Below are 72089 nucleotides of genomic sequence, written 5' to 3'. Positions count from 1 at the left end.
TCTAACTTTTCGAATATCGAAACACACGTTGAAGCGGCTCTTAACTCCGGATGTTGTGCAGCCGTCATGACATCAATTATGGGAGGCATGCAACCAGTCACGTTTCAGTTTCAGAAGTCGTGCGGTCAACTTGGCTGTGAACCATCAGATCTGTCTCAATCTGGGCCGTCGATTCGGGGGCACGGTGATTATAAATGGGAGGGCCTCTCGAGCCTCATTCTCTTTCATGCTAACCCTGCTGTCTTCAGATTCTGAGATCGTGCATCCACTTAGTCCACCTGAGCTCTTTCGCCCACACCGTCTTTTCCGGTTCAGTTTTACCTGGTGAGTCTTATCAATCATGTCTGGGTACCCATACCACATTTACTCTCGAGACGATAACCAGGATGACACTCCTTCGAGCTCGGGGGGAGCCCAGGAACAGGCCCCGGGGTCTTGGGAGGCCTCCGGTGATGGGGCCTCTACTTCTCGGGGGAGGGAGCTTGATACTTTCGGCCCCTCCTCTATGACAGCGGAGAGACTCAGGTATCTAATCCGCCACTTCCGCCTCCCGAGGGACCTTGTCTACCGCCTTCCCACCGGTAACTTCCTATGGGAGCATGGTTCCAATGAGATAGTTATCTTCTAGGAGCAGCTCGAAGCTGGCCTGCGTCTTCCCCTGCACCCCTTAATAGTGGAGGTGCTAAACCATTTTAACATTACTATTGATCAGCTTCATCCCAACGCTATTCGGAACATGGTTGGGACTATATCTCGGTGTTATAAATACTATCTCCCCTTGACCCTCGACATCTTCTCATCTATCCTTTGTATAAAGAACGCTACTCCCGGGGCTCCACCGGAGAGGCGTTTCTACTACCCCTCTCCCTGCCGCGGTTACAAGCTCTTACGTGAGTTACCGAATAAAATTCTCGCCTGGAAGCGGGATTATTTTTTGGTCCGCAACCCTGAGGGGTGGCCCTTCCCTACTTCTTGGAGGGGCGCCATCCAGGACTCCGGGGTCGAGTTGGACCCTGGAACTCGGGAAACGATGCAATCCTGGGCACCGGTAGGCTTCCTTTGTTCGGACTACTTGACCGAGGAGAAGCTCGCGCAGGCTAGCCTGAGCCCTGGTAGGTTGCCTCTTTAGGTCGCATAGTGCTTTTGTAGTAGTATTGTGCATGCATTTATTTTGTTCTTACCGAACTGATGCCTTGTGGTTCTTTCTTGGCAGCTGCCATGTCTGGAGTTGACGTGCACCACCTTCTCTCGAGCAGCCAAAAGCGTAAGGCGAAGAGGTCGCGCCCCGACCGAACTCCCTCCTCTGGGGGTACTGAGCCCGAGCCTGCCGAGCCGAGCTTCGTTTCTCCACCGCCCGAAGTTCTGCCACCCCCATCAGAAGGAGGTGCCGGTGGAAGCCACCTCAAGGGGGCCGAGCTCCCGCAGCAAGGGGTGTTCTCCCCTGGTCCTTCCCGCCCATTTCCCTACCCGCATCTCCCGGTGGGGAACTGGGAGGGTGTTAACGATTACATAGTAGCCAGGCGGAGGAGCCGAAGGGCCACCTGCAACGATGAGGTTGCTAAGTGGGGAGATATGGAACCCGGGGAGCTCGCCGCACTCGCTGCCTCTCACTGCATGGCGGTAAGTGGTCATTCTCTTCTTCCCGTTTTTTGCTTTTCTTTGCCATCTCCTGACCTTAGTCTTCTGTTGGCAGGTGAACACCGCCATCCACGCCATGGCCCTCCAAACGAATATCCATTCTGGCGACGCTCACAATCAGAGGGGTATCGTTCAGAAGCTCCAGGGCGAGCTCCAAAATACTCGCAAGGGGAGCGAGACCCAGGAGTTGCTCGTCCGAGACTAGGAGGCGCAGATCGCCAGGCTAACTGAGGAGAGCGCGCACTATAGGGATGAGTTGACGAGGGTGGCAGCGGAGAGGGAACTTCTTTGCCAACAGGTTTGGGACCTAGAGTCTACGCTTTGGAACTGAACTGTGAACTTCGATGCTCAGGTGGCGGCTGAGCGTGAGAAGGCGGTATGGAACTTCAAGGATTCTCAGGAGTACCACAACCTCCAGGTGGACTACGGCACAAGCTCGTATCGCTCAAGATTCAAGCTCTGTCATTGGTTGGTCCGACAGAAGTTTTCTGAGCTCAACCTTGACGGCATCACCATGAAGGGCTTGCCTCCTGGGACGACGGATCAGGCAGAGGAGGAAGAGCCTGACTCCCCGGAGGATGAGGATGAGGTGGAGGAGGTGGACCCTTGAGGCTGGCGGCTTTGGTTTTCTGTTCTTCTGATGGATGGCTGATGGTTCCCGGGTGCCAGGACCCGGTTTAAAAATTCTTTTTACGAACTCTGTTCGGGCTGTCAGGCCCTGTTTTTCTTTCTTTCTATGGTGGACTTTTCTTGGGCAACTAGGCCCATTTTTTTTTTAGATCTTTCTGAGCTATTTTTAGCTCGGTTTTTAAATCTGTAATGAGATTTCCCCTTTTTTTCCTGCTAAGTATGGTGCACTTTTTATTTTTTGCCAACGCAATCCCCTCACTCGAGCTGCTAAGGATGCATACTCAAAGTAGGGTTTTTTAGTAGTTGTTACCCCGAGCTATTCTTTAGTGTGCAAGGTACTTGTGAAGTAATTACCACGTATGCCCGAACTGTATATTTGAGAGTGCCTCCAATGTTTCATACCAATGAGGCAGCTAAACTCTTCGTGGTACTGAAGTCTTAGTTACCTGACCGTTTTAGCCCTTAGGCTTTGGGAGCGACCCATGGTCTACTCGGTAGTTTGCCCATGCCATAGAGGTGACTGGGTCTTATGGCGCCGAGGTCGTGCTAGCTCGGCATTTTGGCCCTTAGGCTTCGGGAGTGACTCGTGGTATACTCTTGAAATTTGGCAGTTTATAGGTAATATTTCCTTCGATTGACAATATTCCATGCCCAAGGTACTTGTTTCCCTTCTAGGGTTTCGAGCTCATACGTCCCTTCCCCAAGTACTCGTTTTATTCAGTAGGGTTTTTCCCAATTTGGTCCGAGCTTACCAGCACCAGGTTCGGGCACCATAACTTTGCGAAGGACCAAGTGTCCTACGCGGAGATTTCGCTTCTTGACCTTGGCGTTATAGTACTGAGCTACCCTCTGCTGGTAGGCCGCAGTCCTAATATATGCAAGGTCACGTACCTCGTCGAGTAGGTCGAGGTTGGTGCGTGGCTCGTCTTCGTTTGCTTTGTCGTCATGCGTTTCAAATCGTAGCGTAGGGACTTCGATCTCTATCGGGATAACTGCCTCGGTTCCGTAAGTAAGGTTGAAGGGAGTCTCTCCTGTCACCGTTTTCGTTGTGGTCCGGTAAACCCATAGCACACTGGGCAGCTCGTCTACCCATAATCCTTTAGCTCGGTCTAGGCATGCTTTCAGTCCGCGGAGAATGGCTCTGTTCGTTACCTCCACTTTGCCATTTGCTTGAGGATGTGCTACCGAGGTGAAGTTCCGTCGTATCCCCATATCTTTGCACCAATTTTGGAATTTTATGTCTTCGAACTGCTTGCCATTATTGGAGATCAGTACTCGGGGTAATTCGAAGCGGCATACTATGCTCTTCCAGAAGAAATTCTGTACATTCTGAGCTGTAATAGTTGCAAGAGGTTCAACTTCTACCCACTTGGTAAAATAGTCAACTGCCACCACTAAAAACCTTCTCTGCCTTGTCGCCAGCGGGAATGGTCCAAGTATGTCGATCCCCCACTGTGCGAAGGGCCACGGGCTGGTGAGGTATTTCAGATCTGCGGCGGGCTGGTGGTGGATGTTGGCGTGTTTTTGACACATGTCGCATCTTCTGACGAGGTCAATTGCATCTGCCTTCATCGTTGGCCAATAGTACCCCTATCGTAGTGCTTTCTGGGTGAGGGCTCTGCCCCCCAAGTGTCCGCCGCACAGGCCCTCATGAGTGTCACAGAGCACGAGCTCGGCTTCGGAAGGTCGCAAGCAGCGCAGATAGGGGAGCGTATATGACCTCCGATACAGCCTCTCGTCTATTATGACGTACTTGGCTACCTGACGCTCTACCCTTCTGGAAACATTACGATCTGCAGGGAGGGTTCCGTGTAGCAGGAAGTTCATGAGAGGATCGATTCAGCTCGGCTCTGCTTGAACAATGGGAGCGACCTCTCCTGCCCCCCCCCCCGAGAATGCTAGGCCGATGTAGGCTCTTTATATACACGGTTCTCATGGTGTTGTCACTGTTGCTGGCTAACCGGGATAGGGTATCGGCCTCAGCGTTCTCTGACCTTGGGATCTGGTGGATGAAGTGTGACCGGAAGTTGAGTAGAGCCTATCTTGCCTTGGTCAAGTAAGCAATCATGGTTGCCCCGCGAGCTTCGTATTCACCCTTAACCTGATTGACCACGAGCTGAGAGTCGCTGCATATGACAACGTGTTTGGCTTTCACTTCGCTTGCCAGGTCCAGCCCGGCTAGCAGTGTCTCATACTCCGCTTCATTGTTGGATGCCGTGAACTCGAAGCGCAATTCGTACTCCAATTTCACGCCGCTTGGCCCATATAGAACGATCTCAGCTCCACTGCCCTACTGGTTTGATGAGCCATCTACATGAAGGATCCAGGGCTCCTCCTCCCAGCTTGCGCCTGGTTTAACCGGGAGGGGTGCCACACTAGTTGCTACTTCATGGCGCTCGAGCTCAACCAGCCCAGGAACCTCGGGCTCTTCCGAGCTGGGGGCCTCGCGTTCAACCATCTTGGGGGCTTCGGAGCTGAAGGTGCATTCCGCAACGAAATCTGCCAAGGCTTGGGCCTTAATAACAGTTCGTGGTTTATATTGGAGGTCATACTCGCTGAGCTCAACGACCCATTTCGTTAGTCGACCAGAGACCTTGGGTTTCTGTAGGACTTGCCTCAGAGGTTTGTTGGTGAGGACGATAATAGTGTGGGCTTGGAAGTACGAGTGAATCTTCCGAGCTGCAATGACTAGTGTGTAAGCTAGCTTCTCAATCTCTGGATATCTTGTCTCAGCTCCCTGCATAATAGATGGTAGCGCAATCCAGGCACTCTTAGCTGGCAGAGAGTTGGCTCCTACCTAGCAGTGGACGGCACCTGAGAAGAAGGTGGTGAAGAATTCCCCGGGAGTTACCCGGTGGGAATACTCCGACGGTCAAGTTAGAACGCTTGAAAGAGCGGTGAATAATGCAAAGGAAGCTAAGAGTGTAGGTCGCGCAAGATCAATAACAGTGTCAAGTTGATTCAAGATACCTTTTCCCTTCGTATGGGGGCTTTTAAATACGGGCGTTCCTTGTTGAGGTGGGCATAACCGCCACTGGATGTCTGCTGTAGCCGTTACTGGCCAGGGCTGCACAGGCGATCATTGCAAAGTATTGTTCTACTGGGTGAGTGACACGTCTCGTGAGGTCAGGCACGCCTCCATCCGTTGAGAGAGACGTGGGTGCAGTCTGCTGAATTGGCAGGGACTGCGCCATCAGTCAGGGGACACGGGGCAGTCTGACGGGTACGGTTTTGTCAGATGGAAGCTTCCTAAAGGCACCGTATCTCTCATTAGCGAGCTATCTTGTTGCGACCTTTCAAGAGTGTCTCGAGGTAGTCCTCGGGACTGTCTATGGGGGTAGCTCTTCTGTTGGAGTGAGCTGATCACCCTAGCTCGCAAGCTAAAGTGATCTTGGAGAATTCCTTTTCGGTAGCTCGGGGGAGCTTGAGCTCGCACGATAGCGAGCTCTCCTGTCAACGAGCTAAGGCACAACGAGCTGTTCCGCGAGCTCATTACTTAGTCGCAGTCAAGGTGCGTGTTGGATTGCTGTTCATGCTGGGCCATATCCACGTGTCATCGTTTCAGGGGGTCGGGTCAAATCATGCTCCATCAGCCTGAATCATGGTCTGATCCAATACAATCCCTATAAGGATATATCGAAAAAACCATCCGCACAATACGTACCTGCTGATACGGGCCGATATGTATCGATACTTTATACCTTACTCAACACAAAACGAATAACAATTCTAATTCCTCCTATATTTTTTTGTGGCATGAGAATTTAATTTGACGACTCTTGAAGGGAGCTTCTCCCGCTTTCCTTGACTTTCAGCAGATGAAGGAGAGGACGATGTAGGAGTTTCAAAGATGGCCTCTTGTTCATAAACAAGAAACTGTGCCTTAATTCCACATAACTTGAATAAGAGCATCTTGGAAATCGTTATGCACCAATTCATTTCTTAATTTCCAAATTAACCAACTTGTTGGCGGCTATGCTCAGGAGACATTTGAAGATCCCCCAAATATGAGCCATCTTTCCAAAGAGCCTTGTTTGGTGAGATCGTCCGAGATGGAAATCCCCAAACCAAACCATTATTAAAAAACCAAATATTGTATTTTCATAAAAAAATAAATTGAAAATTACTTAATTATATGAAACATGAACCCATCACAATTTACTAGATGCACAACAATATGGTTGGTTTTCTTTTCGAAAATAATAAAATCTATCAATTTAGCAAAATTAATATAATTTTATTGATGTAGTAGTTATTTTTAAAGACCAACTGTGTTGTCAATACCCTTCACTTAAACACAACATTTAAACCAACTTTATTAATTAATATAATATAAATTTCAAGTAAATAAAAACATATATATATATATATATATATATCGAATCGAATGGGATAAATATTAAATTAGATAGGGCTGAACCTATATTTGGTCGAATTATAAACAAATCAAATTTGAATCAAGGCAATTGGATACTGTTAATATGATACTTGAATGGAGTGGGGATGGGGATAGCACTCTTTTCTTGATCCTGCTCTATGTTTTTGTATGTATATATAAATTTGTGTAAATGTTTTTTTTTTAAATATGGTTGGATATGTTTAAATATATTTGAATTTATTTTGACAGAATTATAAATTATAACTATTTTTTATTTGGTTCTTTTGGAAATAAAATATAAATAAAAAGTAGAATGAATTTGACATGATAAAATAAAATGGGGACGAGTGGGGATCCTCGTGGGAACGAAGATGAAAAAAAAATCATGTCCCCATTAGCGAGGATGGGGATGAGGATGAGGACTGAGATGGGGATGTGGGGAGCGGTCCCTATCACTGCCTCGCCCCGCTGCCATTCCTAGGCATCAATCCCAACTAATAATTAAGATATCCCCAGACTTTGGGTGATTGGTAGGTCTAACTTGACTATCAAAGCCTTAACCACTTGTACAAAATTACATACATGAATACTATGATGCGCCCCATGCTGTCACCACCTTCTCCCCATTGTAGTACCTAATGATATTCCCCAACCCAACCTCAAACCTCAATTGATGGAATTCTGAATCCGAATTCAATTTAAACCAAAGATGGAGAAGGGGATGCCAATGGAGACTAACCATAATTATCTTCTTACACCCATGATCATTTTGAACCAATTTTGTACTTTAAGAATCCCAACCCCACATATATCTTGGACAAGGTTTTAAAAGTCCAATGAGATAGTTGAGGCATAATGGCCCAAAAAGGTGAGGCGTAAGCCTCAAGGTGTAAACTTATAAGTTTAAGGAAAAAAAATTAATTTAAGTTTGTAAATTGATAAAAATAACATTGGGCCCCATAATTGAGAGGAGAATCACGAAAGAGACCTTTAAGAAGATGGAAGAGAATATATAAAAAAAAAAAGAACATGTGGAATGGAATAAAAACACTCTCTCACTAGCTGGAAGAGTAACCTTATTGAAAGCATCTATTTCAATGATGCCCTAATTTATAATAAGAGTTTTTAAAATACCCAAAAGTACGGTGAATAATCTAGAGAAAAAATAGAGAGAATTTGTTTGGAAAAAGAATGATAAAAAACTATTAATCTATTGAATTGGAACATGATTTGCAATTTGCAAACACAAGAATAATGGTGGATGGGGATTAAGAAAACTTCATTGGGTAAACTTGGTAAGCTTAGCGAAGCTAGGTTGGAGAATATTGACCTAACCCAAAAATCTGTGTGTTAAATTAATACAAAGTAAATATTTAATAAATGAAAATTTCGGATAGGTCACCCAAAAAAAGAACTGTTCTTAGGCATGGAGAAGCATTCTGGAGTCTAGAGACATCCTAAGAAAAGGAATAGGTTGGAATGGGGAGACAATCAAATTTTGGGGAGGATGTCTGGGTTGGAGATTCCTCCTAGGTGATTTTTCACTGACCAACTTAATCCAAAATCAAAGAGCTAGTGAGTTCATTAAAAAACTTGATAAAATGTGGAATAAAGAAAAACAAATTCTTGAAGCAATTCCAAACAATGTATGGGAAAAAAATTAAAACCATCCTGATCGCAACTCTAGATAGAAATGACAAAATGATATGGAGACCAGATCCAAAGTGTAATTTTTCTATAAAATCTTCCTACAAACTTATAGAGGAAGATGATGGTGGTCTAACCATGGAATTAAGGATTCAAAATGCTTGGAAGCTAAGTTGCCCCACAAAAATTATTCACTTCATGTACCTAGTCCTAAAGGGAAAAACCCTAACTAGAGATTGTTTAAGGAGTTGGGGAATTAGGAATGATGTTGATTCAATTGAGGAACATTGTACCTGCACCACCAGATCAAGATGATTCAATTATTGAATGGGGGGATCGAATTATGACAAATAATAATAATGATAAAATCCAAAATAGACTTGAACTAGAGCTAGCTTTACTCTATTTCGTAATAAAGTTTTACCTCTACACCAAGCGGAAAAATCATTTATTGAATATGGGGAGTATACTAAGATATATACTCAAAATACCCCATAGAGTATTAGTCATTGTAAAGATTGCAATATTGGTTGGAAAAAACCAGACCATGGAACCTTTAAAATCAATTTTGATGCATCAAAGAATAGTGATGGGAAATGTGTTATTGGGGTCATTTTGAGAAATGAAGACGGTAGACCGTGGTGGGTCTCTTGTAAAGAAGTTGGTGAATTGTCAATTAATGAAGTTGAAGCATAGGTTGTGGTGAAAGCTCACAAAGTTTCCAGAAAATTTCCTAATCTCCATTTTACTATTAAAAGGCGACTCAAAACTCATTATTGACAAACTAAGAGGTCGGTCATGTTGAGCCTCCTTGATGTAAAATTGTACTTTATATGCTTATTTGATGTGTATGGTCTTGTAACCGATAGAAACTCTAATTCGTAAGCCTCTCTATTTTATATAAAAAAAAAGTATATAAGAAAAAGTTTTGGCATTTAAACATTAAATAAAATAATAACTAATTAACTAATAATTATAAATATTTTACATTTCAAAAGTAATTTAGGAGAAAGGAAACAACTTAGATTATTTGATCTTTAATAATAATAAGATTATTATTATTAAAATTAAAAAGATCATTAAGAAATGAGAAAAATAACAAACTTAGAACATTACATTTAGAATAATAAGAAAAATCTCATTTGATTTTCCAAAATAAACTAATAATTTGACAAGTCATTTTTGCATTGAACTCTCTTAAAACACTAAAAAAAAATTAATAGAATTTAATTTTCCTTATTGGTTTTCTTTTTTACTTTTTTATTTTGCTATAATTATTAAAGTGTCTTTTTTATATACTTTAAATTATAAAAATGTATATTATTTGCATTAAATCACTAAGTAATCATTAATACTCAAGGCTTTTGTCTTTTTATGCCTTAGGCTATGCCTTGCACCTTGAGGCTTGAGGCTTACACCTCATTTTGACAAAGATTCAAGCTTCACATCAAAACATGTGTGCCTCACCTCAAGTCAGGCGCATCATGCCTTAAGGCTTAAGCCTTTTAAAACAATGATCTTGGATCACTTTGCTAGGTGAGCTCTCCCCATTGTTAAACAACTTTGAGTTCCTAGACTTTCAGATGTGCAATAGACAGCCACTGTTAGGACTTGCAGCAGGAGCTTCATTCCCCTAATAAAGCAATACATAGGAAAATAACTGGTTTAGCATAGAGTATAAGGAAGGGGCCGAGCAAATGAATATGGTCCAAATCATATTGCTTGATTGTAAGAGGAATAAGTAATTGGCAATTATTTTTTTTTTCACATGGGCATTAATTGGGGTCATGAAGAGAGAGAGAGAGATCATAGGAAATTAGAGTTTGGATCTACTCTTCATAGAATGCACCTCAGATCAGATTTCAATCATGTATTAAGAAGATCTCCCAATGAATTAAAATTTATGAGTATGGAAATGTTCCAAATGCATGATTGAAATATGTTGTGAAGTTGGTGTAAGGTGCATTCTCTAGGAAGTAGATGGAAACTCAAAACAACAAGAATGATGAGATGAAATTTTTTAAATTACCCTTATGGTTTAGCTAATTAACTAAGTATACCCCTATTGTTTGACTATTGTCTAACTCTATCCCTATTGTTTCCGACAATTGACTATCTCTACCCTTACCATTAGCATCCATTAATATTCCATCAAAACTCGTACACATGTGACGTATACTTTTTTAAAGTCCAATTTTACCCTTTATCCCTCTCACTCTCTTCCTCCTCCTCCTCCTCCTTCATCTTCACTGTCTTTCTTCCTTTCAAATAAATACTCAGGCAGAGACTCAAAATTCTCACTAGAATTCAACTTTCAACTACAATATCTCTGGATCCAAATTCTAGATCAATGATGCGTCTTCGAATTCAAGTAGCTCGATAGATGACAACCACATGGGCAACGCCGGAGAGCCGGATGTGCTTGACCACAACATGCCACATGTGCTCGTGTTGGAATTACAAGAGCTCTTTGAGCTCTACTACTCTTATGATTCCGATGGTCAGTTACAGGCGAAAACACTAGAACAGGGGTGCGGGTTGTGGGGTTTGGATGGGGGAAAGGATGTGCCAACAAGAAATTAAAAAAAAAAAACCCTAAAAGAAATGGATAGATACCTTTTTATTCCAATTGGGATGTTGGGATTTCAATGATAGTCTTTTTCTATGTTGACACTCCTCCGTTGGTTTCTGTTATCAACTTCTAAAATTACTCATTTTCTCATTGTTGAATCCGATAAGAGGTTTTATAAACCAACAAATACAAAAAACAAACTAATGGGTTCTCCTAGTTTGTCTTCTTTTGTGATGCTTCGAGTTCCAACATAAATTGTTACTTCTTCATCACCATGAATGAGTAATGAAGAAGGCATCATTAATATTAGATTTGAAAGGGAATTTTTCACCCTCGATTGATATTTGATTTAAGGGAGGAGTGCAGCCAAGAGCATTGATCTATGTGGGAAAGCATCGATGGAATGAGATGACAATTTCAGGGATGGATATACAATAGCAGTGTGTTAAGGGCATTATTCAGGGATGGTAATGGTACCCCCGTATACAATCCCATCTCTGGGAAAAGAAAAAAAGTAGACAATTGTCAGACAATTTAGGGGTATCCTAAGACAATATGTAAATAATAAGGTTAAAATTAGTCAATTAGCTAAACCATAAAAGCAATTTAAGAAATTTACCTAGAAATGATATTTTTTGAAGAGAAACAACCAACAAAGAAGCCTTAGTTGGAGAAGATAAAAGGAGAGGCTATCTCAAGAACTTTGTTTTCATTATGTATATATGAACAAGTAAATGGTGTACAACAAGAGCCCTTAGAATTCATTAAATGGAATCTTTGGACTCTTCTCTGTTGGTGTTTACATGCTCAATTCATGTGAAAATTTAAATGTAAAACCCAAAGATAAATGTAAAAACTAACATGTAAAACCCAATGGGAGATACATGCATGTAAAATCCGATGAAAGATGCATGTGTAAAAATCAAAGTGTAAAATTCAATATCGCCTTATTAAACCACCATTTTTCATTAACTCTTGTGTAAAAACCAATGTATGATATTTACGAGCATTTTCTAATTACAAAAGAGCCATTATTTATTTTCTTGAATTTTTTACTAATTACAAAAGTATCATTGTTTATCTCTTTGAATTTTTTATTAATTACAAAATGGCCATTGGAAGCAATTATTGTTTCTTTTTTAGTTATGCATATGACATTAAGTTTTCATGTAATTACAAGAGTGCTATCAACATGTAATTACAATATTGCCACAAATTTGTTATTACTCTCTTTATACTTTTCATTTATTACCTCTCTCTCTCTTGGGTTGTCAATGGTTCGGATTAGACCTAATGGACCCAAACCAATTGGGTCAATTTGGATTCGGTTCTTGATATATTGTCTCAATTCTTATTGGGTCGGAGCATGTTCCACCCAATCATGAATTATATTATAAATATATTATTTATATTGTATTTTTGTAAATTTGTTATATTATTTATATTTTTATAAAAACATGTATATATGATGGAAATAGTAGAAAAGATACTTGTAGTCTTTTTTTTCTATATTTATATTGTTATATTTTAATAATTTATTAATTTTAAAAAAATCAAATTAAGTTGGATCAGATTCGAAAATCCGACTTCCTCACCGGATTCGAATTTAGACCCATGTTTTATCATATCCGATCATATCTTCGAATTAGATCTACAATTAATAGTGTCGGATCAGATTTAGATATACCCCTTATTCGAATTCGATCCGATCCATCTGCATCCCTAGTCAATGGGTCGGCTTGAACATGGTAGGCCCAAACCAATTGGATCAGTTCAGTTTTTGGTTCATGATATATTGTCCTAATTCTTATTGAGTCAGAGCTGGTTCCAACTAGTAACGAATTAATTTGGAGTCGAGTCTAAAATTATATACATTGAATTAAAATTTGTGAATCTAACTTGAGCTTGGGCTAGGCTATAGTACTGGGCCAAAGCTTGAGCTAAAAATTTGTAGGGCCAGGCCTAGACGAAATGCAAAGACAAAACTTAGGACCAAGCCTAGAATTTTTGGGCCAAATGAGGCCTTTTCATCTAAACCTCTTTAACGTCAATTGAAATCCATGGAACATAAGCAAATTAATTTTTTAAAACATTTTCTCTTCTCTCAATCTCTCTCCAAGATTTCAACCACTTCCTCCCATCCCTCCCCCAATTTCCTCAACCACTCTAATATACATTTGTGAAAATGTCTTAATTAAATGTATATTTTAAGATTTTATAAATTATTTTAAAATTATTATTTGTAATTATATAAATTATTTATTTTAAATTTTGAGTAATTAATGTAATTTAAGTATTTAATTATATTAACTAAATTAATAAATTAATTGATTTACCATAGTTAATTAAGTTAAATTAACTAAATTAACTAATTAAATAACACTAAATTAATTTTCTTCATTTATTCAAATAATTAATATTAAATCTGCTTACATGAATAAAAATATTAAATATGTTGTTGTATTCTTATGCAGGGCACTCCTCGATATATACTAATTGACAAATTAATAGTTGCACGTGACAGATACGGACCAAGAATTTGTCTTATTTATTTTATTTTTATGAAAACAGTCTTATTTTATTTTATTTTTGTCCTTTTATTCCTCAAAATTTTACAGTCACGATACACAAGGTAAAAGGTCCAATTTTAATTCCTCCAAAGACCCGGTTGACGCATATATCTAGACTCAAGAGTCAAGACCTTGTTCAAAAAAAAAAAAAAAAAATGAAAAAAAAGCCAAACCAAACCACACGATTTGGACGGTTGGACCCCACTGAAATTCCCTCAATCAATTGAGCCACGTCTAGGGTCCCGATTCATTATTCCTTCTACGAACTACGATGATATCATGATACGCTCCACTGAGAATGAAAAAACGAATTAAAAGATTCAGACGTCGCGGATAACAATTGATAAAATAATCAAAAGAGGAAACGTACAGATTAGCTGAGCAAGCTTAACGAAATTGATGGTAGCTCGTCGGACTCATCAGTCTCAGTCTCTCTCTCAGGCCGAGAGGCTGAGACAGCTTAAATATTGACGAATTTAAATCGTTTAGGTCTGTGCTGTGGTGGTGGACCGGTGGTTGTGGCCAAATTACCCACTCAATCCCGAGCCTTTCATCGGTGCTCTGCGTCGTTTTTTCTCGTAGCCTTTTCATCCAGAAGGCCACAACAGACCACCTTCTTCTCTGTTCCTGCGGGTTGATTTTTGAATTGTTCGGAGATTACATCACAGTGGTTTTAGTTTCGAGTACGAGCTTTCATGGATTCTCAGGTTATGATCGCTCTTGCTCTCTCCCTCGTTGGTGGATTAAGCACGTCGATAGGTATGACAGTGAAGAGGGTCAGTTCGTTTTGAGTTGTGAATTTGAGCCACATGACTATGTTCTGAACTTGATTCTTTCTTTTTTTGGCTGTGGCATGAGTGTGGAGATTCTAAATGGGTAATACATTATTTTTTTTTTCTAAATGCATGACCTGATAATTTGATAGCTTTTGTGTTATTTCGAACGTAAGCAAATTGGACATCTGCGTAGAAATTACTTTTGTTAATTTTCTTGCTAAATTTTGACTGGTAGGGTGGTGGTATTTCATCATGCAGGGCGTACTATTAATTTTTATTTTTGTTGTCTTGAGCGCTACTTGCTTGCTCCGTTTTTGGATAGGTTAGGCGTTTTTTTTTTTTTTTTTTTTTTTCTGTTTGTTCTTTGGGACTAATTCTTATGTAAATGAATATGGTATTAGTCACTTGTGTTTTGTTTTAGCTTGAGTATTTGATAAGTTGTTGAATTATCTTAGGTAATCCGTATTCAGGTAGTATAATCTGGTAAACTTGCATCAAGTGAAGGTTTTGATAGGACCACAGAAGTAGACCTTGATATACCATTATTGAACAAGCTCAGCTCAACCCAATTCAGCCTTAATCCCAACTATCTTGGATATCACAATTGTTCTAATTTGTGAGGAGTATGTTGACAAACAATGGCCAAACTAATTTTTCATAATTAATTAATTTGTTTCATTCTTATTGGATAACTCAATGAAATATACTCGGAAGGGACAGAATCCCATACAACTCTGTGCTTACAGACAGAGAAGGTCTTCTCAAGTTAATGAGCCAGACAATTATAAGACCAATTAAAAGCATCCTAAAAACTTATATTCATAAAAAACAGAGATGTAATGAAATTCCTGTTACCCTTGCTCAAAAAATATTATATGAATAAAAGATATGTTAGTAAATCCAAAAGCAAGTCTTCTTGTGTCTTTAGTTGCAGCTCGACTCAACCACAAGCAAGCGGATGGTGAATTTCTCAAAGCTGAGATTTTGGTACAATTGGAGCTTTCCAGAAGTTGTGCAATGTTTGTGGCTACTGGCTATGCTACCCTTGAGCTTCAACCAAGCTGGACTTTGTTCCTGTTGTCGAGAAGTTGTGCATATCTTGACATGAGGTACACCTTAAATAATTAAATGTCCAGAAGTAGATTGAGCAACTTAGAAGAAATTCTTCATGAAACCAAGCAGATATAGACCTTTCATTCTTGGTATAAGAGAACTTTGGCAGATTTTGCTTTAGTTCAGGTAACCTCATAAGATGGAGAAGAGGGAATTGATGAAACAGTTCACAATTCGATTGCAGCCTAAGGAAGGGATGATGGGCAAGAACTAGTTTTGTGTTCTTGACATTTCTTAAATGCTTGAACAAATATGGGGTTCAGATTTTTGGCCTTGGGTCTTTGGATCATTATATTTAGATCTTCTCTCTCAGTTTTCGGTTGGACTCAGAATTCTTTTTTTTTTTTCTCTCATATAGTAAGACTATAAGAGGGCATCTGAGGAATGGATCACATGTTGAGAAGCAACCATATTAAATGGCCATGGTCTACAGATATTCTTTTTTTAGTAGAAATAGGAGGATCTACACAAGGTAGGGGGTAGCTCAGCCCTAGACATCACTCAAACAAATACACAAAAGAGCACCAGGGAGTGAAAATAAGTTGAGGGGGAGGGGGCTAAAGGACAAAGAATGAGCTTGAAGCACCAACCAATCCGCAGCTTGATTTGCTTCCCTAAAAGAGTGAGAATAAGAGACACAACACTGCAGCCACCCAACCAGTCTCAAGCAATCTTCGATAATGGTCTTCAATCTCCATGGAACTTCGACTTGCCGCTTCAAGAAAGAGATCACAAGGAGCGAATTGCCTTCAATACTTATAAAATGATTTCTGAAATAAGGTTCAGCAACATTTATCATGGTCAATCCAATAGAATACGCTTTGGCATCAAGCACATCCCCCAAATGGTTCCTGGCAATACATGCAATTGAGCATACCCCATTATCATCCCTCAAGGTGTCAAAATTTATTTTAATGGTCCCTTCTCTAGGGAATTTCTATCTAATTTGTCTCCATAATTTTCTTTTATCAAGACTTGTGTCCCGGGCATTGCAAGATTTTGTTTCCAAATAAAAATGCAAAGCCCTCTCTATGATGATAGAAGGGGGAAAGTACCGGTTCTGGAATGTTTTTCCATTTCTGTTTTTATAAGAACCAAAGAATGAAACTACTCTTTTCTTGGGCCATAGGCCCTTCTACTCCACTCTGCTATCCTTATTCAAGTTATTCCACCAATCTAAGATTGAAGAATCATTCTCCTCTGGGCCTATAATGCTAGAATTAATGGCTAGCCAAACTTGCCTAGCTAAGATGCAATTCTAACCACAGATACTACAATCCTCATTGATGGGAACTCCTCTAGTAACAACTAACGAGTAAAGCTTTAGTGGGTAACCAGGAACTCAAGAGAAGGAGCATAAAAGTCTTGATTTTAGTGGGTAACCGGGGTCTTCTTGATACGCCCCTACAGGGGATGTTTCGGGGTTTGGTCTAGTTCATGGGGTAAACCGGCCTTAAATCGACCTCTTAACTAGTTTCAAAGAAAAATAAAAAAAAAATAAAATAAAAAATGAGCAAAGATACAGGCCGATACACCCCTACCGGCGTATCAGCATGTGTTGATATTGCCTTGGATTTTAGGAGGAACCCGAAGACCCCATATCCTACTAAGGACTATGTTAGGCCCTCCTTATCCCCTTTCAATCACACTTGTCTCTTTATAAGCAGATTTAATAGAAAAATTTCCTTTAGGGTCCAGCCTCCAAATCATCTTATCCTTATTTGGATGAGGGAGGAAAATTGGTTTAATTTTATTCCAAACATGTATAGGAACTAAGTTTCGAACTTTATCCTCTTTCCAAACCATCCTTTCATGGTTGATGACTTCACTCGGAAATCATTTTCCTCTCCAAAGGAGTCTTTATTCAAAAGCTCAACTAAGGGAGCCGAATCAGCCCATCTATCTCTCCAAAAATTTATTTTGTTACTATCACCTACAATCCATCCAGTGCCCTTCTTTAATAAGGATCTAGCATTAAGGATTCCTCTCCATGCCCAAGAGAATCTTTTTTTAACTTTTGCATTCCAGAAATTGTTAGATATTAAATATTTTTGCGTGACTACACGGATCCAAAGGTTTTGACTGTCATTTAATATTTTCCATCCTAATTTTGCAAGACAGGCCTCATTGACCCAGTGAAGGTTTTTTATGCCTAGGCCACCCAACAAGAATTGGACTTAACCAAGCCTGAGGGCCCACAGGTGGACCTATAATTAAGCCTTCTAGAGTCACAATGCAGCCTTACATCTGCTGAGCAACCAAAGACCACAGGTGGCTAAATGCAATGTGCAAAGTCAGTCCAAGCCCTTGTCTGCCTCATTGACCCAGTGAAGATTTTTTAAGTCTAGGCTACCCCAACAAGAATTGGACTTAACCAAGTCTGAGCGCCCACAGGTGGACCTAGAATTAAGCCTTCTAGAGTCAAAATGCAGCCTTACATCTGCTGAGCATCCAAAGACCACAGTTGGCTAAATGCAATGTGCAAAGTCAGCCCAAGCCCTTGTCTGCAGCCATTCAAGTTCGACTGAAGCATCTTTCTGGAGGTGCACCTAGAAAAGTACAACAATAGTTGAAGGAGATTAGTAATCTTTTAAGCTTGAAAATTCTTTCTTTCTCTCTATTGGATCAATGTGGGACAATGAGTTATGAAGTGAAAGGAGCATACTCAAAGAAGTCATCACGGCATTTGTCCCCTTCAAAACAAAAAACCAAGAATGTTTTAAGAATATTTAAATTAAACCTTATTAAAATTTAGAAATTAAGATAATAATGTCATACAACATAGGGGCCATTTGATAACAGATGAAGATGCTGAACTGAAGAGCTTATTGCTTTGTCTTTTAGTGCACAAGTTTTTAAGGAGGTTGTGGGTTCCTTAATGGTTGAAACTGAAGTTAGGTAAATCACTATGCCCTTGAAATTTTTATTTTATAATTATTTTAACAACTAAAAGACAAAGCAATAAGTCTTTCAGCTTAGAAATTTCAGCCGTTATTAAACAGTCCCTTAGTAGAATGCTGAAACATATTTTAGGTTTAAAATACTCCATCAGAATAAGGCTATTACCCAATGTTGATGCCAGCTCCCTTGGGTATTGGGAGGGGTGGACTGGATATGGACCAAACCGTTGGCTTACTTTTTTGGCAATAGGAGGCCAGAATATTCCAACAGAACGTGCATGTTAATACATGGTTAATGGCTATATAATAGCCTAGTTTATCTTCCTCTATGTGCCCCTTGAAAAACAAGTTTTGGAGTGCACTGTGAAGTACTATTAAGGAATCTTGTTTGCACAACATTACTCTTTTTCTTTTTTCATTTCTTTTATCCATATGGAAGATTTTATTTCTTCTGCTCTAGATCTATCTGGAACATATTTTAATCTCCTTTATATAATGTCTTTTCCTATTTTACCTAGTGTTTTAGAAGCCGGTTTGGAGGTTGAACTGGTTTTCCCTTTGGGTCAACAAGTCAGAAGTTCAACTGTCCAATGTCAATGAGTCAACCCATGATATCATTATTATATAAAACAAAAAATGTAAACTAATACAAAATCCAGAAACCCATTGAATGATCACTGGCTCAACTGTCCAGGTTGATGGTTTGCTGGCCAGGCCTTTGTAATATAGCAAGTCAGAGGTTGACCTAAACTGGGATTGTGACTGGGTCACCAGTCTGACTGGCCAGGTTGACCTATGGTTGAAAACACTGGTTCTACCTTAGACAGTGAAGGTCCATATCTCCCCAATGTTAATTCACCCCAAAAACATCTCCCTTATGTAGTTTATCTTATTTTAGAGGATTGTTCTCTCCCCACTGGTTCTATTTGGACTTTCTAAGAATTTTTCAGGATTTAGTTCTTGCAGTTGTGAATTTAATTTCCAGAGATAATATCTTCAAAGTTCCTGAACCACTTGTAACATGAAAAGCCATGCATCCATTTCTTAAAGGTTAAAAAAAGCAAACCAATGGCATCTCCCAGTAACTACGTTTTTCTATAGACTTCAAGAAAGATTTAATCAAAAGCAGATTCCAGTGGTTATGCTGTATCTTACAAACGTTTTCAGCATAATATATTTTCGTTTTCATTTTTATGTTTTTTTAATATCTAGTGTGAGAAGTTGTCACCCAGTCTTCTATTACTTATTTTGATATGCACTTTAGCTCTACTTGTCACTTTCCTAAAATAGTTATTCACTTCTGCATCCAAAATAAAATAATAGAAAATAAAAGCATTTCTAGGGACAGTTATGTTTTCTTTCTGTGCAATGCACTTGTATGTTAAACGGATGCTGAAGGATGTAGTATTAAAGCTAAACCATGAGAAATCTCTAAAGCCATCAAGGATAGAAAAAAAATGTATTCTTAACTCCTATGTAATGGTAACCTGAAAGATTTTATACATGTCTATTGAAATTCATTGATTTACAATTGGGTGACATCAGAATGGATGCTTGAAACTAATAACAGATTGCATTAAGCAGTTCATCAATCTAACGACAACTTTGGATGTGGAACAGGTGCACTCTTTGTAATTATTAATCAGGCTCCCAATATGAAGATTCTTGGGATTTTACAGGTGAGGTTAATCATTTTATTCCTTGGACAAATGCTGTCCACCTGTTTCTCTGGAGTCCCAATTGGTTAGTTAACATGAATACTATTCTTTGAATAGGTCCCAGTTTATAGTGATGCAAATTCTCTTATTAAGGAAAATATTTGTCCATCCTTTTCCTCACATTCATTGTTGATGTGCTAATTTTATTTCTCTGTTTACCTCCCTTATATAATAGTGAGATTTAAGCCTCCTTTCTCTTACTTTTCTTAATTCCCCTATGAATGTTTTGAAATGAGAAATTCGTCCATGTGCATGTCTCAACATATTGGGATTAGACATGTTCTGTCAGTAAGTTCAATATCAAATGAAAGTCCATTTCTAATTGCATCACTTGTTACATTCTCTAAAATTCAAACACTGCATGCAGGGTTTTGCTGCAGGTCTTATGCTATGCATATCTTTCTTAGATTTGGCACATAATGCTCTGAACTCCATTGGCTTCTTGAAAGGAAATCTTTGGGTGAGCTATCCTTTTGAGCATCCTTGTAATTTAAATGGATTACTGCAGAGACATGATCTACCTACTTTCCATTTTTTCATTGATTTTCAGTTCATGTGTCATGCAGTTCTTTGCAGGTGTAATTTTCTTTGCTGTTATTGTCAGTTTCATCCCTGAACCAACATTGGCTCCTGTAGATGTGAAAAGTAAAAAGGTATGTCAGACAGCTTCTCCCATGTTTCCAGTTAGTTACTCCTGAAATATAATTTCTATTTCAAATCTAAAACTTGATCCCATAATGTCAATACAAGTTATGTACCCACCCAATTGGATCTGATAAGATCTCGGTTTGGCAATTTTAGAATTTGGTTTGAGTTATGTATTTTTACTAAAGGGTCATAGGTTCAGGTCTCATAAAAGTTATTCTGAAGTCAATTTATTCATGATACATAATATTTTTTTTGAAGGAAATGTAAAGCATACTTCATGTTCCATAATATCAAAGTACTATCTAAATGTATTTTATTAATGGTATAGTACTTTGGTCATTTTTTAGTTTAAGCTTTTAATGATACATAATATCTGAATCCCATATGAGTTCAATCTGATCCCAACAGACAATTTTTTTTTTTAGAAAAGGTAAGTATGCATTAAGAAAGTAAAAAAGAAAAAGGGAAAATGTACAAGCAGGAAGCTAAACTTGATCTAAAACCCCAGAGGCCTACATATGCCAAATTGTGCTGAATATTAACACGCCCACCCCAAATAAGACTAATAATATCCAAACGGCCACCCAACAGATATATTCTTTTGGAACCCAAATACTAATAATATCCAATTAGGATCTTGGTATATGTGATTGAACCTGATTTATGTCCCTATATTTTTCATCAAAATGTCTAAATGTTTTATTTGGCCATGTGGTTGGGAGCATTAGAAAAGTGATGATGAAAGGGACAAGGATCTAATGAAAAAGCACCGCCGCCAAGTTTTACTGAGTGGAGTTATCACAGCAATTGGTATGCCTTTCCTTTTATTTTGTTATCAGTAAGCCTCCTCCCTAGTTTTGTCAATGTAACCAATAAAGTTTTATTGGAAAGATGCATGTCAATGATTTTTTTTTTGTACTTTGTAACCCTAAAACCAAGGATCAAATTATTGCAACATATCAGGGCATATCGGCTGATACGCATCGCATTGGGGGCTTCTTGATACGCCCCTACAGGGGGTGCTTTGGGGTTTGGTCTAGTTCAGGGGGTAAAGTAGCCTTAAAAAAACCCCTCTGAACCAGTTTCAAAGAAACAAAAAAAAAACAGCCAAAGATACAGGTCGATACGCCCCTACTGGCATATCGTCCTGTATCAGTACTTTGAACCTTGCCTAAAACTACACATTCTATGTAAAAGGTTTAGTTATCCAGAAATATCTGGGAAGGAGCTCTTGAGATTATCAGAGGTTTTTGGATCATCTATATCAACTAGTTAGGTACTTCATGTGCAACAAAAAGACAAGGACACACTATATTTGTTCCAAATGCTGTGGCATTGAATGGATATGTCAAGGATCCAATAGGAATTAACATACTTTGTTTGAACTAGTGAGTTAAAGTGCCACCTAGGTGTTCTGAAGGCCTATTGCCTAGGTGGCCAACCAGGTTTGTGGTTGAGATGTGACCATCTTAATGGGGGAAAACAACTAACTATGCCCCCTTAATATAATTGGTGTACATGTGTGTAACCGTTTTAGGTCAGTAGGAGTACATGTAGAGTTAAAAATTAGGGCTGTTAGGGCTGTTAGTCTCTGTGTGCATGTGTGTTTTCCTTTGAACAAGGGAGGCTATTAAAAACAGTTATTTTGTAAGTTGTCATTTAATTATTTACTAAATTTGTGTTTTAATGGTTCATAATTGGCATGTAATTACATAATATTTATGTTTGGTTACATTTTAAAATATGTATTTATGTATTCATTTTTTTGCCTAGTTGTCACCTAGACATCAACTTGCTTTGCTAGGCTACAATGCTTAGGCTTAACTACATTGATTTGAAAAAATGACAATTAAAATAAAGTGTTAAAACAGAATGGCATGCCAGAACATGTGGCAAGAAACTGGTGAAGGACAATAGGTATTAATTAATATATTTCATTTGACCAAAGTGCAGTTTAACCCAAAGTAATGCTCCACTGAAAAGGTATTATGATAACAACCATTTAGATGGAAAATAAGAAAAAGGAAAAGTACAATAGGTTAGGAATTGGACCTTACTTATTTGTGCAGTTCTGCCATGTGAAGATTGCTTGTATGAGGCCTGTCTAATGGAAGAATTCATTATTTTTATGAGTTGTAGGAATAAGCTTGCACAATTTTCCTGAGGGAATGGCAGTATTTCTTGGATCTATCAAGGTAGCTAATTATTTTCTTTTTCAAGAGAATTAGTTTGTTCATTTTATTATATAGAATACCTTATAGTGAGTTAATCATATATACCTTAATGTAAGTCTAATTCTCTTTGTCATTTAACATGGTTGTTGAGGTACTGTTGTTTTGGTCAGTTTCCAATAAGTTGTTGCCAATAAAGTCATTCTGTTTAGGAAACAATTGAACTAATAATACCAGTTAATGACTTTAAGAATTTCTTGCTCAGTGGATATCTGAATAATATGGCATATGTTTTTCCTTTGGATAACAAAATATTTATGTTTTCATTTTCCTTTCCTTTTCTGGTAAGAAAGATGTATTTATTTATTTTTCTTTGGTAGAAATGTATGTGCAAACATATTTGATTGTATGTATTGTATAATTTTGTTATAGCATTAATTCTTGCGGAATGAATTCCATCTTAAATTGCTATCCACATGGTGTGTTACATTTGCTTCCTTACCTTGATAATTTTGCTGGATTTTCAATTGGCAGCTGAATATCATTATTCTGTTTCCATAGTGATAGGGTTTACTAGTTTTCTTTGTACAATAATAATATGATTATGTATTTGTTTTTTATTTGTCTGTAGTTCCACTGAGATAACTCAAATTATTGGTTTTGCAACTAAAATGTTGTGTTAAAATTGTCTCTTTTTACATGAGTTTATGAAGGGATTTATCCCAAGAATACAGAGGTAGTCAATACAACTGCTAGAAGTTTTTGGGTATATGGTTACAAGGTAACATGGGGACATTTAGTGCTTTAACTTGCCCCCTCAAGCGAAACCGGAGTGCTGAAATTGTCACGCAGAGCATTGAAGTGCTTGATGTGGAGGAGCCTTAGTAATATATCATGATGGAGGGTGATTTGACCCGACCCCTTGAGACGATGACACGTGGACATGACTCAGCACGAGCAACAGCTTAGCACCATAGCCTGACCGCGACTAAGTAACGAGCCCACAGGGCAGCTCGCTACGCCATAGCTCGCTATAGGGGGAGCTCGCTACAACGCGAGCTCGAGGACCCCCGAGCTACTGAAAGGTAATACTCCAAGACAAGTCTATCCCAGCTCGCGAGCTAGGGTAACTAGCTCACTCCAACACTTAGACAGAAAAACTGCCCCAAAGGCAACATTGAGAGGGGTCACCTCAAAGTACCCCAAAGAGCTCGCTACAAAGTAGCTCGCGACAGGATAGCTTGCGACTAAGCGACGCGATGCTTTCAAGAAGCTTCTATCTGACAAGACTGTACTCGTCAGACTGCGCCATGTTTCCTGACTGACGGCGCAGTCCCTGCCAATTCAACAGACTGCACCCACGTCTCTCGACAGATGGTGGCGTGCCTGTCCCCTCGGGACATGTCACTCATCCAGTTGGGTAGTGACCTACAACGGTTACCTACGCAGCCCTGGCAAATAACGGCTGCGACAGAGGCCCAGTGGCGGTTACACCCGATTTGACAAGAACGCTTATATAAGAGCCCCTTAGTCGAGGGGGAGGGGGATTTGATCTGATTTTTGGATCTCGAATCATCTTACTTAAGCTTGCTCTTGAGCTAACCTCGAGAACTCAGTGACCTAGCGCGACCTACACTCTTAGCCTTTTTTACACTCTTCACTATTTTCTCCAGCGTTCTAACTTAAGCATCGGAGTATTCCCACCGGGCAAGTCCCCCGAGAATTCTTCACTGTCTTCTTAGGTGCCGTCCGTTGCCAGATAGGAGCCAGTCAGCAGCCAGATAGGAGTGCCCGGATTGCACAACATCATTTGGCACCGTCTATGGGAAACGCTTCAAAAATCCTTCCTCTAAGCTTCTACAGTTTCCTTTTGAAAACTCAGCATTCATGGCCTCCTCCAGCAATGCCGGCCGTGGTGCTAGCCAGAATGCTTCTGGGGAGCAACCCCAACTTCCCACTGTTTGTATTGGACAGTTCACCGTCCCCCTCTCCGTGGACGGAGTTCCCAGTCTGAACGTGCCTCTCACAGTGTCTCCCACGATCGCTCCACTCCCTTCCACAGTTGGAGCAACCTTTGTTGAACCTTCGGTTGTGCCCCTAGTGGCCAACCCGAACCAGTTGGAAGACTTAATGCAATGCATGCGAGCCATGCAAGCTCAAATGCAACAATTTCAGCAGTTCCAACTCTACCAACAACAAGTGCTGCATCAGGTCTCCTAGTACCAGTACCAGCAGCAGTTTCCCTCCTTGCCTCAGGCCCAGCTGCCGTTTCCCCCTTGGCACCAGGCCACGAAGCAGACCAAGCCCTTCCGCCGGAGCGAGCGACCTCGCCGGAGAGAGGCCTCCCAAGAACAGGATCCCACCAAGAGCCAAGCCTCTTCCCATGTAGGAAGGAGAGGCCAGCCACCCCCGCCTCGTAGCCTGTGGGCAGGTCGGGGGCCTCCCAGCCAATCATGCCCGCATCGCCCCAGCATTCGCAGTTCGAGCTCCCGCTCGCAGAGAACCCGTTTGAGGTCCTAGTCGCAGACTACAGGCAGGGCCCTTCGGTTCAGAGCCACCATCAGCAGTCCGAGCCCATCGAGCTCGGTGGCACTGAAGCGTCAAGCACTAATGCCGAGCCGGCAAAGTAGCAGCGAAGACGCCGGTGAGCTCGCTGAACTGCTACCCGAGTCTCTCCCGAGCTAAGAGGAAAAGAGGAGTTAAGCTCGTGAAGTGAAAGCTACCCCTCTCCTCTCAGTTTCTTCCCCACTGTCTCCAAAACTCCTTGCTGTCCCCATGCCAAGGGACTTCAAGCTCCCTCCACTGGACAGGTATGATGGATCCTTCGATTCGAATGATCATGTGGACGCCTTCCAGTCTCAGATGCACCTAGCAAGAGCCAGTGAACCCTGCATGTGCGTGGCCTTTTCCACCACCTTCAAAGGGGTAGCCCGCACCTGGTACCAAAACCTCGCGCCCGGTTCGATAAGAAGCTGGGCGCAGTTCGTGCAAGTTTTCACCTCCTACTTCGTCACCAGCAAGAGGTGCCCAAGAACTCAGGAAAGCCTCCTCGGCATAGTTCAAAAGGAAGGGGAGTCCATTCGGAGTTACATCAAGCGGTTCAACAATGCTTGTTTGTAGATACTCGATCTGGATCCCGCAGCCAAGCGAGGTATTACTCACAAAGAGTTCAAGTGGCACGTAGTTGTCAATCAGCCCAAGACCGTGACCGAGTTTCTCAGGCTCGCGGATCGGTTCACAGGGACAGAGGAAGAAATCAACCAGAAGGGCGAGCAGGCCCTTGAGAAAAGGAAGAGGGAACCAGAGCCCCCATCTCAGGGCGACAGCAGGAAGGACTCAGCTTGGGGGGCAAGGCCGGTTCATCCCTTCCGAGCTCCGGCAGCAGAAAGGGACTACACGCCCCTCAACGCGAAGCAGGCTGAGATCCTCATGGCGATCAAGGACGCCCCGTATATGAAGTGGCCACCTCGGCTGAAGGCGGACCCTAATGTTAGAGATAAAAATTTGTATTGTAGCTTTCATAAAGATCACGGTCATAGCACCGAAAATTGTAAAAACCTCCGCGACGAGATAGAAGAGCTCATCCGTCGCGGGTATTTAAGAAATTTTGTACAAAGTAATAATAATAGTAATAAAGCAGGTCGGCAAGGGGAGCAGAGTAGGGACGCTCCCGAGTCCAGCAGGCAAGCGGAACAGCCGCAGAAGCAGCCCCCCGAAGAGAGACCAGTTCGGGGGACCATCCACGTCATAGTTGGAGGTTCGATTGTGGCGGGCTGCACCTCAGCTGCAGCTCACGCATCAACTCACGAGGCCACCAGGGAAGAGCAGAACCCCCCAAAGCGGCCAAGGATGGAAGACCCCATCTTCTTTACAGAAGACGACGCACGCGGGGTCCACTACCCCCATGATGACGTGCTCGTCATAAAGGTGAAGATCAAGACTTCGAAGTCAGGCGCGTCCTCGTCGATTCTGACAGCTCAGCGGACATCCTCTTCAAAGCAGCCTTCGACCAACTTCAGCTCCAAGAGAGCGACCTAAAGCCCGCGAACACTCCCCTGGTAGGCTTCAGCGGAGAGGAAGTCAGGCTCCTGGGAAGGATTACAGTACCTGTGGAAGTCGGCACTTGATCTAGCATAGTGAGGCTCAACCACGATTTCTTGGTGGTCGCAACCCCCTCCCCGTATAACGCCATAATAGGTCGGCCGATTACCCATGCCTTACGAGCTGTGGTGTCCACTTACTACTTGGCCATGAAGTTCCCCACGGACTTCGGAGTCGGGATAGCGCGAGGTGACCAGCTTGAGTCTCGCAAATGCTACGTCGCCGCCCTCAAAGGGAAAGCCAAGGTGGCCGATGACCTCGAGCTGGAGCGACCTACGGAGCAGAGCGAGGAGCGAGCTGCGCCCATAGAAGAAACCGTCTCCATCCCAGCCTTGGCGGAGGACCCAACCCGAATGCTTCAGATCGGTGCTTCCATTGAGGAGCCCCTGCGATCTAAACTGGTACGCTTTTTGCTTGAAAATGGTCTGCGGTAGAAATGCCCGCAATAGACCCTAGCATCATAACTCATAAGCTTAATACTAATCCTGTAGTTAGGCCCGTTAGACAGAAGAAACACAACCTAGCCCCAGAGCGATGGAGGGCAGTCGACGAGGAGGTCGGGAAGCTCCTTGCAGTCGATTTTATCAGGGAAGTCCATTACCCGAGTTGGGTGGCCAATCCCGTTCTAGTGAAAAAGACTAACGGTAAATGGCGCATGTGCGTCGACTACACCGACCTGAACCAAGCTTGCCCAAAGGGCTGCTTCCCACTCCCCAGGATCGACCGTCTGGTGGACGCGACATCGGGGCACGAGTTGTTGAGCTTTCTAGATGCCTATTCGGGCTACAACCAGATCAGGATGGACCCGGCAGATGAAGAAAAGACTGCCTTCATAACCGAACTTGGCCTGTACTGCTACAAGGTCATGCCCTTTGGGCTAAAAAATGCCGGGGCAACCTTTCAAAGACTTGTAAATAAGTTGTTTGAGCCATTGATTGGCCAAAAAGTAGAGTGCTATGTAGACGACATGGTCGTCAAGATCCAGTTTTCGCATGAATTAATACAAGACTTGCATTCAGTTTTGAAATTCTGCGTAGATTTAACATGAAGTTGAACCCGAATAAGTGTGTCTTTGGCGTTACCTCGGGTAAATTCCTGGGATACATTGTTAACCGGCGTGGCATTGAAGCTAACCCGGATAAAATAAAGGCCATCCTAGATATGAGACCACCCAGGAAAATGAAGGAGGTCCAGAGGTTGAATGGCAGAATAGCCGCTCTGAGCCGCTTCATGTCCAAGTCGGCAGACCATTGCCTACCCTTCTTTAAGGCAATTAAAAGCAAAGGGTTTGAATGGACTCAAGATTTCCAGCTCGCGTTTGACGAGCTCAAGAAGTATCTCGCTAGCATACCGGTCTTAACCTGGTCCGAAGAGGGCGATGTTTTAGAGCTGTACCTCTCGGCAAGTGACGAAGTGGTCAGCTCGGTAATAATAAAAGTAGATCGGGTCCAACGACCTATCTACTATGTTAGTAAAGTGTTGTAGGGAGCAGAGACAAGATATCCGGAGATAGAAAAATTGGCCTATGCACTGGTTATTGCAGCCCAAAAACTCCGTTCGTACTTCCAAGCTCATACTGTTATCGTTCTCACCAACAAACCTCCGAGGCAAGTCCTACTCAAGCCTGAGGTCTCTGGTCGACTGACGAAGTGGGCCGTTGAGCTTAGCGAGTACGACCTCCAATACAAGCCACGAACTTCTATTAAGGCCCAAGCCTTAGCAGACTTCGTCGCGGAGTGCACTTTCAGCTCCGAAGTCCCCAGGCCGGTTGAGCACGAGGCCCCCAGTTCGGGCGAGCCCGGAGCTCCCAGGCCGGTTGAGTCCGAGCACCATGAGGTAGCAGCTAGTGCGACATCTCTCCTGGTTAGGCCAAGCGTGAACTGGGATGAGGAGCCCTGGATCCTTCACGTAGATGGCTCCTCGAACCAGTAGGGCAGCGGAGCCGAAATAGTTCTGCACGGCCCAAGTGGCACAAAACTGGAGTACGCACTGTGCTTCGAGTTCGCGGCATCCAACAATGAAGCGAAGTACGAAGCGTTGATAGCCGGGCTAGATCTAGCCAAAGAAATGAAAGCCAAGCACATTATCATCTGGAGCGATTCCCAGCTCGTGGTTAATCAGGTCATAGGAGAATACGAAGTTCACGAACCAACTATGATTGCCTACTTAGCCAAAGTAAGAGAGGCTCTGCTCAACTTCCAGTCACACTTCATCAGGCAAGTCTCGAGGTCGGAGAACGCCGAGGCCGACGCCCTATCCCGGTTAGCCAGCACCAGTGATAACACCATGAGAACCGTGTACATAGAGAACCTGCCTCGGCCTAGCATTCTCGGGGGGGCAGAGGAGATCGCTCCTGTCGTTCAAGCAGAGCCGAGCTGGATTGACCCGCTCGCGAGCTTCCTGCTACACGGGACCCTCCCCACAGATCGCAATGCCGCCAGAAGGGTAGAGCGTCAGGCGGCCAAATACGTCACGATAGACGGACGGCTGTACCGAAGGTCCTACACGCTCCCCTACCTGCGCTGCTTGCGACCTTCCGAAGCCGAGCTCGTACTCCACGACACTCATGAGGGCCTGTGCGGCGGACACTTGGGGGGCAGGGCCCTCGCTCAAAAAGCACTACGACAGGGGTACTACTGGCCAACAATGAAAGCAGACGCTATTTAGCTCGTCAGAAAGTGTGACAAGTGCCAGAAGCATGCCAATATCCACCATCAGCCTGCTGCCGACCTCAAGTATCTCACCAGCCTGTGGCCTTTCGCACAATGGGGTATCGATATACTCGGACCGTTTCTACCAGCGACAGGCCAAAGGAAGTTCCTAATGGTAGCAGTGGATTATTTCACCAAGTGGGTAGAAGCTGAACCTCTCGTAACGATCACAGCTCGAAACGTCCAGAACTTCTTTTGGAAGAACATAGTGTGCCGCTTCGGGTTACTTCGGGTATTGATTTTTGATAACGGTAAGCAGTTCGAGGACATTAAATTCCAGAACTGGTGCCAAGACACGGGGATCTGGCAGAACTTCACTTCAGTCGCACACCCTCAAGCAAACGGTCAAGCAGAAGTCACGAACAGAGCTATCCTTCGCAGACTGAAGGCACTGTTAGACCGAGCTAAAGGACTATGGGCAGACGAGCTACCCAGTGTTCTATGGGCTTACCGAACCACAGAGAAGACCGCCACAGGAGAGACTCCCTTCAACCTCACCTACGGCACCGAAGCAGTCATCCCAGTTGAGATTGAGGTTCCCTTGCTACGACTGGAAGCATATGACGACAAGGCAAATGAAGACGATCTACGTACCAACCTCGACCTACTCGACGAAGCAAGGGACCTTGCATATATCAGGACCGCAGCTTACCAGCAAAGAGTAGCTCGGTACTACAACGCCAGGGTCAAGAAGCGGAACCTCCGCGTCGGCGACCTGGTCCTTCGTAAAGTTATGGTACCTGAGCCCGGCGTTGGCAAGCTTGGACCGAATTGGGAAGGACCCTACCAAGTGAAACGGGTGCTCGGGGAAGGAATATACGAGCTCGAAACCCTTGAAGGGAAACAAGTACCTCGGGTATGGAATATTGTCAACTTAAGGTAGTATTACCTGTAACTGCTGAGTAGACCATGAGTCACTATCAGAGCCTAAGGGCCAAAATGCCGAGCTAACACGACCTTGGCACAATAAGACCCAGTCGCCTCTATGGCATGGGCGAATTACTGAGTAGACCATGAGTCACTCTCAGAGCCTAAGGGCCAAAATGCCGAGCTAACACGACCTCGGCGCAATAAGACCCAGTCGCCTCCATGGCATGGGAAAACTCCAAGGGCAGACTATAAGTCACCCCCTCAGCCTAAGGGCTAAAACACCGAGTTAACTAAGACCTCGGCACGATGGAAGACTTAGCCGCTTCGCCAGTGAAGGCAAAGTATGAAGTATCAGAGGCGTAAGCAGCTCGGGTCTGAACCCTACGAAGCATAGCTCGTCTCAGTACATTGGTTGGACCAGATAAGGAACAACCAACAAACATACAGTTCGGGCATACATGGTGATTACTTCGGGGTATACTATAAAAATACCTCAAACACTAAGGGATAGCTCGGGGTAACAATTACCGAAAAATCCTACTTCGGGTATGTAGCTCTAACAGCTCGGGTGATGAGATCGCTTTGGCAGAAAATAAAAGAGCGCACCATACTTAGTAGGAAAAGAAAATTTTCATAACTAATTCATAAATAAAAAACCGAGCTAAACAGCTCGGGAAGAGTTCAACAGGAAGTAAAGAAGGGCACAACTGCCCAAGAAAAAGATTTTGAAAACCGGGTTTTGGCACCCGGGAACCACCGGAAGTCGATCAGAAGAAAAGAAAAACGGAAGGGCCGCCAGCCCCAAGGGTCCACCTCCTCCACCTCGTCGTCGTCCTCCGAGGAGTCAGGCTCTTCCTCCTCCGCCTGGTCCGCCGTCTCGGGAGCCAGGTCCTTCAATGTGATGCCGTCGAGCTTGAGCCCAGAGAACTTCTTTCGGACCAACCAACGGCAGAGCTTGAATTCGGAGTGGTACGAGCTCGAGCCATACTCCACTTGGAGGTCGTGATACTCCTGGGAGTCCTTGAAGTCCCAATCCGCCTTAGCCTGCTCGGCCTCCACCATGGTGTCGAAGTTTCGAGTTCGGTCCTGAAGCGTAGACTCCAAGTCTCGAACCTGCTGGCGAAGGAGCTCCCTCTCCGCCGCCATCCTCGACGACTCCTCCCTGTAGCGCGCGCTCTCCTCAGAAAGCCTGGCGATCTGCGCCTTCTAGTCCTGGACGAGCAGCTCTTGGGCCTCGCTCCCCTTGCAAGCCTGAAGGATTTCACCTCGGGCCTGGTCGAGCTCGCCCTGGAGCTTCTGGACGTTGGCCCTCTGATTGCGAGCGTCGCCGGAGTGGATGTTGGACTGGAGGGCCATGGCGTGGATGGTGGAGTTCACCTGCCAACAAGAGACTAAGGTCAGAAAAAAAGAAAGGAAAGGAAAGAACGAGAAGAGAAGGAAAAAGACCACTTACCACCATACAGTGAGAAGCCGCAAATGCGGCGAGCTCCTTGGGGTTCATCTCCCCCCACCTAGCAACCTCCTCGTGGCAGATTGCCCTTCGGCTCTTCCGCCAGCCACGAGGTAGTTATTGACACCCTCCCAGTTCCCTACCGGGAACTGCGGGTAGGGGAATGGACGGGATGGCCCAGGAGGAAACAGCCCTGGCCTCGGGAGCTTGCCCTCCTCGAGGCCACCTTCTCCGGCAACTCCTTCAGTTGGGACCGGTGGAACCTCAGGCGGTGGAGAAGCAAAGTCTGGGTCAGCAGACTCGAACTCAGTGCCCCCAGAAGTAGAAGCTCGGTCAGGACGTGACCTCTTCGCCTTACGCTTCTGGTTGCTGGAAAGAAGGCGGCGCGCGTCAACACCAGACATGATGGCTGCCAATATATATATATATATAGTACATTTTTACAAGGCACTATGCGACCTAAAAGGCAACCTACCCGGACTCAGGCCAGCCTGCGCGAGCTTTTCCTCGGTCAAGTAGTCCGAACAGTGAAGGCCAACTGCTGCCCAGGACTGCAGCGTTTTTCGAACTTCAGGGTCCAACTCAACCCTTGAATCCTGGATGGCAGCCCTCCAGGTAGTTGGGAAGGGCCACCCCTCAGGGTTACGAACCACGAAATAGTCCCGCTTCCAGGCCGAGATCCTGTTCGGCAGCTCGTGCAAGAGCTTGAAGCCGCGGCGGGGAGAAAAATAGTAGGAACACCTTTCCGGAGGCACTTCAGGAGAAGCATTCTTGATGCAGAGAATGGTAGAAAAGATATCTAGATTGAGGGGAAGACAATACTCATAACACAGAGAAATAGTCCCAACCACATTTCGGATGGAGTTGGGGTGGAGCTGGTCAATGGTGACGTTGAAATGATTCAACACCTCCACTATCAGGGGATGTAGAGGAAGATGCAAGCTAGCCTCGAGCTGTTCCTGAAAAATCACTATCTCGTTGGGACCATGCTCCCAGGGAAAGTTACCAGAGGGGAGACTGTAGATAAGGTACCCGGGAAGGTTAAAGTGAAGAACTAGAGATCTAAGTCTCTCCATCGTCATAGAGGAGGAACCGAAGCTATCGGGCTCCCTGCCCCGAGAAGTAGAAGCCATCTCACCGGAGGCCTCTCGAGCCTCCGAAGCCTGCCCCCAAGCTCTCCTTGAGCTTGAGGGGGCGTCATCCTGGTTACCGTCCCGGGAACAAACGTGGTACGGATACCCAGACATGTTGACAAGATGATTAGACTCACCAGAAAAGACGAGACGGTGTGAACAGGAGAAGAGCTCGGGCAGCTAGATGGATAAACGACCTCAGAATCTGAAGACAAAGAAAGTTAGCGTGAAAGAAAATGAGGCCTGGGAGCCCTCCTATTTATAAGCCACTGTGCCCCAGATCAACGGCCCAGATTGAGACAGATCTGACGATTCGCAGTCAAGCTGACTGCACGTCTTCTGAAACCGAAATGTGATTGGCTACACGTCTCCCATGAATGAGGTAATGACGGCTGCACGACATCCGGAGTTAAGAGCCGCTTTGGCGCATTTCTCGGCATTCGAAAGGTCAGAAATCCCCTGACCTTCGCACGCATATTTAATGCAAGCAGTCAATCAAGTTTGAACTTCAGTAAATCCACCCGTCACACTTCATGAACTCCTCACGCTAAGGTAACACTCTTAACCCGAGGAGTGGGGGGCAATTGATGGAGGGTGATTTGACCTGACCCCTTGAGACGATGACACGTGGACATGACTTAGTACGAGCAACAGCTCAGCACCACAGCCTGACCGCGACTAAGTAACGAGCCCACAGGGCAGCTCGCTACGCCATAGCTCGCTATAGGGGGAGCTCGCTACAACGCGAACTCGAGGACCCCCGAGCTACTGAAAGGGAATACTCCAAGACAAGTCTATCCCAGCTTGCGAGCTAGGGTAACCAGCTCGCTCCAACACTTAGGTAGAAAAACTGCCCCAAAGGCAACCTTGAGAGGGGTCACCTCGAAGTACCCCAAGGAGCTCGCTACAAAGTAGCTCGCGACAGGATAGCTCGCTACAAGGTAGCTCGTGACTAAGCGATGCGATGCTTTCAGGAAGCTTCTATCTGACAAGACCGTACCCGTCAGACTGTGCCACGTCTCCTGATCGACGGCGCAGTCCCTGCCAATTCAACAGACTGCACCCACGTCTCTTGGCAGATGGTGGCGTGTCTGTCCCCCCGGGACATGTCACTCATCCGGTTGGGTAGTGCCCTACAACGGTTACCTGCGCAGCCCGGGCAAATAACGGCTGCGACAGAGGCCCAGTGGCGGTTACGCCCGATTTGACAAGAACGCCTATATAAGAGCCCCTTAGTCGAGGGGGAGAGGGATCTGATCATAGGAATCATCTTACTTAAGCTTGCTCTCGAGCTAACCTCGAGAACTCAGTGACCTAGCGCGACCTACACTCTTAGCCTTTTTTACACTCTTCACTATTTTCTCCAGCTTGGAGTGCTCGGATTGCGCAACATAACATCAGCTGTTTGATCAAGAGTGGATAGAAAACATATATCAAGAAGGTGATGCTGAACCTTAAACCTATATTAGAGGCAAGATAAGTTGCTTTGATATTATCACACCACAAAATGGGTGGTGACAGTGGACCTAAATGAAGGGATGAGAGATCCATCGTATGGACGCCCAAAGATTGCGGAATAAGGGGGCGAATTTCAAAAATTTTTCTCTCCCTTCAATTGGGAATCGCATTCCCTATTTTAGAAAATCATATTTTCAAGGATCATTCTTGAACCATAAACTGAACTAGATCTGAATCAAAAGGAGTAGGAGAGGATTATACTTGATATGGAGAAATAGTATCTTCCAACAAAGGTGTTCACGCCCAAGGAAGGATCCAAAGACTGCTCCCACTGAAGATGGCGCAGTGCAGGATGGAGCAGAATCAGCAGTGTTCTTCTCCAAGAACTCTGTTCTTCGCAAGAATCAACAGGATGGCACGTGAGCATAGCTTCCTATCAATTCTTTCTCAAAGAACTGATGTCAAGATCGAATCTTGACTTCTCTCACAATTGGAGATCGAACTGGCAAACAGGCAGCAAGAACAGGGAGGCGGCAAGAGAGTATTCACAGGGTGCAGAATTCTCTCTTCTTGTGATTTCAGCACTGAAGAAAATCTGATTGAATGTCTTCTAAAGGCTGCCGCCCCCTCCTTCTTTTGTTAACCTAAAAGATCAGCTCCTAATCCAATTAGGAGCAAGACCCCTTTTAGGTGATAGGGATAAACCTTTATCTTATCTGCAGATTAGATTAGCTTTCTCCTAATCTCATTAGGAGGTTTCTAGATCTGAATCACATTCAGATCTAGACTCTATGAGTGGATAGGGTCAAGACCCTATCCTATCTGCTAATCCATCTCAGAATTCGCCCCTTTATTAACTAATAAAATAGCCCAGTTCGAAATGGGCTTTAGGCCCATTAAGCTTATGTGCTCACTTAACCTTCCTAACTGCTACCCAGTTGGGCTTTCTTGTACGGCGTGAGGCCCAAGCATTGATCTACACATCAGCCACATGGGTTCGGCCCAGCCTTTGTTACAAGGCCTGGCCGAATACACTGTTGTGGATAGTGCACCCCCTGAAACCCATCAAATGGGCTCTATGGGCCCAACACTTACCCTAAGTGGTCCCTGGGCCAAGCCACCTTGTAACACCCAGGGACTATGGGCAGATGCAAGATTAGCCCATCAGGTATTATCCTCAATGGTCTTACACTTAACCTCTCAGTCCATAATGATCATACACTGCCCGACAAGAGAGGACCTCTCCCTCGGCTGTAAGGAACAATGTTGCACTCACTACTTATATGGATCCCGGGAATTAAAACCTTTTTGCAAACATTTTAGAAACCATAATATATATACTTTTATATCTCATATAAAATATACTTTGCAAAACAAATCTCAACGGTTGAAATCGGCTGCCGGTAGTCTTGGTTTCCATCAGTGAGAGTGCATCCCTGATCATTACCTTTGTCCGACAAAGGGGCTGATCCTGTCACTATGATCACCCACTTAGATGAATTCTCAGACTGTCCCAACATACCCAGGTTTTGACCCCCGCTAAGGATCTCACTGAATGGACATCAAAGACAGCCCAATCCGACACCTAGTACAGTATCATAGTCGAGTCTAGGGGTCGGGTGTAACTTTCTAGTTTTGCTCATCAATCTCCAAGGTCCAGGGCAATACTGGAAATTTGGTCCAGTTCAAAGATTCAATTAATCCTACACTGTATGTGCCTAGGGTCTCACCCTGGCAACTGAGACAGGCCACCCCAACCGACTTGGTGGCACCACAGTGTCAGCCTTGTCAGGATAGGTCTCCCCAGACCGATCCACTGGCTGTGAACATTCTAAACTAACACGAGTCTTATTAAGTGTCCAGTTTAAGGGTATTACACAGAAACATACCAAGGGAACATGAATCAAATATGCACTTTTATTCATTTACAATAAACTCATAAAGTACATCATTCTGATTGAAGCTAAGGGCATACAAAACTGTCTAACACTAAACGAATTTCATGGGGGAGCATCTGTAACCAAGTAAGCTCAGCTGCTAGAATGGCAAGAGAGCGATATTCTGCCTCCATGCTAGAACATGAAACAGTTGGGTGTTTCTTAGAACACCATGAGACAAGATTATCACCATAAAAAACACAGTAGCCGCCATGAGAATGATAATCATCCACACATCATCCTGCCCAATTGGAACCACTAAAGCCATGGAGTTGGGTCAAAGAAGATTTAGTAACATTGAGACCCATAGTAAGAGTATAGGTAGCACAAAATGCGCTTGACAACACACCAATGGTCCATGGTGGGCTTGGACAGATATTGAGATCTTATTCACTGAATAGGAGAGATCAGTTTAGTAACTGTGAGGTATTGGAGAGCACCAACAGTACTATGATAGAGAGTAGGATCATTAAATAACTGAGAACCTTCAGATGTAAGCTTTAGAGAAGACGCCATGGGTATAGAACATGTCTTGGCGTCAGCCATATGAGTGTGCTGAAGAAGTTCAAGTGTATACCAGGACTGAGAGAGGCATATGCCATGTGGTGTAGGTTGCGACTCAATGCCAAGAAAATAATGTAAAGGACCAAGAGCCCATAAAGCAAACTCCTGAGATAAGGACTGAATGATGGACTCCACAAGATGAGTGTTAGAACCAACAAGAAGAATATCATCGACATACATGAGAATGAGTGTAATGTCATGAGATGTATGATGGATAAAAAGTGAGGCATCAGCCTTAGACTGCATAAAGGCACATTCTAAAAGTTAATCACGGAGATGGTTGAACCAAACACGAGGAGCTTGACGCAAACCATAGAAAGAACGATGAAGAAGACAATACATGATTTGGATATGATGGATGATGAAAATCCGGTGGTTGACTCATATAAACTCTTCCTTGAGATGGCCATGTAAGAATGCGTTACTAACATCAAGTTGGTGGATGACCCATGAATTTGAAGTGGCAATAGAAAGTACCAAGTGAGTTGTACTTGGTTTGACAACTGGACTGAAAGTGTCATCAAAGTTGATCCCTTTTTTACCAACACATGTGCATGCATGTATGCTTGTGTTTCTGTGTATATGTACATATTCAAAAGTATTTGGGCATATATGTATAAGAAATTACATGTATACATATATATTGTACTTCCATAGATGGATTTTCCTGTCATTCTCTTCAGTTTAATTGAGTGATTTTATTGCCAAGATTTCTTGTATGAGCTGAAGGTATCAAATATTATGGGAAAGCGATCAAGTTCAAATTATGTATTGCCTCAGTAGCAATGACTAATGATATATTTCTATGATATAAATATGACGATAAAAGTTGTTTATATTTTTAAATTTCTATTTTTGAGGAACTAATGATCATATATATGACTTATAGCTCAAACTTCCTTTTTTGTTGAATGCTTTGTTTTAGGGACTCAGGGTTGGTCTCAACTTGGCCTTGGCTATTGCTTTGCACAACATCCCAGAGGTTAAATTTTTGTCATTCTTTTTCACTCTTGTGTCATGCCATGTTAATGAATTTAAACTCTGAATCATATCCTTTATTGTACCTGTTTCAGTTAAATCTACTTTTTTCTTATTTGGATAACTACAACTCATATGTGAAAGTAGTCTTATTATCACAGTGACATCATGGTGTTGATATAGAATACAAGCGAACAATAAAAAAAAAACCTAAATAACAGTAATACAAGTGTAAAGAGGGGCTTAAGTCCCAGGAGAAAATTCTATAATTTGGAATATTTTTCAAGGTGGGTTCCATGGCCCCAGATGCTTCTTATGCTGAGCTCTAGCAAACCCTGTAGCTGAAGAAACTTGAATAGAAGACCTATATTTTGAGAGAAATTCAAATTCTAGTGGGTCCATGGGTCCAGGGGTAGGATTTTAATTATGTATTTCTTTATTTTCTTCTGGGTTTCTTTTGTTTTTTGTAAAAGTTATTTTGGATTCCTTTGGTGGTTCTTTTAACATGCACTGTATTTGTTATCAGTTTTGCACTATTTTACTGTCTGATCACTATGGATTCTCCTTATCTATAGATGATCATTTACAAAATACCGGTAGTAGGAGGTGGACCCATTAAATCATCCCACTAGAATTATATTCACTTAATGTTTCTTGATGTCCTAATGACTGACAAGTGCAAGTCTATAATAGTGTATGATAGTCATACTATTGTAGCATAGCTTCTTTTTTTCATTTTTTGATAACTGGTAACTTAATATTAGAATTAAAAGCGGTAGAGGTTCCCTTTAGCCATTTTTGTCATAAAAACTGTTCAATCAGAAGAACCTTTTACTGAGGGGATCATGCAAATAAATTCACTTCACAAAAAGGATTTTAGGTCCAGGTTCAAACACCTTTTCACTGTAATCTCTTCTGTTTCTATCCACTAGGGATATAATACTTGGAGTGGAGAATCAAGACATTCTATAGATCACTATTATTTCCCCCTTTCTGGTAAAGGAATTACCTCATTCATGTAACTGCCTCAATATATTTGGACAGGTCCTTGTTGAGTTGGGGGGGTGTCAGTTGGATTGAGTAGTTTTAGTTCTCAACTCCATGAAGCCTATCTCAACTATTAGGAGTTTGCTGCATGAGTCGTCATAGTTGCAATCAATGGACAGCTTGACACAATGGTTGAAGTTCATGTTCATAAAGATTTGGCTTGGGTTTTCTGCCTGCTGTCAGCCTTTCATAGCCCCCTCCACTTCTGGTAGGTAGTGCAAGAGAAGCTCTGCACTGGTGTCAGGCTATGCATGTGTATAGACACATGTAACATGTAATAATTAAGGGAAATATGCATAAAGAATTATTGTCCTGTTTGGTTGGTTGGAACCGGAATCCCATTTCCATTCCTGGTGGAATGCATTCCCCCATTTGGGGGAATGGTCATTCCCTCCCCCTCCCTTGGGAATGAAATCCCATTCCAGCTGATTCCAATTCCTGCCTTAACCAAACAGACTATGGGAATAGGCCATTCTGATTCTGATTCCAGCTATGAACAAAACGGACCCTATATAGAAGTGTATATCTTGTCTAACCCTGCAGTAGGATAAGCATCACTTGTAAATATTACTATGTTCTTCTGTGACAATGAGAGGTGTTATTGTAGATCAAATGACTCATTATTTGTGAATTTTATTGTATTTACTAACTATTGAATTGAGCTCTTCACTTAAAATTATCTATCTTTTCTCTTGTTTTAACTTCTTCACATTTTCTTTGTAGGGTGTGGCTGTAGCACTACCTATCTATTTTGCAACACAGAGGTAAGAATTTCTTTAACCTTCTGAACAAGGTTTTGGCCAGAAACTTCTAAGGTCACTTGAAGTATATTGACTGAGAATATCATTAATTGGTTATGCATTTTTTCCAACATTACTGGAAAAGGGAAGATAGCGAACACCTGTGAGGATGATGTGGTTCAAACATTATTAAGTTCCAGATGAACTATATCCAGGTTGACTTTTCTTAGATACATGTTCAAAAAGGAAAGAAGGAATGCAGCATTCCAGCAGTACTGCACAAGGACTACTAAAATTTAAAAACAGGTAACCTGTATTAAAAACCTACACCCAAGGTTCAAAGTATTGACACGTATCAGCTCGTATCGTGCCGATGGCTTCCCGATACGCTTCTCCAGGGGTTGTATCGGGTCAGACAATGGTTCAGAGGGTAGCTGGGACTTAAACTGACCCCTCTGAACCGGTTTTGAAAAAAATAGATAAAACATAAAAAAACACCGATACAGGCGTATCGGCCTGTGTCGGTACTTTGAACCTTGCCTACACCCTTTCCTTAAATAGGTATGCAGACCTAATTAAGGATATGTATGAAGGTGCAATGACCAATGTTAGAACACCTGTGGGAGAGACATCTGATTTTACTGTTAAGATGGGCCTCTACCAAGGTTCAGAACTCGGCCCTTTATTTATTTGCAGTTATCATAAATGAATTGGCTAAACATATTCAGGAGGTCCTAGGGTGCATGTTGTTTGCTGAGGACATTGTTTTCCTTGATGAAATAAACAAAGGATTAAACACAAAATTAAGCTTATGGACAAATGCCTTAGAAACAAGAGGTTTTAAACTTTAAAGTTAGTAGAACTAAAATAAGAGTGCAAATCAGGGTACACTTAGGATTGGAAACCGAGATATATCTCAGTGTGACCTTTTTTGGTACCTTGGTTTCATAATTCATGATGAGGGAGAGATCAAGGAGGATGTATCCCATAGAATTAGAGTAGGATGGGAAAAACAAAGGGGTGTGTTTGGATTTGTAAAGAGACTGGGCCCTAACAGCCTCTCTTGTAATATCTTTTATTTTATGTTGATGGACCACACTTAATGGGCCTGTTATTTATTTTTGTTTATTTTTTCTTTATGTAACTGCCAAGCTGGCCGCTCACTTAAGGGCATTTTTGTCGTCATCAATTTTTAGATCTTAATAAAATAGGGTTAGAGGAGAATGGAGAATTATTCGACTCCTTCTCTTACCTCTTCTCTTTGCCATCTTCTTCTCCTTTACAGTTATTTAGATCTGTTTTATTCTGCGAATCACTAAGTTTAATCTTGATATTAGATGACTGATTTACATCTTGGTATCAGAGCGGGTTTAGTTCCTCTTCCTTCTTTTTTCTTCGTTCCTGTACACTCTAAAATCAAGAGAGTGTATGGAGAGATAGGTTCTCTATAGTATAGAGAACCACTTGCCTAGTTGGTAGAAGGGTTTGGAGAGTTTAGTTCTGGCTAGATCTGCTGCTGCCCAAAACCCTAGCCGACTAGAGATTTTTGAGGTTACTAGGAAAGGTGAAGCTCGGGTGTGGTGCTCTGTGCTTGGAAGGTGTCTTGTGACTGCTAAAGGAGGGCGGTTCAGGTTTGGAAGAGTTTGGGTTAGTTTGGTAGGTGTGGCAGCATCTTCTCTCTTCCTCCCATCTGCTGGACGGAGCAAAACCCTAGTTTTTCAAGCACCCAAGTTCTGGTTTGACTTCAAGTAAGTTTACATAGCCAAAATTTCTGTTCTTTGATTTTCGTTTGATTAATGGAGACATATGGAAGTGAGTTCAAGCAGGTGCTGGTTTCTGGACCTACCTCAGTAGATTTCGTTTTGACTGGTGTTACCACAATTAAGCTAGATGGGACGAACTATCTTGCTTGGGCACAGTCTATAAAAACCTATGTTTGTAGTAGAGGAAAACTCGGGTATCTCACAGGCAGTAAGGTGAAACCCGAAGAGACAGACCCTGAATTTGAAAATTGGATGCAAGAGAACTATACTGTTATAGGATGGTTAGTCAACTCTATGCAACCCCATATAAGCCAGCACTATCTCTGGATGTCTTTGGCCAAGGAAATATGGGACAATGTAACTGAGACCTATTCACAGAAACTGAATGTAGCCAGAGCGTACAAATTGAAAAGTGATGTGAAAAATCAGAGACAGGGGGAGAAGAGTGTAGCAATCTACTACTCTATACTAAAATCCCTATGGCAGGAAATTGATGTTATGGAGACAGTGGTATGGGAGAGTAAAAGGATGCTGAAATGTATAGAAAGTTGGTGGAGAGAAATAGGGTGTTTGAGTTTCTCACTGGACTCAACCCTGAGTTTGATATTATCAGACGGAATATTTTGGCCAGGGATGAGGTTACTCTTTCACAGGCATATGCTATGATAAGTAGTGAGGAGAGTAGGCGGCAGGTTCAGTTGCAGAGTCCACCTACAGAACATTTTGCACATGCGGGAATGAAACCAAAGGGCCCTACTGAGAAAAGAGAGCAGGTGTGTGAATATTGCAAGAAACCACGGCATACAAAGGACACCTACTGGAAGCTTCATCCTGGACTTCTTCCTGATAGGTTTAAGAACAATAATAACCCTAAGAAGGGCAGTCAGGTGGGAAAACCCAAGACTGCTAATGCTGCTACAGTACCTGAAGGGGGAAGTAAGGAGAGTGAAGAGAAATCAACCATTGAGCAGTTGGCTGCAATGAAGCTGGATTTTGAGAAGTATGGGAGGCTCCTAAATCACCTGGAAGCTACAGTTTCTTCAGCTCACCCCTCCAACAGTACATCATCTTCATCGGCTTTTGCTCACTCAGGTACTCGTGCTTCTGCAAATCATGCTTCGATTTCAGGTAATCATAAAATTCCTTGGATTATTGATTCCGGTGCATCAGACCATATGACCAGTCTATCTAACCTTTTTTGCTCATATCACCTTCTCTTTGGGAAAGAGAAAATATCCCTTGCCGATGGGTCCCTTGCCCTCATCTCTGGAAAAGGTGATATAAAGACCTCTGACACCTTGTTCTTATCTTCTGTTCTTCATGTCCCTAAGCTTAACACAAACCTCTTATCTGTTAGTAGCTTAACAAAGTCCATTAATTGCAGCATAACCTTCTTTCCCACTCATTGTGTTATTCAAGACCTGCAGTCTCAGAGGATGATTGGGAGTGGCCATGAGGCGAACGGAATATACTTGCTGGACACACCGGATCAAGCTTTGGGCTCATGGAGTTGCCTTAGAGTCAGTCGTGTTAGAGTCTGTTAACAATTTTATTATGTCATTTTTGGTTTGGTCACTTGTCTTTTTCTGCTTTGAGTCATCTGTTCCTAGATATGTTTAAAGGAGTGTCTTTATCGAGTCTTCATTGTGAATCATGTGAGCTGGAAAAGCATTGTAGACATTCAATTAGCAATAAAAGATCACTTTCTCCTTTTCATATTGTTCACTCTGATGTGTGGGGGCCATATCACATGCCAACCATGGGGCGTTACAAGTACTTTATCCTTTTTATTGATGATTATTCGCGTTACACTTGGATTTATCTTTTATTGCCAGTCATGGTTGAAGACTGAATGATCAATTTGGCATTGTTTCATACCAAACTTTTTTACCACCTCACTGAATCTACCAAACCATGCTCGAGGAGACTGTTTAAGCCTATAAATAGCCTTCTTTAGTCTGCACACCTTACCATCCTCCCCCTGAGCAACAAACCCCGTGGTTGCTCCATATAAACCTCCTCGAGCAAATCACCATGCAAGAAAGCATTCTTGATATCAAGCTGATAGAGGGGCCAATCATACATAGCAGCAAGTGAGATCACAACACGAACCGAACCTATCTTAGCCACTGGGAAGAAGGTCTCAGTGTAGTCAATACCATAGGTTTCGGAGTACCCTTTTGCAACCAATCTAGCTTTCAGTCGCTCTACACTACCATCAGGTAAATACTTAACAGTATAAACCCACTTACAACCGACAGCCTGCTTCCCAGGAGGAAGAGTGGTGAGGCCCTAAGTATGATTATGAGTTAGAGCTGAGAGTTCTTCCATTGCACAGCACCATCCTGAAGAGGCAAGGGCTTCCTGGACATCCTTAGGGACAACAACAGAGGATAACAAAGAGATAAATTGGCGATGGGAAGCGGAAAGGTGAGTGAGTGAAGCATAATTAGAAATAGGATGAAGGGTACAAGTGCGTTTACCTTTCTACAAGGCAATGGGAAGATCAAGATCAGATATTGGGTTTGGGGCTGGTGTGGGGACAACTGCTGGATCTGTTGACGTTGATGGAGTTGGAGGAGCAGCCGGTACATGTGGGCGATGTGTATACACTTGACAGAATCCGCACACACAAAGGAACGTCGAGAGCTAGGATGATAACACATACCCTTTCTGGGTCCGGGAATAGCCAAGGAAGATGCACTTAATGGACCGTGCATCTAACTTGTCTTTTCTTGGGCTTAGATTATGGACGAAGTAGACACACCCAAAAACCCGAGGAGAAAGAGGAAACAGAGACAAGGTGGGAAACAAGGTAGTGAATGGGGAGTGACCATCAAGGATAGACATAGGCATCCGATTAATTAAGAAGCAAGAAGTAAGCACCGCATCACTCCAAAAGGGTTTGGGAACATTCATGTGATGCATGAGGGATCGAGCTGTTTTCAAAAGATGACAAATTTTTCTCTCAGCCACCCCATTTTGTTTTGGGGTGTAGGTACATGAGGTCTGATGTATAATGCCATGTTGGTCCAAGTATTCTTGAAATGATGAAGAGAAATATTCATGGCCATTATCGGAACGAAAAATTTTAATGTGAACACCAAATTTGTTGTGAATCTTAGTATAAAATTTTTGGAAGATGGTAAACAATTCACTCCTTTCTTTCATTAAATAGAGCCACGTCATCTTTGAAAAATCATCAACAAAAATGACAAAATATCTATACCCATTGTATGACATCACTTTATAAGGATCCCAAACATCTGAATGAACCAAAGAAAAAGGATTCGACACACGATTATCAACCCTAGGACTAAAGGGAGCACGGTGATGTTTCCCCAATTGACACGACTCACAATCTAAAACAGAAAGTTGACTCAATGAAGGGACCAAAGACTTCAAAACTTTCAACGAAGGATGACCAAATTGACAGTGCCACTAGAGAGGAGAGAGAGATGACTGGAGAGTTGTTGATGTTCTTCCACTGCCGTCAAGATAATACAATCCACCAGCTTCATGCCCTCCACCAATCTTCATCCCCATCTTGAGATCCTAAAATACACACGAAGAAGGGTAAAAAGTAATAGAGCAATTGAGTGACTTGGTATTAACAGACATAAGGTTAAACAGAAATTTAGGGACATACAAAACTGAGGATAAATATTAAGGGGGCATGTTAACATTGCCAACACTACAAATGGAGGATGTGAAACCATTAGCAAGGGTAACAGATTGTGATGTTGAGCAATGAGAGATGGAAGAGAACACACCTGGAGTTCTAGTCATGTGATCGGAGGCTTTGGAGTCAATAATCCAGGGATTGGGTGTGGATGCCAAACAAGCCATACCTAAGTGTGCGAGAGTAGCCGTGTTCTGCTGTGATGTGGACTGGACAAACCTCTCATACTCATCACGGAGGACACTCATCATCTCCTTCTCGGGAACATTTGTGGATGTAGGAAGTATTTGATCAGCTGAACGACTTTGTTGTCATGGCATGATAGGCCTAGGTTGAGGGTGGACCATGCAAGTCATCGCAATAATTAATGGTATGTCCATCCATACTACAATGAGTAAACCTCCTTGGACCCGAACCACGTCCTCCCCCTGAATCTCTACCTCCAGTACGACCATCACCACTGTTATATGTAGGTCCACCACCACCACTCCGACCATATACCGAGCCACTGCTACCATTACGGCCAAACTAAGCTCCTCGAGCTCCACCTCTAACACCACAGCCCCTCAATATTTGGAAGGCTGATCTATCGAAAACATTAGAGTTCTCAGTAGATCCAATGGAAATCCTCCAAAGTCGAGCAAACACCTCTTCTAAGGAAGGGAGAGCTAACCCTCCTAGTATTTGAGCCCGCACTGGTTCATACTCAGATTTCAGCCCCAATAAGAATCGAGTCACATCAAGTTGTTCTCTTTTTTGTTGCTGAATTTTGACATCAGAAGTGAAGGGGTAATAAACATTCAACTCATTACGAATGTTTCTCATACTAGCATAGTACTCCTCGAAACTTTGATTGCCCTGTTGCAGATTAAAGTATTCTTGATACAACTGATGTACTCTGGTTCTATTGTCTTGTCCGGAATACAACTTCTTTGCATGGTCCCACTCTTCTTTGGCAATGTCAAGAAACATGAAATTTACACTAATCTTGGGTTCCATACTGTTCCATAACCACGTGATAATCCGTGCATCCTCTTGTTCTCAGTTATCATACTCATGAGAATCAGTGAAGGGTTTTTCCTCCCTTATGTGTTTCACCTTCTTCTTTGCCTTTAGAAAAACTTCTACAGATTTAGCCCAAGGTACATAATTCTCTCCATTCAATTTAATGGAGGTCATTTGAACATTCAGGTAGTCAGTAGGTATCATCACATTAGATTTGATATCATTGCTATCTCCCATTGTTGAATTCTGTTATTACTGAATTCGGCACACTGCAACACCACACACTGATCACACTGGTTTCAGCACTTGTTATTGTTGAAGATTGCACTCTTTACATCACAAACCCTGGCCCACAACTATCTGAAATCTCACCACACTGGACCACTCCCCCTTTGAATCACACTAAAAATAGCATAAACCCTAGCACACTACAGTCTGAAATCTAACCATATGATCTAAAACATACTTCCTATTTGATTCATAACAAAAAAAAAAAACACAGAAATCTCTTACCTCATTGCCAGAAATTCAAACCACACAAGACACATACTGCACCACACAAATCAGCCCTCTTCTCTTCATCGATTAGGGGAGAGCTTCTTAGAAACCACAACAACCGACCACGAACAACACAACTGGAGGCATAGAGACCTCCAAGGGAAGAGGGTGACCACTCCTTTTCAGCCCTTTCCCTTATCTCCAACCGATGGCAAAGAAACCAAGAGAAAACCCTAGACTGGGTACACAGAAAACAGAAATCTAGGCAGATCCGAGTTGCTTAGTTGAGCTCTGATACCATATTATGATTCGGCCTGCCCTTGAATTCTGTTAGTCTGATAACAGCCAAGAAGAGAGAGAGAGAAAAGGAGGAGAAAAGGAGAGAAGAAAAGTCTGGTTCGAATGAGAGAAAATTGCCTCTCCCATTCGGCCAGATATGTTTTATATTATTAATATAATGGAAAAGACACATGTGTCCCTACTTAAGTGAGGGACACTAGTTCTAATATAATATTATACATCAGCAACCTCAACACAAGTATAAAGACAGAAATACACCTACATACTCGACACTAATAGAAGCAATATGTGTAGTAGCTTGATTGCTACAAAACAATTTTATGGGCTTAGACACGAGAACTCCAATCTCTTGAACCAGATGCTTTAACCAAATTAACTCATAAGTTGTATGCGTCATTGCCCTGTACTCAACTTCAACACTGCTTATAGCTACCACACTCTACTTTTTACTCTTCCAAAGTTCCAAGTAAGAAGGTTTCCACCAAGGAAGGTAGAATACCCTATAGTTGACTTCTTATCCACTATGGATCCTGCCCAATCTACATCTGAGTATCCTTTGGGCACCAAGTCTCCCCATTTCTTATATAACATCCCACGGCCTGGAGAGCCTTTCAAATACCTCAACACCCACCACTATCCTAGTGAGTAGTTCTAGGATTTTGCATGAATTGATTCAACAGTCCTACATTGAAGGAAATGTTAGGCCTAGTAATGGTGAGATAGATTAGTTTTCCCTTTTGTCTCCAATATCTTCTAGGATCACTCGACAACTCCTCCCAACTATCATTCAACTTCACATTAGGATCCATGGGAGTGTTAACTGGCTTGTCTCCTAACAACCCTACTTCATCTGACATGTCAGGGACATTTACGTTGTGACAGAGAAATTCCCTACTTTGACCTTGCTACTTCAATTCCCAAGAATTACTTTAAAGATCCTAGATCTTTGGTTTGAAAGTGCTACTGTAGAAACTATTTAACTCACCAGTTCCCTATACATTATTCCCTGTAATAACTATGTCATCAACATAAATATCCAAAATGATCTTACCAGAGGAGATATTTCTATTGAAAATTGAGTGGTCAACACTTCACTGACATTGACCAAATTCCTGCACCACATTACTAAATTGACCAAACTAGGCTTGTGGTAATTGATTCAGCCCATAAATAGCTTTCTTCAGTCTACATACCTTTCCTACCTCCCCTTGAGCAACTACTCAGGGAGTTTCTCCTAGTGATTTAAAAGGCACATCTAAGCACTTAGGTGAGGCACATTTTAAGGTATGTGCCTCGCCTAGCCCTTGGGTGCAACACTTTCAAAAGGAACATGCCTGGTGCGCCTTGTGCTTTAGTGCAGGTGTGCACCTTTTCAAAATTGTGCTTCTCATGCACCTTGTGCTTTTAAAACATTGGTTGCTCCATATACACTTCTTGAAGGGCACCATAAAGAAAAGCATTTTTAATATCAAGTTGAAACAAAGTCCAACCAAAGTGGGTAGCCAAGGAGATAAGTACTTGTATTGAACCCATTTTTGCCACTAGAGAAATGGTATCTAAATAATCAACACCATGTGCCTATGTGTAACCCTTGGCAACCAGTTGGGCTTTAGACCTCTAAACACTATTATCCTAATGATGTTTCACTGTATACACCCATCTACATCTAACAACTTGCTTTCAAGGAGGTAAGGAGGTGAGGTCCCAACTGTATATTCTTTATCCATCACCTTCTTCTAGTTAGAGGATGCAAGAGCTTCCTAGACAAAATGAGGAATTGAAATAGAAGAAAGATATGGAAAAAACTTTTGATAGGTAGGAGACAAGTGAGCCAGGGAAACATAACAAGAAATAGGATGATTAACGCAAGAAGGCTTACCTTTATGGAGAGCAATGGGGAGATCAAGGTCATATGCTGAAGGATCTATTGACAGCAAAGGCATTGGTGGTGGATTAGAAATTGGAGCTGGGGCTGAGGTTGAAATAGTTGCTCTTGTTCAGATGGTGAAAGATCAACTGGATCCTGTTCACGTCTTGTGTACACTATGAATTGATGGTTGTATAGGCTCCTCGAGAGTGGGGATGAACACGTTGGGAGTAGGAGACAGAAGAGGGACTAAAGATGATGGTTCCCTTCTAGAATCGAAGGGTAAACTCTTAAAGAAAGTAAGGGCAGGGTCATAATACTTATGACCTTTCTGGGTTTGTTAATAACTAAGAAAAGTGCACCTAATAGCCCAAGAATCAAGTTTTTCAAGGCTTGGACCCAACTTGTGCACAAAACTAACACAACCAAAGACATAAGGTGGCAAAGAGAAAGGTGACTTAGGGCCTATTCTTTTACACTGATATTTGACCTCTAGACAAAAGTACTATGAAAAGTTTCTGTCTACTTCTCTACCTTGAAATCCTTGTGGCATGAGATTGACCATCTAGAGACCCTTGAGTGGGAGAGTCCCAAAGATGCACAGACTCACAAAAAGCAAGTCGAGACGAATAGGGTATTTGAGTTTCTGGCTGGTGTTTGAATTCAGAATATGACTTTGTGCGACAATAGATATTGACAAGAGATAGTGTGACCCTTTCTCAAGCATACTCCCTGGTGCATAGTGAAGAGACCAGGAGGAAAGTCATGATGCAGCCTCAGCCCCCTTTCCCAGCCCTGACAGCTATTAAACCTAAGTCAGGGGGTGATCCAGAAAGAGACCGGAAGAATGAAGATAAACGGGATCTGGTATGTGAACATTGCAAGAAACCCAAGCACACAAAAGATACTTATTGGAAGCTACATCCTCACTTGGTCCCAGCAAAACTAAGAAATAAGAAGGGTAATGCTCATGTGGCCGTGAACACTGATTCAGCATCCTCATCAGGCACATCCCTAGAGACTTTAGCCGTTGTTCGGGCTGCCCTCATACAGTTGGAAAAGGAAGTTGGGAGTTCAGCTCAACCATCTCAGTCACCATCAGCTCCTGCCACATCTGCATTTGCACATTCAGGTACTCGAGCCTCAGCTTACCATGCTTCAGCTCCAAGTAATATTGACCACTACTGGGTAATAGATTCAGGTGCATCCGACCATATGACTAGCTTGCCATCATTGTTCACTTCTTATCACTTGTCCTCTGGCCGAGATAGAGTATCCATTGCTGATGGCTCTCTTGTTCCCATTTCAGGCAAGGGGGACATCAAGCTATCGGATACTATCTCTTTATCTTCTGTCTTGCATGTTCCTAAGCTTGATACTAACCTGCTTTCAGTTAGTAGTATTACCAAACACATGAACTGTTCAGTAACCTTTTTCCCTGACTGATGTGTTTTTCAGGACTTGGAGACGAGGAAGGTGATTGGGACTGGCCGTGAGACGAACGGGATCTATTTGCTTGGAGAGAGTTCTTGTCGGGAGGAGTCAATGGATAAGAAGTCTTTTGTTTCCCAGTCTGTGAGTCCGGTTATGCTTTGGCATAATCGATTAGGTCATTTGTCTTTTAAGTCTTTGAAGAGTCTGTTTCCTGCTTTATTTGAGTCTGTTGAGTTATCAAAGTTGAGGTGTGAGAGTTGTGAGTTTGCCAAACATTGTAGAACCTCTTATTATTTAAGTAATAAAAGGAGTAATTCCTCTTTTGATATTGTGCATACTGATGTTTGGGGGCCATATCATATCTCTTCTATGGGTGGGTATAGATATTTTCTACTGTTTGTTGATGACCATACCCGCTTTTCTTGGGTCTATCTTATGCGTTCTCAGGATGAGGTTCCTGTTCTGACCCAAAACTTCCATCAGATGATTCTCACTCAGTTTGGGGCCAAAATCAAAGTCCTTAGATTTGATAATGCAAAGGAGTACTTTGCTCAGCCATTGACCTCCTACCTTCTTAGTCATGGAGTTATTCACCAGAGCACTTGCCCTTATACACCATAGCAGAACGGCGTTGCCGAAAGGAAGAATAGGCATATCTTGGAGGTGGCTAGAAGCATTATGTTTACCTCCAATGTACCTATTCGCTTATGGGGTGATGCTATCCTCACGGCAGTTTATCTCATTAATTGAGTTCCTTCCTGGGTTCTTGATATGAAAACCCCTTTTTCCCTTCTATACCCAGATGAGGAGTTGTTCATTGTTCCCCTTAAAACCTTTGGTTGTACCTGTTTCGTTCAGCTTCTCGGGCTTCATCATTCCAAGTTTGAACTTAAGGCATCCAAATGCATTTTCCTTGGTTATGCACAAACTCAAAAGGGTTATTGCTGCTATGATCCGGTTTCAGGGAAAAGGTTTATCTCCATGGATGTCACCTTCTTTGAGGAGACACCCTATTATCCTAGGGTTTCTCCTCAGGGGGAGAGCAGTGAGAGTGGGGCTGTTTTGAGTTTCTTTCCTCGGGGGGAGAGCAGTGAGAGTGGAAGTGGGGCTATTAGACAGTTTTGTATGCCCTTAGCTTCAATCAGAATGATGTACTTTATGAGTTTATTGTAAATGAATAAAAGTGCATATTTGATTCATGTTCCCTTGGTATGTTTCTGTGTAATACCCTTAAATTGGACATTTAATGAGACTCGTGTTAGTTTAGAATGTTCACAGCCAGTGGATCGGTCTGGGGAGACCTATCCTGACAAGGCTGACACTGTGGTGCCACCAAGTCGGTTGGGGTGGCCTGTCTCAGTTGCCAGGGTGAGACCCTAGGCACATACAGTGTAGGATTAATTGAATCTTTGAACTGGACCAGATTTCCAGTATTGCCCTGGACCTTGGAGATTGATGGGCAAAACTGGAAAGTTACACCCGACCCCTAGACTCGATTATGATACTGCACTACGTGTCGGATTGGGCTGTATTTGATGTACCAATCAGTGAGATCCTTAGCAGGGGTCAAAACCCGGGTATGTTGGGACAGTCCGAGAATTCATCTGAGTGGGTGATCATAGTGACAGGATCAGCCCCTTTGTCGGACAAAGGTAATGATCGGGGATGCACTCTCACTGATGGAAACCAAGACTGCCGGCAGCCGATTTCAACTGTTGAGATTTGTTTTTGCAAAGTATATTTTATATGAGATATAAAAGTATATATATTATGGTTTCTCAAATGTTTGTAAGAAGGTTTTAATTCCCGGGATCCATATAAGCAGAGAGTGCAACACTGTTCTTTGCAGCCAAGGGAGAGGTCCTCCCTTGTCGGGCAGTGTTTGATCATTATGGGCTGAGAGGTTAAGTGTAAGACCATTGAGGATAATACCTGATGAGCTAATCTTGCATCTGCCCACAGTCCCTGGGTGTTACAAGGTGGCTTGGCCCAGGGACCACTTAGGGTAAGTGTTGGGCCCATAGAGCTCATTTGATGGGTTTCAGGGGGTGCACTGTCCATAACAGTGTATTCGGCCAGGCCTTGTAACAAAGGTTGGGCCGAACCCATGTGGCTGATGTGTAGATCAGTGCTCGGGTCCCACGCCATACAAGGAAGCCCAACTGGGTAGTAGTTAGGAAGGTTAAGTGAACACATAAGCTTAATGGGCCTAAAGCCCATTTCGAATTGGACTATTTATCTAGTTAATTAAAGGGGTGAATTCTGAGATGGATTAGCAGATAGGATAGGGTCTTGAAACCTCCTAATGAGATTAGGAGAAGGCTAATCTAATCTACAGATAAGATAAGGGTTTATCCTTATCACCTGAAGAGAAGGCTGATCCAAATATGATTTGGATAAGCAGCTCCTAATGGGATTAGGAGCTGATCCTTTAGGTTAACAAAAGAAGGAGGGGGCGGCAGCCTTTAGACATCACATCAGATTTTCTTCAGTGCTGAAATCACAATAAGAGAGAATTCTGCACCCTACAAATACTCTCTTGCCGCCTCCCTGCTCTTGCTGCCCTGTTTGCCAGTTCGATCTCCAGTTGTGGGAGAAGTCAAGATTGGATCTTGACATCAGTTCTTGGAGGAAGAATTGATAGGAAGCTGTGCTCACGTGCCATCCTGCTGATTCTTGCAAAGGACAGAGTTCTTGGAGAAGAACATTGCTGATTCTGCTCCATCCTGCACTGCGCCATCTTCAGTGGGAGTAGTTTTTGGATCCTTCCTTGGGCGTGAACACCTTCGTTGGGAAATACTACTTCTCCGTATCAGGTATAATCCTTTCCTACACCTTTTGATTCAGATCTAGTTCAGTTCATGGTTTCAAGAATGATCTTTGAAAATATGATTTTCTAAAATAGGGAATGCGATTCCCAGTTGAAGGGAGAGAAAAATTTTTGAAATTCGCCCCTTATTCCGCAATCTTTGGGCGTCCATGGGTTGGATCTCTCATCCCTTCAGGGCTGGTGGAAGTGGGGTTGTTTTGAGTGGGGCTGTTCCTTTACCTATTCCACTGGGTAATGAAGGCTGTAGTGGTGAGGGTGGTTAGAGGGAGTAGGAGTTGAGAGTCTATCACAGGCGATGCAGGCAGGTTGATCCTAGTCATCGGCAGTCCCGGCCAGCTCCAGTTCCTTCTGCGGCTCCAGATCCAGAGCCTACTGAGATACCTCCCACTGTTGCCACTTCCCCCCTTGTGGATGACCTTGATCTCCCTATTGCCATTCGCAAAGGGAAACGACATTGCACCACTTCTACAGCTCACAACATCTCACAGTTCTTATCCTATGATCGTCTATCTCTCTCTTACCGGTCCTATCTCACTTCCATTGCCGATGTCCCTATTCCAAGAACAGTGCAAGAAGCCTTATCAGTTCCAGAATGGAAAGATGCAATGCAAGTCGAAATGGATGCCCTGTTGAAGAATAATACTTGGGCATTGGTTGACCCAACAAAAGGAAAGAAACCGGTGGGATGCAGATGGGTGTTCATTATGAAGCATAATGCCGATGGCTCTATTGAAAGGTATAAAACCCGACTAGTCGCAAAGGGGTTCACTCAGACTTATGGTATAGACTACTTGGAGACCTTTGCCCCAGTAGCCAAGATGACCACCATCCGAGTTCTGCTATCCCTTGCAGCAAATCATTCTTGGCCCTTGTTCCAGATGGATGTTAAAAATGCCTTTCTGAATGGAGACTTACAGGAAGAGGTCTACATGCAGTTGCTTCCTGGATTCTATGATACAGAGACAGGTAAGAAGGTTTGCCGACTGAACAAGGCATTGTATGGTTTGAAGCAGTCACCTAGAGCTTGGTTTGATAGGTTCAGATTAGCCCTTGGAAAGTTTGGTTATGTACAGGCCTAGTCAGATCATACACTATTCATTAAGAGGGTGGAGTCCTCTCTGACACTACTTGCAGTATATGTTGATGATATTGTGGTGACAGGAAATGATAGCCATGAGATTGAGTCCCTCAAACAGCTCCTTCATCAAGAGTTTGAGGTGAAAGATCTTGGTGCACTACGGTACTTTTTGGGTATTGAGGTTGCTAGATCCAAGCAGGGGATTGTTATCTCTCAGAGAAAATATGTTCTAGATCTATTGGCGGAAACTGGAAAGTTGGGTGTTAAGCCTGCTGATACACCCATTGAACAAAATCACAAGATTAGTGCAGAGGGCGGGGAGCCTCTTGAAGACAAAGTTATGTTCCAACGGTTGGTTGGAAAGCTCCTATATCTCTGCCTCACTCGGCCAGATATCAGTTATGCAGTTAGTGTTGTTAGCCAGTACATGCACTCCCCTAGAACTTCTCATCTTCTTGCGGCAGAGAGAATATTAGCATACTTGAAGAGATGCCCGGGTAGAGGTATACTGCTCAAGAACAATAATCACATGACGGTGGAGGTCTATACAGATGCCGATTGGGCTGGGAGTGTTGATGACAGAAGGTCTACCTCTGGATATTGTGCCCTTGTGGGAGGTAACCTTGTCTCTTGGAGGAGTAAGAAGTAGAGTGTTGTTTCCCGCTCCAGTGCTGAAGCGGAATACAGGTCAATGGCTAACGGAGTGGCTGAAATCTTATGGCTGAGGTCACTACTTGAAGAGTTGGGTATTGACTATGAAAAGCCCTTAATGCTGTATTGTGATAATCAGGCAACTATTAATATAGCCCTCAACCCAGTGCAGCATGACAGAACTATACATATCGAAGTTGATCGACATTTTGTGCGAGAGAGGGTCACATCACAAGAAGTGTGTCTTCCGTATATCACATCTAATATGCAGCTCGCGGATATCCTCACCAAGGCTGTACCAAGGAAGAAATTAGAGACAGACCTATCCAAGTTGGGAATGATAGATATCTACTCCCAACTTGAGGGGGAGTGTAGAGAACACTGATGTGGGCCCCACAGCAGTGGTCCCCACTGCGTTCGTAGGACAGCATGTATAGTTATTTGTTTCAGTTATAGTAGTGTCAGTTTGGGTCAGTTTGTTAATTCAGTTGTTATTTATTTCAGTTTTTATTTACTTTATTTATCATGTAAGTACTAAGGGCAGATCTGTCCTTTCCATTATGTACTGAACATAACCTATAAATAATAAGAGAGTGGCGGCAGCAGATCTGTTAGAATCTGTCCCTCCTTTCAACCCTTGTGTTCTCCTGTTTCTCTTCTATTCCTTCTCCTTTCTCTCACTTTTCTTTTGTTTTTGTAAACCTAAAACCTATTAGGATTCAAGACTGATTACAGTCTTGATCTTCTACTTAGAAGACTTCGAAAGAAGAATGAACCAAACAATAATGCCATTGTTGAAGTGTGAGAGAAGAATGGAGAGCTTTTTGTGAACCACCACCAGCATCCAAATAGTACAATCCTCTATCTTCATGTCCACCAATTATCTTCCCCATCTTGAGATCCTGAAAGACACAATAAGAAGGATAAAAAATGACTAAACAATTAAGAGATTTAGTTTACTCAAACAAAAGGCTAAAGGGGAATTTGTGTACATATTACATAGAATATAAAAGGCGGTGTTTGGTAGGCTTCCGTTTATTTGATAAACGGTGCCATGTCATCGCCAAATCAGCATTTATCCCATCATGCCGATTCGTATGTATAGGTAAAAAAGTTGGTCTTGATTTATGTGTACACCAACCGTTGGGGGAAGTTTCATTTTAACGCTTCCTCCAACGGTTAAGTGTTTATTCACTGTTCCGCTGATGTGGTGCCTAATGGCGCCTAGTTGTCAATAAACGGTTTATCAAGTACTTTTTCTTGGTTTTGAAGACAAATCAAGTACAAACGTTTATTTAATAAACGGGAAGCTATACCAAACACATACAAAGTGAAGGTTAGAGTCAAGAGGCGTTACCAGTACTAGTGATGGAAGCAAGGATCAAAGTATCGATACGCCTCTGTGTATCAGTAGAGGCGTATCGGTACTTAGATACACACGGAAATAGTATTTTTTTTTCAAAATTTCGTTTTTGGGGAGCTAAAAAAGAGTATTTTTCATTAAAAAAGAGTGAGGTCCCAAAACACCTGTAAATAGGCGTATCGGAACCCAAAAGATATGATACGATACACCTGATACGGGGCGTAACTTATCGAAATTTTGAGCCTTGGAAGGAAGTAGTACCATCAACTAAGGTGACATTCTGTGACGTTTGAGGAGGAAACAAGGACAAATAAATATGGGGATCCAGTTATATGGTCTGATGCTTCAGAATCTATTACTTAAGGTGTAGGTTTGGAACAGGAAACTAGGCCAGCTATACCTGATTTAGCAAAGGGTAGAAGAAAAGAAAGGTGAAACTTCACATACTCCTCGTGTATGATAGTTACTGATTCCTTTTCCTTCCCACCACCTAAAGTAGGTGTTCTACCAATTGATGTAACATTATCAGATTGATTTTCAACTGCAGCATGACTAGCCCAAGTGAATGGTGGGCCATACAAATCATAACTGAAATTAACAGAATGTCCTTACGGCCACAACAGTTGCATTCATGTACCTGCCCATGTCCAGCATAACTACTTCCTCCATCTCTCCCACCACCATGACCAGCACCTCTCATTGCACCACCCCCTCTATCAACAGACACAATCTGTGTTTATGACCAACCCAAATTTGTTCTCATCAGTGTCATCACTCATTCACTAGAAAGAGCCATAAGAGAAGTATAAATTTGGAGGAAATAAACGAAACAGTGGTTGCACACTCTGACAGGCGACCCACTTTGTATTTATAGTGTATAAATAAAGAAAGAGAGAAAGAGAAGGGTTTGGTCTAGGAGAGAAAAAGCCTACTCTCCCAGACGACCCACTTTGTATTTATATTGTATAAACTGAATTACAAAAGTCAGTATTGTCCCTCATTACGTATGGGACACATAACTTAAACTCAGACAAAACAAACTATTCACTCTCAATTAGATAGACAAAGGACCAAAATACCCTTGTATTGTAGACTCTAACAGTTGGGAAAGAGGATATATTTGTTCAGATTTAGAAAACTGATCTGTTTCATTTAACAATTTAAAGCATCAAAACAAAAATTTTAAAAATGTCCTACTCGTCATGTGAGAAAAGAGAAAGAACAAATGGCTTCTTGCAACATTGTTGTTTTCTCATCAGAGGTGGATATAAAAGGCTTACCATAAAGAAAGTACAAGGATCAAACATAGAAAAATCTAAGCTCTTAAGTTTAGCAGCTCATCAGCCAACATATTTTCTTCCCTGGAAGTGTGGTTAAGTTCAAAGAACAAAATCAGTAACAGGGAGGTACTAACAATCCACTAAATTAATAGTTGAAAGTGGTCCATTTTGGATCTTAGAATATCCTCTAAGATAATAGAATTACTTTAAAAAATAATAAATTCATTTGTGTTAAGAAAGAGCATAGTCTAATACCATCTAGAAGCTCCCAGATTTTATATGCATTTTTTTTTTTGTATCTTTGAAATGGTTCTCAAATATCATTAAATGGTTACTTTGTCTTCGTACTACAGCAAATGGCAGGCATTCAAACTGGCAACCCTATCTGGATTTGCTGAACCCATGGGGGTGGTTATTGTAGGTATGCTAACTTGTCGTTGATACATATATGTGCTTTTGTGTAGTGATGAACCTTCTTTCTCAATTTTTGACTAAAAAAATATGCTTCTACTTGCACTCAAGGCAAGTGATACCTTATTAACCTTTTGCAAAGCCATTTGTTCATGTGGTACATTTCAGTTGAAATTTGAAAAGGCCTTTGCTATGAGTCCAAAATAAACACTTTTTGTTGAACAGTTTCTGAACTAAAATCTGGGGGTTTTCACTATGATGACCTGGATGGAGCTCCAATAAAAAGATGTGGTATAGGGGTGACATGGACATGGTGAATGAATACTTGGTAGGTCTCTTATCTGATAGATGGTTTGGGGTGGCCACATTCAACACCATTCCCCAACAGGGTAGCTATGGGTGAGGTCAACTATAGACGCTTTTACATGCATAAACACACAGCATGCCTTCTGTTGCTATTTGTAGACCATTGGTTACTCCTTTGAAGAAATGAGTACTTTTTCCTCTTTTAAATGGAGCCTATACAATAAAATGGTTTTTCAGGAAATAAACAAGTTTGTTTGATATTTAATATTCTAGAGTAGATGTCCCGCCTGAATGATTGAATTCTTCTTTTCTGCAATTTGAATTGATTGCATGTTTTTGGCTATCCAATAGAATGTGCTAGATCAGATCTTTTTTCATCCTAGCTCAGATCCAGAAGATAATGGTCCCAACTCCCATGCATTGTTCTACATCTTGGAAATACACTTTTTCTATAGTTGCAAAACAATGACTGGTTGGCAACATCTTTACCTTTATTTCTTTTTCTTTATCAATAAAATACAACATCTATTCAAATAATCGAGAAAGCAGAAAGATAAAACTATCAGGTTCTTTTATTTTTTTCCACCTCAATTAATGTATGCGTACAACAGAAGGAAAAGAATGCAGCATTTGCAGCATAAAAAACTTCTATATATCTCAGTATATTTAGAATTTTATTTGTGTCAAGATGGATTTAGTTCCTTGTGTGTGTTGAAACAAAAAAAATGCCAACAAGACATTTTTTTTCCATTTTTTTTTTCAATATAAGCCTTACATTTCCATTTTGAACTGTCTGGTATATTGTCTGTGGGACCTGGTTGTTCTGAAAGTTAGGTAACCCACTTGAAATGACTTTGTATTACAGATATGTGGTGTAATGGTAAAATCTTCGGATAGCAAAGTGTGAGAATGCAGCTTTGAGTTTGTGAATGGCCACTTTATGCAAAAAATGCCCAAGGTTGGGTCTGTATCCAGTCTACCTCTCCTAAATAGGGGTGGATATGAGCTGAGCTCAGCCAAGCTGAATATTAGACTATTTGAGCTCAGCTCAGTAGAAAAGCATAAGACTCAAGTTTGGGCACATGCTCGATTCTAGCTAGAAATACTAGCTTGAATTTGGCTCAACTCAAAAGCTTATATGTTCGACCTTGGCTTGTCTTGAGCTTGACAATGAGCCAAGTTGCATAGAAAAAACAATAAAAATTATACGTATAAAAGATATTTTTTATTATACATATAAAAAATTATTTCTTATTATACATATAAAAATAAAAAAAATTATATATAAGCTCAGTGAGGCTTGTGAGCTTCACAAGCTGAGCTTCATATTATTTGAGCTTGAATCAATTAGCAATTGAGCCTGTGTATTGGGCTTGAGCTCAGCTCCAAGCTTTTCATGAGCTGAGCTCGAATGGCATGTGAATAGCTTGATTCATGTCCACCCCTACTTCCATGATACAAGACCAATTTGCTATGCATTGTTCTAAAATAAATTATTAAACTATTCACATTCAAATATTTTTGTCCCTTTGCAGCATACCTATTCCCTATCAGTCTAAGCCCTGAAATTCTTGAAGGATTGCTTGGAGCAGGTTTGCTAAAGTGATACAATCTGTGTCTTGTGATTTTCAAGTCAATAAACCAAAATTATATTTATTGGTTTCTGGTCTTTTACCTTATATATGTATATTTCCCATGCAGTTGGTGGAGTAATGGCTTTTCTTACCTTGCATGAAATGCTACCCTTGTCATTTGATTATGCGGGGCAGAAGCAAGCTGTCAAGTCTGTTTTCTTTGGAATGGCTTTCATGTCTGCAAGGTAATCCAGTTCATAATTAAGAGAAACCACTTTACATTCTTCAGTTTAACAGGAAGAATATAAGTTGAAATGGCTAAAATATCACTAGTCTGATTAACATCTCTACATGTCTGTAAGGATATCTAGAGCAGTTGGAGCATTGTAGTTCAAGCGGTAATGCCAGTGAATTGAATGTCATGTCCAACATACTTGATAGTTAACATGTTTTTTGTTTTGTTTGGGGGGGGGGTGAAACAAATCAAAATGACCTTATATATATGGAGAATTTTATTCACTGAAATTTTGGTTGATTTAGAACTGCATTCATACTAAAATTAATTGTTATAAAGACGAAACTGTACAGTTAACAACATAGTTTCTGTTAATTCTATCCAGACAATTAAAAAAAAAAGAAACCTTGTTATGAAGTTCTTCTGGTAAGCATCACAGAGCTGTTTTGGTATTTCTTATAGAAAGAAATAAATAACTAAACTTAAAAACATAAAATTCTTGCTCACTGTTGTTTTATCAGAATTTTCTGTTGATTTTCCTGCACAAAAAAATTCAATATTGGATATCTAGTTATGAGCCACCAAAAGTGGAGGTTTCAGCTATAGGTTTCTCAATCTAAGTTTGTATGGAACATCAAACATGTTGGCATAGAAAATCCTGTCTTGCTTTTGTCAAGTAGATTGAAACCTGCTAGACCATCTAAAATTGGACACTTCCAGCTATCAATATGGATTTCATGGAAGTATGCTTTAGTATGGCCTATGGCGCATGATGAATGTCCCTTCTGCACACTACAAATATGCTTTTCCTAGGATTGCAGCCTTCTTCCTGTCCTATGAATGATGCATAGGGCTACCAAATGATTGCATGGTGTGCTTGGCCCATTCATTACAACTGTCTAATTATGGTCAAATGGATTGATGATGATAGAACGACAGTTAGATTATTGCTAGCTAGATTTTAGATGCATTTCTACTGCTACTAGCATAGTAGCATTGCCTTCAGTTGGATGAGTACATATATTTCTGATTGTTTTTTCCACTTGTGTATTGTGTTTTTTACATTTCTCTTACTTTTGCAGTTTATATCTTCTTGAAATAAGTTTGCCGAAGGAGATTAACTTGTAACTGTACTGGATGAGGACTGAAGAATGTCTGTGCATTCCAAGATAACCAACCTAGGCTCTTCATATGTTCATTGCTTTTATTTACTTGATAGCCAACAAGTTGTCTAGCATACATCATCAGCTTCTTCTGAAGGAAGGCATGTTTTATCATCTGCAGAATGGAAATAGTCACAAAAGAAAAAAAGGAAACAGAAAAGGGAAGGAAAAAAAAAGAGGTTCATGTGTTATATTCTCCACATATCTGGTTCTATTTCCTCCCTTGAGTGCCTATTCAAAATATATTCACATCGTTGTCATGACTCAAAATTGTTGTAATAAAATCGCCAGTGAGAAGCATTTTGCTTTCGATATGGAATCAATATCCACTGATGGAAGTGGTTGTAACCGAGAAAGCTTGGGGCCCATTCAGTGTCCAGAGAAATGCAGAGTTGTCCAGCAGAAAGTATTAGAACCTGCAGGACAGTTTATTTGATTAATGGATGACTGGTAAACAGGGTGTCTTTTTAGAAATTCCGACAGTTGTTCTTTTTAGGTTGATGGTTTACCTGATTGCTGAGAGATGCACTTAAAAAAAGGAGGATCAGAACTTGGTGATCTTATCAACCCTAGGATTAATGGTTTATTTTTCTGACAGCCTTTTCTTTTAAATTATTCCCCTGAAATCAAATGCAAGATTAGTTATATTACTTGTATTCATTCCATTCATCTGTAAGGCATAGGATTCTAAAGAGGTTTCTATAAGATTTCTATAAGAAAAACATCTGACTGTTTAAAGATTTCTGGATTCAGATTTTGGGATTGGGAGTTAACTAGCTCATCAAGCTACTACAAGGGATAATACTAATAGAGGTTAAGGGACCTAGCCAAGTACTGTTGCAAGCTTTATTCCAAATTAGAAATAAATTGATGAAACAGTCAAGGAGTATTTTGGTTGGAAGGTTTAAGTTGTGCCTGGTTCTTTATTTTGTTTGAATAAAAAAGGGCCAAAACCCAATGTTAGATCTGTCTATCCCAGGCCTTGGAAGCTCAAATCTGCATTCTCACACTTGTCAGCCTGAGGTTTTACTATTGCGCCAAGGAATGGTCCCTCTTGTATAAATCCTTTGGACATGAACGATTTTACATGGGGCACTAGGTCTGGTCTTATGGGGCTAAACTTGAAAGTGGTGGATGAAATCCTAAGAGAAAGGAGGGTTTCATAAACTGCAATCGTTGATTTGTTGTACGTGTAATGGCGCCACGAGCCCAAGATTACTAAGACATTCACCCTCAATTTTTTCTTTTACCTTGCTCTTGCCCATGAAATGGTTCACTGGAAATGAATATCAAGTGTTGGAGAGCTTGGAATTCAGAAGCAGATTTGCTTCTCCATTCTTGGAAATTGGCTTCTCTTCCACACAAGTGCGTGTTTTACATTACATGTGCCATACAAGAAGACATCCAACTGCAACCCATAAATGGAGAACATAGGAAAACTAGATATATAATAAGAAAATTCATGTATAATGAGCTGCATTTCTCCATTTCAAAGCTTGCATTTATGAATTTAGGGAATTTCATACATCTCATAACTTCCGAGGGGAGTTGTCTGAGAGTTGATTTCGTTGGACCATCAATGAAAGAAGGTATGGGTCCATTCTCATAAATTCTACACTTCTATAGAAGCAACGAGATTAATGGCTTTTGAATGCAACTTCCAAACATGTCATATATAAAACATAGATCCTATAAATGATTTATGGTGTTAAAGTTGTCTTGTCCTAACTTTTATTCTTTGAGAGAAAAAGTAAGCTTTTGATTGGATTTTCAAAGTTAAATGAGAGAGAGAGATTGGGTTATTGGTAGAGGGAGATAAAGACACCTATACTTAAAGCAAAAGAGAAGAAAAGTGTGTCATCAACTAAAGGAGAAAGAGGGGGAAATTTTTCAAACTTTATTGGGAAGAGGAACCACTCTTTAGAGAACTAGCCTAACCACAGATAGATTCAATGTGCTCCTTTAAATGCTATCTAAAGTTATCCCAACAAAAGATATGGAACAGGAGCCAAATGGGGAAGATATAGAACGATCCTTAATTGATAATAATGGCTGCACTAAAAAATATACCATGATATTTTGACAACATCTTACATATTTACAGTGGTAATCCATAGAAGGTTTGATTAGACTCAATACATACACAAATATATCATATGATAAGCTACCATCCAATCCAAATAGTAGATGTGTGACTTGTGTTATTGGTCCCTTATTGATGAAATAATGGGTGCCCTGCTTGTCTGTAGCCAAAACTGTAGCAATCAGATTATGCTATATCTAGTTAATTGTTTGATTTCAGGGCAAACAGCTAATTTGCCTGTTATTGAAGCAAAAGCTTCTGCATTTCAATATCATGGGCACATTGACTTTTTACTGAATTGCCCATATTCTGACAGATTTGGGCTTTACTGGTACATCCCAATGTAAGCCCATAAAAGGGTGATGTTGAAGCATCTTGAAAAGAGAGGACTAATGAGCAATTAGTGGCTTATCTTTGTAATTATTATGCAGGAGAGATTTCTTCTTTTGACTAGTATTTGGTAATCACATGAAAAGCATTAAGATTCGACAAGTAATATTGGTCATGGGGCTCCCCACTATGAACTTTAGACGACAAAGAGATAAGTTTGGGGCCCATACAGCTTCATTTAATTGCGATCTTACAACAACATTCTCCAATCTCCATGAATTTGAACCACAAATTGTATAATTTCACTTAGAGTTTGATTTTCCTTTGCCATGAATAAACGTTTAATTGAAGCTGTCATTGATTGTTATTTTCTTGTTATTGAGAGGTGTCAGTGGGACGACTAAAGGACATTGATTTCTATGTACCATCTGCAGTCAAGTTCTGTTTTATCTTGTTGATCACATGTGCCTGGTTGTAACAATAGCACTTTTTATGGGAAGATTTTTTCTTTTTTTATGAATATAAATCTTCATAGCTTTAACCTTTCATATGGGTGTTAGGTTAGCCTCCTCACGAAAAAAAAAATAAAGGAAAAAATAAAGGAAAAAGGCTCAACCTTTAACATGTGATGGATAAGATCAAGGGTCTTTTCATCTTCCATATGTGGTGTTATGATGTAAGAAAACAACCAATCATGTGTTTGGAGGATGAAACTTTTTTTGAAGGAGATTGATTGATTATTTATTACATAGTCCCACTTCAAGAGAGACCTTATGATACTTCCCTAACATATCTTATTTGAAGAACAAATTCAGTTTTTTGTGAGGGTGTTGATTTGGGAACAACCCAAAGCCCTCAGGAAAGAGAGCTTTTATTCAAACATGCGGCCAGCCTCCTACTCAAGAAAAGAGATAAATAAATTTTCACATTAAAAAGTTATCTCATATGATCATATCTGCCAGTAACAAATTAAGTCTAAATTTAGTTTTCTAACTCAAATAAAAAAATTGGCAGAAAAGCTTTGAATTCATTACATTGGTACTGTCCCATTGTTTTTGATAAAATTGATTGTTAGTTATAAATAAAACCTGATTCAGTCTCTAAAAATCTGAGGAAGAATGTATTACCAGATTGATAGTGGGTCTCAAACTAAATATGTGGTTAAAGTTCTCCCATCTTCTCTGCATGGGATGGTCATTAACTATTTTTTTTTTTTTTTAATTTTTTCATGAACCAGGGATATCCTTGTTGAAAAGACAAAAGATGCTCCTATCATGGAGATTAGATAAATAAATGAGGTTGCTTTCATCTTTTTAAAGAAATACTTTTTTAGTATCTTTTTCATCCTTAAAATTTATTCGTGGAAGATAGGCGGCCACCGTAAATTCTTTTAATGATTGAAAAATATAACCTATTGGAGATTTGGGAGAACATAAAAACCTTACCAATCTAAAAAAGCTTGTTACAAATGGATCATCAAAGTAAATATATGAAAAATACAAGAGGATCCAATGTTCTCTTTAATCCTAAGGCTTCGTTTGGGTCCAATGTAATAGATGAATATATGAAAAAATACACTGATGATGCTTTACACTAAATCATATAATAGGTGACCGTTACATTTTGAAAATCATGATAAAAAGTGTAAAGTTTTATATCGATAAAATCGATGTAGTATTTACATTGATTATTGATGTAAAACTTCAAGCTTGATGAGGTTTTACATCGACTTACGATGTAAAACTCCACTCCATCCAAACACACACAAAACTGAATTGGAGTGGAGTTTTACATCGTTCATAATTACACGCTCCTTCCACATGCCTACAAAACTGAACTTATGTAAGTTTACATCGGTTCTTGATTTACATGGCTTCCAAATGCAGCCTAACGGAACAACATATTTATTTAGTGAGTAAGAAAGGATTTCTGGAGCCATCATCCGATAGGTAAGTGTAACTCCTTCAAAGGATTGAAAATCCTTATTTCTTCTTTAAATGCAAAATAATAAATTTATAAAAGTATATGCAACTTTGTTACCTTCCTCAAGAGAATGAAAAACATTTACAATCCGTCAAACAATTTTGGCGTTGTCCTTTGTCATGAGTATGAGAGCTTCCATTGGTACTTCACAATGGGATTCTACCTAGTTTATCAATAAGGAGATATGCCCTGATTGTTACCTTCTTGTGATCAAATACTGTACCAGTGATTGTGCTAAATTCATGTAAAGTTTTCTGATCAAGGGCTTGTTATAAAGATATTATAGTAATCACTCATCATGTTTAACTTCCTATATCCATCCTTGCACCATTTTGGCTTTGTATCATTTATAATTTAATTGCTATAATCTGTCTTTGCTTTGTCTACTGGATCTTCAGTTTCTTTTTAATGATAAGTTTTCTTATCTTGTGGTCTCAAAATTGGTCTTCCATACAAGTTTATTTATGCAGTTATTTGTGGTCCCGTTTGGCATGTCTTTTTGTATGGACTGTCAGTTTTTTAGAAATCTGGCAGCCTATATTTTAATTTATTTTTTTTTTTCGTTTGATTGAGAAAAGATTTAGCTGTCAAAAGATGTAGCCTCAAAAAGATGCGAAAAACCTGTTTCGGGCTATTTTCATGAAATTTCAAATGGAGTTTCACTTTTTTTTTTTTTTGTCTCGTCTTCATGTGAAAAGATGCACGTAAAGACTCACCTCCACCAAACAGTTAGTGGGCTGCTAAGATTTTTATGCAAAGTTTCACACCCTTTTTTTGCTGTCAAATCTTCTAAAAGATCTTTTAAAAAAGACTATATATCTTCCTATAATGAAAATGTTCAATCTTAAAAGCTTAGGATGCTAGATGAGGTCTGAGGTTACTAAATAGATAGTTATCCATGCCCATCATGTGATATATTATTGGGTTTAATTTGAAGTATATACAAGTAACTTCACTTATATCTTGAGCTGAAATTTAATTAATTATATATATGGCATGACAAGGATTCAATACAAATTCGCTTGGTCAAACAGACTTTAAGAATAATTCAACCTAAAAACTTAAACTGTTGGATGAAGTATGAAATCAATACCTGAATACGCATTTATTCTAAAACACACCCCCTCAAACAAAGGCCTATTGTACTTGAAAGCAGTTAAGCACACGCCCACCCATAACTTATAACTTATGCTGAAATTTAATTGATTATAATGGGGCGACGAATACTTAGTCAAAATCCTTAGACTGTATTTACTTGCAGTGTAATATTACATTCTGTTTCGATTCTGTAACTGTTTGGATGGAGTGTAATTAAACACCGAAAATCACTATAAAACTTCACTCACATTGAGTTTTACATTGTAAATAACAACGATATAAATGTCGATAATCCCGGTTTTCATTTCCATCAAATATAACTTTTAAACGGATCGGTGAATAACTCCAAAGGTGTACATTCACACTGCATTCAACGGGGCAAAAAGACGTAAATACGTTACTGTCCGGATCTCAAGCAAATGCAAATCAGTAGAAGAATCCGGCGAAAGTTTTTGAGTTACAAACAGAAAACCTTCCCCCGATCTCATGGGAAACAGATTAAAAGCTTTCTTCTAATGGGTAGGCTCTTGCTTCCATCCCGAGAGAGAAGAAGATAAACAAGAACAATACATGAATTGAATGCCCTCAACTACCTTCCTTCTTCCTCTGCTCCATCTCTCTGCATATTACGAAAGCCCTGCTCACCATCTCAACAGGTATAACGTGCGTTCGCGTCACGAAGCAGCAGCTCCTCTCACTCTGCAAAGATCCAATATTTCAACCCTTCTCCACAAACTCATCGAAGAAGTCAGAGAAATCCTGAATTTTCAGATGAGAGCGATAGCAACGAGAAGTTTCGCACTTTCACTTCGCCGGTAATCTCTCAATCTCGTTCGTGCGGGTCGAATCAGCAAGTGACGTGTTAGGCCCGTTATATGATGTGGCCAAACTTTATTGGATGCCTTAGCTCGAGGCTATGTACTAGTGTATAGCTGATTTCGATGGTCGGTCCTTCAGCATTGGGCTTCATAACGAGGCCCATAAAGCCCGCATATTGAAAGTATTGGGTCCTTGGTCCAGTGGCGAAGCGTCAGAAATCAGCAATGACTCAGTGGCTCCTCAGAGTTGACTCTACTTCCGATTGCAAACATGGTCAACCGAGTCATGGTGGCGATTGCTTTCCTGCGTGACTGAGGACTCCTTCCGGGTTTTGTGGTAGACTCTTTTCACGCTGGTGGTCCTCCAATTATCAATGGACGTACGGATTATGGGCAAGTTCAATTGGACGGTGTGGATCGAAGAACACACTTCTGTCCAAAAAATGGGTCTATCGTCCCTCTTCACTTCGTAATCAACCATCACGTGTGTATTTACTTTTCCACTGCTGCAATTTGGGCCCAGAAATACGTGAATGGATTCACAAGACCCGATCTCGTCATGGTGAATGTGCCTGTGAGGCGCCCTCTTGTGAGGAGCAGATCCCGTTTCATAAGTGGGACCCCATTTCATTATAGATTATGACACGTGTCAAAATTCAGTCAGTCATCCTTGAGCATGATAACAGTGGGACCCGTGAACAGTGTTCCACTGTTCAACGATATGGGGAGATTGGATGTGGGTAACCGGGTACGTGGAGTCATTTATTCAGGGTGGCAATTTGGTCGGTTTAGATTACAACCCGCCCATGTAGCCCATCATCAACTCATTTATCTGAAATGACTTCTCTACCCTCAACCTCATTGATTCATTATCATCGACCCGACCCGACAATACCCCACCTCAGCACTGGCGGGTTGGACTGAAAATTGCCGGCCCACCGGCGATCACTGGCTCGCTGTAGACGTGTACCACTACTACGATATAAGCCGGTTTTGGGTGGGTTTATGCAGTGATTGAGTTGCGTTGACTAAACCACTTTCTCCGCTTTTGAGAAGTTTACCTATTAAACGGGTCGGAACAGGAATCGACAAGACATGATAAGGACTCGGAACCGATTAGGGTTTATAATTTCAGATTTAGAATCGAATCATCCGTTCTCTGAACAAATGGGTCCAATCCGATGGATCCAATTATGTATATGTTTGGCATTGATGCTGTAGATACAAATACTGTTTTCTCTGTTGATGTATAGGTTGAAAGCACCGTTTTTTGAGAAAATAGTGTATTTTTTTTTTTGGAAATGTTGCTGTCAAGTAAGACGTTTTTTGGAACAATAACAACGCTTTCTGTTTGGTACCAATGCTTCAGAAAACATTTTCAACCTTGGTACCCATTATCTAGTATGACATCATTAGTATCATCATTGGTACCCATTTTCAACGTTTTTTGCAACGAGTTGCAGTTCCAAGAAACGCCAAATTCAACATTGCTCCAAACCATACTTTCCCGATTTTCAAGATATGGTTTAGAGTACCGTTTTTTCCAACGTGATGTTGATGTGGCACCATTTTCTGGAGCAACGACACCAATGCCAAATAGGCGTTATAATAAACTTACTGAAAGTACTATATATTTAATATTTTAATATATATTTACTTAATATATTATCTATATAATATATAATATATCGGTTTGAGTGAGACAAGGTAGAACTCTGGCTTGATAATAATCAGGACTAGAAAACAAGAACCAGAACTGACCTATCAGTCTAAATCAAAATTGAAATGGGTCCCATCAAATCCATCAGGTCAGACTCGACCCATTGATAGCTCAATAGAAAGTTGATTTTTTATTTTTGGGATTTTTACCAAATGGGGCTTCACCACTTTCACTGATGAACGCTTGGAAGGGTGTAAACGGATCAAATCAAATGGGATAAGGTAATATCTGAATTCGAATCTGATTAGAAAATTCGATATCCAACGGATATTGAAAATTAATATCTGAATTCGAATCCGATTAAATATTCGATTAATTAATTATTTTAGATAATTAATAAATATATAAAATAAATATTTTATTGATATAAAGTATAAAATATATAAATTTATTTATATAACTTAATTATTATATATAAATTATATATAAGAATTAAATAATCGGCCAAATTTGAATATTTATCGAATCAAATTAGGTAATATTCGAGTTTGAATCTAATTAACTATTCAATAAGAATAAAATATCAAAATTCGACCGATTAAATATTCGAATTATCCAAATTCTATTAAATTATATCTAATATCGAATTTAAAATTAGATTTTCTAATACTATTGATACACCTACTTGAAAGAGCCGCTGTGTAATGGGTACGTAGAGACAATCCGATTATTGCTCGCTCAAAAGATCCTATTTCAATGAGGCCTGAGGCCTATTCTCCATCTGATTATTCTGATTATTCTGATAAGCTTTTTCTCTGTCATATCCAGGCCTCCAGAGTTTTGTATGTGATGATGTGGTTTCTCTTTGGTTTGGTGTGGAAGTACGATCAGCGGTTGGTTTGGACTTCGGATTGGACTGCTGGGTATCAGCTTAAAGAAGGGATAGAGTCGTAATAATGAATGGGCTTTATTCTGTTTGTCGTCTGGAGGCTTCAATAACAAACCCCAAGAGAAGCAAAGTGGATGGTTCAGTTCTGTCCGGATCACAAGGAAGGGTCAGTGCACGATCCTACAAAGCTGCTTCTAATTTATTTGCTTTCTTACAGTAAGAGAGAAAGAAAGAACAAAATTAATTAAAGGGTATCTTTCTTTGTCAGTTCCTCCATCTCCTTTATTGTTTTTCTCTCTCTCACCTTCTTTCGTCTCGCCTTAATTATTGTGGAGAAACGAGAGGACTGAAAAGTTCACTTATCAACATAAATAAATGCATGGTTTGTTATTCTTTCAGGCGGTCAATGTGTCGGTTTTGGGTTGAATTCCGTCCAAATCAAAATCTATTTAGACGGATTAGACGAACCAATAAGACATATTGAATTTGGATGGATGAACATGACGTATTGGATTGGACCTGGTCCGTTCATAATGAATTTATATTGGATTGAGCCAATATCTGATCCATTGATAAAAGATAAAAATATAGGTGTCAATAGACCAGGTTTGAGTTGAAACCAATCTAAATTAATAGGAATTTGAACAGATTGGACAGCCTCTGAATCAGTTCAAAATGGTCCAAAATATTCATTGGACTGGATTGGACCAGGTCCATTTGTAATAGACTCACATTGAACTGGACCAGATTGAACTAAATCGAGTCCAATTGACACCCCCTACTTTCAACCCATTCTTTTCCGTTTCAAAAGTCTAATTCCTCTTCTTTAGAAATTTAGCAACATATGAAAGGAAAAACTGAAAGGTGGAGTTTGCTATAGGTACATGTATCGAGAGGCGAACTAAGTGACGGATTGACTGGCGAACAAGGCTCATTTTTTGTGTAGTGGTGTCATTTCTTTTGATCTGTGTACCCTTTTTAGTGATTTAGCTTCTATTTGTTTCAATGATGGTTTTATGGGGCATGTTACTCCCGTCTCGTGTAGCACCTTTTGTTTCTATAAAAAAAGCCCCATTCTTTTCCAATATGATATTTGCATCTTAATTCCTATTAAATTTTAAGCTATAATTTGTACTCAACACTTGCAGGACATGTGTTTTTACCATAACCCTTTTACATTCTAATTTTAAAATTTAGGAATTTTATATATTTAAGATTTAGGATAAAATGCTTTAGAGTTTAGGATTTAAGATTAAGAGTTCAAATTTTAGGATTTTAAGGTTTGGGATTTAGGGTTAATATTTAGGATATAAGGGTTTATAATTTAGGAACATAGGGTTTATTAAATCTAACAATTAGGGCGGAGGTGGTAGGATACTAGGATGCATGTCCTCCAACATGGTAGGAGCCAACAACCAAGTATTGCCCTGGGTATATGTTTGTGTATTAAATATGATCTTCTTTTTCATAATTTTAAAATAAAGTCTTTTTTTTTTTTAAATAAGAGAAAATTGGAATTGATATAATTTTTTTTTTTATTTTTAGAATATTCAGAGGCATTGGTGGCGTGGTGTGATCCAAAGCATTAGAATTTAATTGTCAAAATATAATAAATCAATGTATCTTGGATGTTCCAAGGTGTGGCGTGTTTTGGAACAAAAAATTTTGGTGTATTTTTTACCATATTTTGTGTGTGTGTGTTCTAGAACCAAATTCAATCAGTTCCAGAACATGCCACGGCTTAAACGAACTGTTGTTTGCTATATGACACATTCTAGAACTAAATCAAATGGCTATCTTCTACACTACCAAACATCGCCTTACTTTCTTTTTTTTTTATATATATATATTTAATTTTGTAGATCTATCCTGGTTTTGTACAGTTTTATTAAGTTTCAAAATTAAATTGGAAACCCTGATTATAGATAAATCATGTTCAAATCTATATTTTGCATATCCTTCGGATATTGAATTGAATTTTGTTTTCTCAAATTCTTATTTGTCCAAATTTGGTCCAAGTTATAAATAGATCACATTT

At 41.1% G+C, this 72089-nt stretch overlaps 1 protein-coding gene across 3 annotated transcripts; it reads left to right on the top strand.

Annotated features, from left to right (window-relative positions):
• The first annotated feature begins 13785 nt into the window (after positions 1-13785).
• Positions 13786-61928, top strand: LOC104590091 (zinc transporter ZTP29-like). 3 transcript variants are annotated; one of them, XR_016082345.1, is made up of 12 exons: positions 13786-14194; positions 19845-19903; positions 20310-20402; positions 20509-20595; positions 21319-21400; positions 22730-22785; positions 37911-37967; positions 39734-39774; positions 57855-57922; positions 59754-59820; positions 59920-60037; positions 61110-61928. XR_016082345.1 is itself a non-coding variant. In XM_010248623.3 (12 exons), the coding sequence occupies exons 1-12, from the start codon at positions 14131-14133 to the stop codon at positions 61153-61155; spliced, it is 828 nt and encodes a 275-aa protein (XP_010246925.1). In that variant the 5' UTR covers positions 13786-14130; the 3' UTR covers positions 61156-61928. The 3 variants fall into 3 exon arrangements, 2 of the variants coding, with proteins under 2 accessions (XP_010246925.1, XP_010246926.1); XM_010248623.3 differs by having other exon boundaries at positions 59754-59810; XM_010248624.3 differs by lacking the exon at positions 13786-14194 and adding an exon at positions 14288-14311 and having other exon boundaries at positions 59754-59810.
• Positions 61929-72089: the final 10161 nt, after the last annotated feature.

This window comes from Nelumbo nucifera, chromosome 2 (genome assembly GCF_055504915.1).
Source record: "Nelumbo nucifera cultivar China Antique chromosome 2, China Antique-T2T, whole genome shotgun sequence".
NCBI lineage: Eukaryota > Viridiplantae > Streptophyta > Magnoliopsida > Proteales > Nelumbonaceae > Nelumbo > Nelumbo nucifera.
This window is presented reverse-complemented; position numbering and strand designations above follow the sequence as displayed.

Bases quoted from the DNA above. Each gene is read 5' to 3' on its own strand.
- LOC104590091 (XM_010248623.3), top strand. From the start codon at position 14,131: ATGGATTCTCAGGTTATGATCGCTCTTGCTCTCTCCCTCGTTGGTGGA. The intron at 22,786-37,910 runs GTAGCTAATTAT...GCTTTGTTTTAG, and splicing joins TATTTCTTGGATCTATCAAG to GGACTCAGGGTTGGTCTCAA. The intron at 60,038-61,109 runs GTAATCCAGTTC...TTACTTTTGCAG, and splicing joins ATGGCTTTCATGTCTGCAAG to TTTATATCTTCTTGAAATAA.